General features: G+C 39.6%; 1 protein-coding gene across 2 annotated transcripts; it reads left to right on the top strand.

Moving 5' to 3' along the window:
• Positions 1 to 17,002: 17,002 nt before the first annotated feature.
• On the top strand, positions 17,003 to 44,036 carry TCTN3 (tectonic family member 3). Of its 2 annotated transcripts, none has more exons than XM_082673630.1 (14): positions 17,003 to 17,246; positions 17,418 to 17,541; positions 17,862 to 17,980; positions 22,015 to 22,142; positions 22,377 to 22,485; positions 22,565 to 22,680; positions 23,149 to 23,184; positions 23,753 to 23,827; positions 24,920 to 25,045; positions 25,945 to 26,052; positions 26,499 to 26,593; positions 26,874 to 27,027; positions 31,015 to 31,152; positions 43,655 to 44,036. In XM_082673630.1, the coding sequence occupies exons 1-14, from the start codon at positions 17,012 to 17,014 to the stop codon at positions 43,889 to 43,891; spliced, it is 1,800 nt and encodes a 599-aa protein (XP_082529756.1). In that variant the 5' UTR covers positions 17,003 to 17,011; the 3' UTR covers positions 43,892 to 44,036. The 2 variants fall into 2 exon arrangements, with proteins under 2 accessions (XP_082529756.1, XP_082529755.1); XM_082673629.1 differs by having other exon boundaries at positions 23,747 to 23,827.
• Positions 44,037 to 62,564: the final 18,528 nt, after the last annotated feature.

The raw sequence follows: 62,564 nt of genomic DNA, 5'->3' as shown, positions 1-62,564 counted from the left end.
CGATTGCGTTATAATCATTGCTGGCCTGATTTGTGTTGCTGTCAACCATTTAATTATCCCACAGTATGTCTCCAAAAATTCTAAAATTTGAAGTGTTCCTCTGAAGAGACTGCTAGCTGTTCACTCCTCTTATTCTCATTTTCTTCCGATCTAAAAGAATATCCATTGTTTAGCCACCCGGCATAAAGACTACATTGCCCAGCCTATTTTGCAGCTGTGTGTACAAGAGCAGTGAATCACTCTGGGGCTAGCAACAATGGGTATCCATGACTACACTTGACCTGAAGGGGCAGGGAGAGGAAGGAAGAGGTTCCTGGAACCCACAGAGTAAGCTGTAGCTACAGAAGACAGTCGTCTGACAAGAACTGTGGCTTCTGCATTGGGTTGGGGTCCTCCAGAAGTAATTCTCAAAGGTAGGATTTCAGCACAAGTAGTTTATTTAGAAGCAATTCCAAGAGGCACTGGAAGTGGGTGGGTAAGTGAGACAGGGGAGGGAAGGAGGCCAACACAGTGTGCACTGATCAGCAGATCACCACTGAGTGCAAATGGGGCTCAGTCTCGATAGGGACCTCTAGGAGATGGTAAAGAACAAGGCTCAGAGTTGTCCCAACCTGGGGGAGAGGACATGGGGGTGTTTACCCACCAATTCCCATACATCATTGTTTAAGGGCTGCTCCCTGGGGATATCAACTGTCCAGTACCTTTGCCCTGCCCTGCGCATGGGGTAGTCATGCTTCCATGGCCAGAAAAAGCCCTCAGGCAGAGAGTGGCGGGTGTTCACACAGGAAGCAGCCACCACCGTACATCAGGCATGGTGAGGGCTGAGGGTACCTGGGCAGGGGACCTATGGCATCTGCTATACCTTCAGTTAAGGACTGTAGCCACTGCCACTGTGGCCCAGCAGGGAAGGAGCAGAGGAATAAATACCTGACCTCACTCTCTGCCCTCCCATCTCCTGCTGAACCTAATCAGAAGCCCCTTGATTCAGTTCACTCTGAACAACCTCCCGTGGCACAGATCAGGGTGGAAGAGGATGAACAGTGGACTGTGGAGCAAGCAGAGAATATCCAGCACATCTGCCTCCCACTGTCTCCAAATGTCTATATTTAAAATCTAGGACAGGGACTTCCCTGGTGGTCCAGTGGCTAAGACTCTGTGCTCCCAATGCAGGGGGCCGGGGTTTGATCCCTGGTCAGGGAACTAGATCCCACATAACACAACTAAGACACGGTGCAACCAAATAAATAAATATATAAAATATTTTTTTAAAAAATAAAATAAAATCTAGGACAGCACTTTTTGACTATAGAAATTATTGTGATACATTTATATCTTCGCTAAAACTAAAGAAACCTGTGACTGGAAAGGACCTTGGAAAACATCTCTGTGAGTCCAAGCAGTAGAGAGAGCACTAAGAAAATGAGAGGAGACCTAAGTTCTAGTTCTGGATCTAATAATTACAAATGATGCCACTTTGGGCAAGTCATTTAGTACTTCGGGCTGTTTCCTCATCCTTATAATAGGGCAAGGTCCTACTGACATAACAAAGATATTATGAAAATCAAAACAATATAAAATACCCTGTAATTAAAAGGGTTATACAGTGAGGTGTTAGTATACCCTCAGTGTTCCAGACAGATGAGAAGTAATACCACTTTTAAACACATTTAGGAAGGAAATGCCACTATTTTGTTTAACTATGTTTTTTTCAATTAGGAAGATATTTACATATCTACCACCACAAAAATTTTTAATGAGACAAGGCAAAAATAATTAACATGTATTTACTTATAATTATTTTCTGACCACTAATCCCCCACCAAAAAAATCTACATTCAATTAATTACATCAGTTTCTAATGAATAGGCATAGTCATTTTTCTCTAGTTATTTCCTTTTGTTGTTGACAGTGTGCTTTACTCTTTTAACCACTTCTTCTTTCATCCTTATGTGTTCAACATTTCTGATGATCCAGTAATCATGCCCAAGATCACAATTCTACGTCTTTTCTCTTTTCACTTCCCTTTTAATGTAGAAAATAAGGCTAATGATGGAGGCACCATCAGATTATAGTAAGAAATACTAGGTAGAACATCTTCTAGGTGCAATCACCAATCCAAGGAATGAATAAAGTTACAATTATTGTTCCTAAATGGAGATGTCAGAGTTGCTGCCTTGTTACAAATCAGGAATCAAGATAACATTAACCCAGAGAAATTCATGAAACAAAACGCAGTGTTTCCTGTGGTGTTATCACACTCTTACTGCCTTAAGGTCCCAACCAGTGTAGTAACTCATTTGGCTGGCCTAAAGTTTTCACGAAGGAACTCTGGGGGAGGGGAGATTGTTTTTAAATGTACCACCACTAGGAAAATAAGCATTTGATAGTTCTTACCCATCTACAAGGTAGAGGAAGTGGAGACAAAGTCATTAAGGAAACAAAATAAGACATTTCATAAGAATGAACAATTTTTTTAAAAAGAGTGAACATAAAGATATCATTCTTTTTGCTGACTCTATTGTTTCAAGTCTTCCTGGTGGGTGGGAACAGGAAGACTTTAAAGCAGGGGGAAGGAAAAGGCTTTGCCCTTTTCCTTAAAGCAAGTTAACTCTATTTTACTTAGCTTTCTGGCTGTTACCTCTTTGCTTCACATCAAGAACACTGCAATACCCCATTATCACACCATCTTGAGGAAAGAGATACTGCCCTCCTGAACTTTGGCAAGAAGCATAACAGACATAGCACCTCAGGACTGACCACTCCAGAAAAGTTTTTGCATAGACCCTCCTCCCAGTAAGGTTAAAGGAAACTACTTAAAAAAAATTCTCTATGAAATGATAAGCCATTTTCCATGTAGGTAATTTTCATTGTCCATGTTTACGTTTCTCTGAATATAATTGTTAGAAACTCCATTTAAAATGCTAGAATGTCTGATATGTGCTTAAAAAAAGAGGGGGGAGGGTGGGAAGAGGGAGGGAGAGAGAGATATGGGGAGAATACTGGAGAAGAAAATTCAAGTAAGATGAAATATATTCAGTGGTTAGCTAGCCTTAATAAGCTATTATTTTTATATTCCTAAAGTTGCTAAAGATTATTCCAATTTGTAATACCTAAAACAACAAACTTATATTAGGATTTAAAAAAAGGTTTTGATGGAAGGGATATTCAAATAATTTAATTTACAAAGAATGTTAAGTGAATACTCTGATATTTACACAACTTTCTTTGCAAATGTGGAAACTCTATAGATTGGTTTGGGTTTCGGCATCAGACTGCTAGGAATAATCAAACAGATAGATATTATCTGGGTGTTATTTTTAGGGTGCTGTTAAGAGAGCCTCAATCAAAATTTAAATACCTCTACCACCTGCCTGCTGAGATTTTAGACCTCTGTTAACTGTGGACAAATTCACTCCACAATTAGCTGTAAATAGCCATGAGAAAAGTAACAACAGATACCATTTCTAGGTTTAAAAAAGAAGAAAATGCATGTACTTAAATGAATTATAAATATTGATATTGATATGAATTGTAAATATTGATCTGACCAATAAATGGGAAAGAGGGGATAGAGAGGTTATGCTCTCCCCAGAACACATTTTGAGTTCTTCTATGGCTGATTGACTAGTGAGAGAGTTCTTTCCCAATGAAATGGGTATTAATTAAAATAAATCTTTATGATTGTAAAGTATGAACTGCATACATATTATCTGCAGGAAATTCCTAGACAACTTCCAAACAGAAGGTAGAGATCTTGAGGTCATCTCTAGACTGAATTCTGACCCCAGTACTCAGATACGGAGAAGAAATTCTAGAGAATAAATACAAATAGAGGCCTTACATTTTGGAGGTTGTCTAGGCTCACTGATACAAGAGTTTTGCTTGATTAAATGAGTCCTTTTTCCCCTCAAATGAGAAAATTCAATGTACCAAAGCTACGACTCACCTCTAAAGGTCAGCAAACATTGTGAGTACCAAGTGTGATCACAACCCCTGATGTTAGAGCTCCATATTATGGGACAAATGGGCATCCTATCAACTTCTGAACCTAAGCTGGGGCATAATTTACTGTGGAAACACTGTTGAAGGAACTTCATGTTCTTGGAAGCTCCCTGGATTATAAACTCTGAACTAGAGCTAGCAGTGAGTGTGACTAGACAAAGTTTGAAAGTTCATGCTCCCAGAGAAGTGGTAATGCCTTCAAACCCAGGCAAGAGGTCCCTGCCCTAGTCCTGCACCTTAGACGAACCCATAAACCAGAAAACCATAAATGATGAATTTGGTAAAAATCACACTGGTACTTCTGTCACTCAGGACCCAGTGCTCAGTGATGACACTGGGCAATTCACAATCCAACACATCTGCTGCTGTGATTCACACCATTTAGGCACCAGAGAAACACTCTGCTACACTACCCTGTGTCCATAAAAGACAACTATGTTCAAATGAAGAATTGAGGACTGTGGCACTGCTGATATCAGAAATGGACAATGCTTCAGAGTATGAGGAGCATTTGAGTTGGAGAAATAATTAGGTAAGAAAAAAAATTAGCTCATCATATCTTTTCTCTCAAATATCATGACCACAATAGATTTTTGAATAGCAAACTATTTGTCATAGAGCAGAGTGTTCATTGTCTTGAACTTTCTACATCCAATATTCACAATTTAGCACAGTTTTTACGACAGTTGCACTTGGTATCTGAGAAAAATTTACAATATTAAACAATTTAATAATATCCTAAATCTGTATATATGTAAGTCTAGGTAAAACATATATTAAACACAACACCTATTCTTCACATTGATAGCTACAATTATGAACAGTTTAGGTTTATAGAAAAAAATTATAATACTTAATTAAATTTCAAAAAACAGTTAAAACTTTCAATTATATTTAACTAAATTTAACTTAAATTTTGATAGTCATTATTATTATGTTTTGCCTTTGAACTTAGCAGATAATATTGAATATATTCAAAGAAAAATAATTTCTTTTTTTGACTCTGTATGACAGTCTCTAGATCCATCCACGTCTCTACAAATGACCCAATTTCGTTCCATTTTATGGCTGAGCAATATTACATTGTATATATGTACCACATCTTCTTTATCCATTCGTCTGTCGATGGGCATTTAGGTTGCTTCCATGTCCTGGCTATTGTAAATAGTGCTGCAATGAACATTGGGGTGCATGTGTCTTTTTGAATTATGGTTTTCTCTAGGTATATGTCCAGTAGTGGGATTACTGGGTCATATGGTAATTCTATTTTTAGTTCTTTAAGGAACCTCCATACTGTTCTCCATAGTGGCTGTAGCAATTTACACCCTCCATCATTTTCTCCACACCCTCTCCAGCATTTGTTGTTTGTAGATTTTCTGATGATGCCCATTCTAAATGGTGTGAGGTGATACCTCATTGTAGTTTTGATTTGCATTTCTCTAATAATTAGTGATGTTGAGCAGCTTTTCATGTGCTTCTGGGCCATCGGTATGTCTTCTTTGGAGAAATGTCTATTTAGGTCTTCTGCCCATTTTTGAATTGGGTTGTTTGTTTTTTAATATTAAGCTGCATGAGCTGATTATATATTTTGGAGATTAATCCTTTGTCCAATGATTCCTTTGCAAATATTTTCTCCCATTCTGAGGGTTGTCTTTTCATCTTGTTTATGGTTTCCTTTGCTGTGCAAAAGCTTTCAAGTTTCATTAGGTCCCATTTGTTTATTTTTGTTTTTATTTCCATTTCTCTAGGAGGTGGGTCAAAAAAGAATCTTGATGTGATTTATGTCATATAGTGTTCTGCCTATGTTTTCATCTAAGAGTTTGATAGTGTCTGGCCTTACTTACATTTAGGTCTTTAATCCATTTTGAGTTTATTTTTGTGTATGGTGTTAGGGAGTGTTCTAATTTCATTCTTTTACTGGTAGCTGTCCAGTTTTCCCAGCACCACTTATTGAAGAGGCTGTCTTTTCTCCATTGTATATTCTTGCCTCCTTTATCAAAGATAAGGTGACCATATGTGCATGGATTTATCTCTGGGCTTTCTATCCTGTTCTATTGATCTATATTTCTGTTTTTGTGCCAGTACCATACTGTCTCGATTACTGTAGCTTTGTAGTATAGTCTGAAGTCAGGGAGCCTGAATCATCCAGCTCCGTTTTTCTCTCTCAAGATTGCTTTGGCTGTTCATGGTCTTTTGTGTTAACATACAAATTGTGAAATTTTTTGTTCTAGTTCTGTGAAAAATGCCATTGGTAGTTTGATAGGGACTGCATTGAATCTGTAGATTGCTTTGGCTAGTATAGTCATTTTTGCAATGTTGATTCTTCCAATCTAAGACACAGTATATCTCTCCATCTGTTTGTATCATCTTTAATTTCTTTCATCAGTGTCTTATAGCTTTCTGCATACAGGTCTTTTGTCTCCCTAGGTAGGTTTATTCCTAGGTATTTTATTCTTTTTGTTGCAATGGTAAAAAAGAGTGTTTCCTTAATTTCCCTTTCAGATTTTTCATCATTAGTGTAAAGGAATGCAGGAGATTTCTGTGCATTAGTTTTGTATCCTACAACTTTACCAAATTCATGGATTAGCTCTAGTAGTTTTCTGGTGGCATCTTTAGGATTCTCTATGTATAGTATCATGCCATCTGCAAACAATGACAGTTTTACTTCTTCTTTTCCAATTTGTATTCCTTTTATTTCTTTTTCTTCTCTGATTGTCATGGCTAGGACTTCCAAAACTATGTTGAATAATAGTGGTGAGAGTGGACATCCTTGTCTTGTTCCTGATCTTAGTGGAAATACTTTCAGTTTTTCACCATTGAGAATGATGTTTGCTGTGGGTTTGTTGTATATGGCCTTTATTATGTTGAAGTAGGTTCCCTCTATGCCCACTTTCTGGAGAGCTTTTATCATAAATGGGTGTTGAATTTTGTCAAAAGCTTTTTCTGCATCTATTGAGATGATCATATGGTTTTTATTCTTCAGTTTGTTAATATGATGTATCACATTGACTGATTTGCATATATTGAAGAATCCTTGCATCCCTGGGATAAATCCCACTTAATCATGGTGTATGATCCTTTTAATGTGTTGTTGGATTCTGTTTGCTAGTATTTTGTTGAGGATTTTTGCATCTATATTCATCAGTGATATTGGTCTGTAATTTTCTTTTTTTGTAGTATCTTTGTCTGGTTTTGGTATCAGGGTGATGGTGGCCTCATAGAATGAGTTTGGGAGTTTTCCTTCCTCCTGGAAGAGCTTGAGAAGGATGGGTGTTAGCTCTTCTCTAAATGTTTGATAGAATTCATCTGTGAAGCCATCTGGTCCTGGACTTTTGTTTGTTGGAAGATTTTTAAGCACAGTTTCAATTTCGTTACTTGTGACTGGTCTGTTCATATCTTCTACTTCTTCCTGGTTCAGTCTTGGAAGCTTATACCTTTCTATGAATTTGTCCATTTCTTCCAGGTTGTCCATTTTATTGGCATAGAGTTGCTTGTAGTATTCTCTTGGGATGCTTTGTATTTCTGCGGTGTCTGTTGTAACTTCTCCATTTTCATTTCTAATTTTATTGATTTGAGTCCTCTCTCTCTTTTTCTTGATGAGTCTGGCTAATGGTTTACCAATTTTGTTTATCTTCTCAAAGAACCAGATTTTAGTTTTATTGATCTTTGCTATTGCTTTCTTTGTTTCTATTTCATTTATTTCTGCTCTGATCTTTATGATTTCTTTCCTTCTGCTAACTTTTGGTTTTGTTTGTCCCTCTTTCTCTAGTTCCTTTAGGTGTAAGCTTAGATTGTTTATTTGAGATTTTTCTTGTTTCTTGAGGTAAGCTTGTATAGCTATAAACTTCCCGCTTAGAACTGCTTTTGCTGCATCCCATAGGTTTTGGATCATCGTGTTTTCATTGTCATTTGTCTCTAGGTATTTTTTGATTTTCTCTTTGATTTCTTCAGTGATCTCTTGGTTATTTAGTAACGTATTGTTTAGCCTCCATGTGTTTGTGTTTTTAATGTTTTTTTCCCTGTAACTGATTTCTAATCTCATAGCATTGTGGTTAGAAAAGATGCTTGATGATTTCAATTTTCTTAAATTTACTGAGGCTTGATTTGTGACCCAAGGTGTGATCTATCCTGGAGAATGTTCCGTGCCCACTTGAGAAGAAAGTGTAATCTGCTGTTTTTGGATGGAATGTCCTATAAATATCAATTAAATCTATCTGGTCTATTGTGTCATTTAAAGCTTGTGTTTCCTTATTAATTTTCATTTTGGATGATCTGTCCACTGCTGTAAGTGAGGTGCTAAAGTCCCCCACTATTACTGTGTTACTGTCGATTTCCTCTTTTATAGCTGTTAGCAGTTTCCTTATGTATTGAGGTGCTCCTATGTTGGGTGCATATATATTTATAATTGTTATATCTTTTCCTTGGATTGATCCCTCGATCATTACATAGTGTCCTTCCTTGTCTCTTGTAACATTCCTTATTTTAGAGTCTATTTTATCTGATATGAGTGTTGCTATTCCAGCTTCCTTTTGATTTCCATTTGCATGGAATATCTTTTTCCATCCCCTCACTTTCAGTCTGTATTTGTCCCTAGGCCTGAAGTGGGTCTCTTGTAGACAGCATATATATAGGTCTTGTTTTTTTTGTTTGTTTGTTTGTTAGTTTTGGGGGTTTTTTGGGCAGTACATGGGCCTCTCACTGCTGTGGCCTCTCCTGTTGTGAAGCACAGGCTCTGGATGTGCAGGCTCAGCGGCCATGGCTCATGGGCCCAGCTGCTCCGCAGCATGTGGGATCCTCCCAGACCGGGGCATGAACCCATGTCCCCTGAATCGGCAGGTGGACCCTCCACCACTGCACCACTAGGGAAGCCCTGGGTCTTGTTTTTGTATCCATTCAGCAAGTCTGTGTCTTTTGGTTGGAGCATTTAATCCATTCACATTTAAGGTAATCATCGATATGTATATTCCTATGACCATTTTCTTAATTGTTTTGGATTTGTTTTTGTAGGTCCTTTTCTAGAAGAAAAATAATTTCTTGAAGGCATTGTTTGTAAACTTTTTTACATTTACTTTAATTTAAACTTTCTGTATAAAAGGTATTCAAAGTTTGTATACATTTTGTGGCAGTTTAAAAAATTGGCTTCAATTCTTTTACACACCTCCCATAGAGAGGTCAGGGGGGGTGTCCATATAGTACTCTGAGTAGGCTTGAAACTTCTTCAGCCAATGAAGTAAAGTAGAAGTGACACTATATGGCTTTTAAGTCTACATCAAAAAGGCCATTCAGGTTCTGCCTTGTTCACTAGAACACTCACTTGTGAAGCCCTGAGCCACCATTTAAAAAGTCCAGCTATCCTGAGGCTGCCATACTGTGAGGAAGCCTAAACCACAAAGAGAGACCACATAATAGGCATTCCAGTTAATAGGTCCAACTAAACCCAGTCTTCAAGTATTCCCAGCCCAGGCACCAGACATGTGAGTAGGAAACCTACAGATGACTCTGGACCCCAGCCAGTGAAGTCTCCCCCAGCTCTTCAAGTCTTGCCAGCAGAGACCTCAGACATCATGAACCAAAGCTAAGCCATCTCTGCTGTACCCTGCCCAAATTCCTGACCCAGAGAATCCATAATGACAATAAAGTAGTTGTCACTTTATGCCACAAAATTTTGGTATGGCTTGTTATGCACAAATAGATAACTAGAATGCTTTGAATACAGTTACATTTTATTTTTTAACTTATATTACTGAAGATGATTATTAGTTAAACTAGTGATAGAAATTATAAAAGTGGAGGGAAGGAAAAAAATGTTTAAGGGACAAAAGCAGAAAGAAGGACTTCCAGTTTTGGCAGCATGAGGGATTCAGCAACGCCTCTCTGTAATAAAACACATAAATGCTTCAAGGAGGAATGAATAGATATATTTTTCCATATTCTTGCTGGTTAAGTACAATTGAAAACTCTAGACACTGTATATAAAAAAATAAGAAGATTCTATAAGATGGAGAGAAAAAGGCAGATTGGCTAGTGACCTAGAGACCCTAGAAAAGACACAGTGATGAGTTCCCTAGGATTTATTTTTGCCTTATACATCCCAGACTTGGAGGAAGCTGGCTCTCACTCCCACCCAGCAGTAACAAGCAGTGTTGCTCCCTTGGGTATCAATGGGGACTGAGTGGGGAACCAGGACTTTCATTGCCACCTGGCAGTAATGGGGCAGCATATCCCTTCCACAGTAGTATCTGAGGAAGCTGGCTAAAAGAGAAGTAAATTAAGATACAGAGCCCCATAACATAATAACCAAAATGTCCAAGTTTTGACCAAAAATCCATCATACCTATAACCTAAGATCACAAACTGAATGACAAAAGATAATCAATAGACACGAACACAGAGATTCTAGTTTAACTCTAGTTTAAATTCTACCTTAGTTTCTAGCAAAAATTCTGATTTAAATATGTAAATATATTTAAAGTAATCATGTGAATCAGTCTTTGGGAGTTCTAATTATTATGAAAGTATGGGTAAGCTGCTAAAATATGTTATGATTTCCTTTACAAAATTATTTCTCTTACATACGAAAGAAGTCCAGAGGTAGCAAGTCCTGTGCAGGCACAAAGTTTTTATGGGTGTCAGGGATCCGGGTTTCTTCCATTTTGCTGCTTAGCTTTACTTACATGTCTTCCCATGTTCCAAAATGACTGCTAAAACTCCAGCCATTTCACTCAAAACTTAAGCAGCAGGATAGAGAAGGGAGGAAAAGGGGGAACAGCCTTCATTTCTCAAGAGATTTCCCTGAAGTCCCATCAGTTCATTAATGTATATCTCTTTGGTCAGAACTATATGCAAAACTCCAACTTGCTGCAATGTAGTCATCTTTTGGCTACATTGTGCTCAGTAGAAAATTGGGACTCTGTTTATTTGAGAGAAAGGAGAATGGGTATGCGGTTAGCAATTATCAGTCTACTCAAGATTCAGACTGGAGAAAAGGTGGGACTATAGACAGTCTCCAAAGGATGAAATGAGGAAGAAAAGTAAAAAAAGAAAAGAATGGAAAAGAAAAGGAATAGATACCCCTCCTGCATTAAGAAGGATAACATCATAAGTGAGTTTCTATTTAGGAATGGTAGGCAGTGTCTAATTAGTATAATACTTACTATTAATACTAACAGCTAAAGAAATTTTTTTAAGTGGTTTCAAAGTGAAAACATATTTCTTCCTTCTATAATGTATTCTTTGTTTATTAATCTCTTAACAAGCAAGGAAATTAATTCCTCCAGAGTTACTAAACTTTTGCTTTCTGTTAAACATATAGGCACCATTTATTTGATTGACTTGGATAAATGCTTGTGAACCACTGTTTAAATTACACAGTTATTGGACTTCCCTGGTAGCACAGTGGTTAAGAATCCATCTGCCAATGCAGGGCACATGGGTTCAAGCCCTGGTCCGGGAAGATCCCACATGCCGCAGAGCAACTAAGCCCGTGTGCCACAACTACTGAGCCTGCACTCTAGAGCCCATGAGCCACAACTACTGAGCCCGTGTGCCACAACTACTGAAGCCCATGCACCTAGAGCCTGAGCTCCACAAGAGAAGCCACCACAATGAGAAGCCTGCGTACCACCATGAACAGTAGCCCCCACTCGCTGCAACTAGAGAAAGCCCGCGTGCAGCAACGAAGACCCAATGCAGCCAAAAAAATAAAAATTTTTAAAAAATAAATAAATTACATAGTTATTTTAATCGTGGTTATTATAAAAATTAATGATGGTTAAAAATGCATTCTGGGGAGACAGAGTGGGGGGTGGGGTGGGAATGGTTATGAAAGAACAACAGGAAGGAACTTTGTGGTGATGGAACTGCTTTGAATCTTTACTGTGGTGGTGGATGCATGAAACCACATGTGATAAAACTGCATAGAACTTAATATACACGCACGCACGTGTAAAAGTAAAACTGGGAAGATCTGAAGAAAATGGGTGGATTGTATGAATACCAATATTCTGGTTGTGTGTACCATAGTTTTGCAAGTTGTTATCTTTAGGGGGTACACAGTATCTCCTTGTATTATATCCTACAACTTCACGTGAATATACACTTATCATAAACTTTAAAATTTAATTTAAAAAATATCAGTTGATGAAAATGATTCAATGCATATTCATTGCTTATTTTCTTAAGGAAAAAAAATTGAGAAGCTTGCCTTTTAATTCTCTTAATGGCATATTTTTATTAAGAGAAGTTCTCGACTTTAATGATAAACTATTTATCAATCTTTTTATGATCAGTGATTTTTCTGTACAGTTTAAGAAATATTTGCCTTCCCCAGATCATAAGGATGTTCTCTCATGTTATCTTCTAGTAGCTTTGTTGTTTTACCTAAGTCTACAATCTATGTGAAATTGACGTTTGGGTATACACAGCTAGGAGTCAAGACACACTGGTCTTATGAATATCCAATTGACCCAGCATAATTTATTGATAAGCTCACACTTCCTCACTGCACTGCAGTATCACTTTTGTCATAAATCAAAAGACTATATATGTGTCGGTTTGTTTCTGGCCTCTATTCTTTTCTATTGGTCTATTTGTCTATCTTAGAGCCAAAGCCGTACCATTTTATCCTAATAATGAGCTTATCTCAATAATAAGAGGTGATATATGGTAGGTATAGGCCCTCCAACTTTGTTCTTCTTTGAGACTCTCTTGGCTATTCTTGGCCTTTTGCAATTACATATACAGTTTACCCTTGAACAACAAGGGAGTTGGGAGCGCCAACCCCTACCCAGTCGAAAATCCACAGATCATCTAGTAACTTAGTATTTACTATCAAAAAAAATCTACATGTAAGGGGACCCACACAGCTCAAAGCCATGTTATTCAATGGTCAACTGTAAATTTGAAATCAGCTTGTCAATTTTTACCACAAAATGTCAATTTTTACTGGGACTGCACTGAATCTATACATCAATTTGGAAGAAGTAATATGTTTTCATTAAAAGTCTTCCTAGCCTGAATTTGGTGCAGCCCTCCATTTATTTAGGTTTTCTTTAATTCCTCTCAGAAATAGTATATAGTTTGATATGAAGAGATCTTGCACTATTTTAGATTTATTCATATGTATTTAATTTTTTATATTATTATAAATTTTATCACCTAAAATTTTTTATTTTCTAATTTATTATTGCTATAATATAGGAATACAATTGAGTTGTATATACTGACCTTGTATTTATCCTTTCCATTGCTCTTAATTTATTCCTGCATTTCTGTGCTTCCATCTGGGTCATTTTTCCTTGAGCCTGAATAACTCTCTTTAACAATTCTTTGTGTGGGTCTGTAACAAAAAAGTTTTTTTTCTCAATTTTCATTTTCTAAACACATTTGTATCTTCATTTTGAAGTCTATTTTGCTGGGTATAGATTTCTAGGTTAACTTCTTTTAAAACATTATTCCACTTTTCATGGATTTCCTTATTTCTGTTAAAAAGTCAGGTGTGAGTCTTATTATTGCTCTTTTGAAAGTAATATGTCCTTTTAAAACTATATTTTTGGTAGATTTGTGGAGGAGGGAATGTTGGGTGTACAGCTTGATAAAGGGAGTTGATACCAGTCTTCAAGATGTGGGGCCTCTCTCTTCCCCCTAGTTGTCAAAAGCCATCCAGGGCCCTGTCCTATCTTTTTAACAAAAGTGCCTACATGACTGTCCCTGCCTTCTTTAGGAGCAAGTTCTTCGATCCACTGCTTTCACATGGAAGCGAGGTTGAGAGGCTGACCTATCTGACTCTTCCTACAGTGGTACCCCAATCAATAACTCAATTGTCCAAGGGCCCTACAGATATCAATAGCTTCTTTCTGTGTGCTTAGAACACCCCCAAGGGCCACTCCTACTTCTATATTAAGCCTCTGCTTATGCAACTTTTGTTTGTCCAACTATATTCCAGTCCCATTGGCCTTCTTTTTTCAAAGATTGTCATAATGTCTGGGCCATTGAGAGCACTCCTTCATGTTTTTCAATATCAACGTATGTACATGGATGCATATGAGAGGGTGTATTCATCTAACTTTCCTGTAATTTTTAGAGATTTTCTAAAGAGGGGAGGAGTCAGGAGAGGCTAGAACTTGTTCTTGGTCTGCCATCTTGATTCAACCTCTTGGTTAAATTTCTAAGCACATATTGAACTCTTTTAGTACCAAACACAGACAGCTGCTAGTATCATATGATCTTTTTTGGAAAGCTCTGCTTCTGAGGTGATATCATATTAAGCTATTTCAATTTAAGACTCAATCCCCATGTTGAAATTGGCATCTGCATGACACATGTGAATAAGTTTCATTGTCATTCCTCAAAATTATCTTCCAGATTTTAATATCTCAAAAGACCTGAGAGTTCCGCATTACAGAAATTCCCAAAAACATATCACAACAAAATATAAATAATATTTTTGCTCAACTATAACAAAAAAGAGTATTTAAAAAATATGTAAAGTGCTAAAATTCAAAAATAAGAAAAAGCAACTCAGTAATCTTGAAATGTTATTTCCCTACACTCAACTCTGAAGTTACTTCAATCAACAGGCTCTTTTGCCAACACTAATAAATTCATTAATAACTTATCATTGATTTACCACTGATTGAGAATTAAAGAGTAAAATGCAAACTTGGAAATCTAAAATGGTCTCCAATTGGTTGTACAATAGAAATTTTATATAAATAAATGCAATCCTGAAATCATATAAACACTAAATATTCATAGCAGCTAAATCTAAAGAGTTCAACAAAACAATCTTTTAAAAAATATTTAATGCATATCTAACATGCCCTAGGCACTGTTCTAGGCAGGGGATACAAACAGTGAACAAAACAGACAAAACCCTCTGCTTTGTGGAGCTTATATTCTGATAAATGCATATAATTTGAATAATACGAACGTGGCCTTTTCCTACAGAAATTACTAAAAAGGTAGACAAATATTTTATGCCCAAACACAAATATAGATAGCTCTTATAGTAGTCCAACACACAATCACATAAAAAGATTTTGAGAACGTTTATAACACAGAGATACATTTAGCCACTGACTTCAAAACAACAGAATATCAATATCTTGTCAGAGAATGTGAGCAAGGTCAGGTGCCCTAAAATTTATCTGACTAAGCGATTCACTTGGAAAAGAAGGTATTAGCTAGGTTTTGGTAAGGGTATTAGATGTTAGGTAACTCTTAACAGATCTTAATTTATATCCCCAACCAAGCAATTGAAATAATCCAGATATCAGGACTGTGCAGATTGACAAAAACAGTGAGTCTAGCAGGAACAAGATTTTGATATCCTAGAGTTGTACTATCCAATATGCTAAATACGAGTCAGGTGTGGTTAACTTTGAATTAATTAAAATTTTAAAAGTCAGCTCCTCAGTCACATTAGCCACACGTCAAGTGCGCAGTAGCCACATATAGCCTGTAGCTGCAATACTGAACAGTGTACATACAGAACATTTACCACACTGCAGAAAGTTCTACTGGACAGTGCTGTTCTAGGGAATCAGAAGAGGCACACGACTCCTGGGAAAAAACAAAACTTTCTAAAGAGGGCTACAAAAAGTGGCAATTTAAGGAATTCCTTGGCAGTCCAGTGGTTAGGACTTGGCATGCTCAGTGGCAGGGGTCTGGGTTTGATCCCTAATCGGGGAATCGGGGAACTAAGGCCCCTCAAGCCCCGCGGGGCAGCCAAAAAGAAAAAAAAAGAAGTGGCGATTTATAATAATAGCAAAAAATAAGTTTTCTTCTCCGTCCCTTGGCTATTTTTTAAATTTAAAGAAGTTCTCAGTGTGACCATCAGTGTGATTTCCTCCCTAAGATTATCCTTTAGAAAAGGATTCTCAGATCTCCCTGGTGGCGCAGTGGTTAAGAATCCGCCTGCCAGTGCAGGGGACATGGGTTCGAGCCCTGGTCCGGGAAGATCCCACATGCTGCGGAGCAACTAAGCCCGTGCACCACAACTACTGAGCCTGAGAGCCAAAGCTACTGAGGCCTGGGCGCCTAGAGCCCGTGCTCCACCACAAGAAAAAAGCCACCGCAATGAGAAGCCTGCCCACTGCAACGAAGAGTAGCCCCCGCTCGGTGTAACTAGAGAAAGCCCATGCGCAGCAACAAAGACACAACGCAGCCAAAAATAAAATAAACAACAAAAAAATTCGCCTGCCAATGTAGGGGACAAGGGTTCGAGCCCTGGTCCAGGAAGATCCCACATGCTGCGGGGTAACTAAGCTCGGGCGCCACAACTACTGGGCCTGCAATCTAGAGCCCACGAGCCACAACTACTGAGCCTGTGTGCCACAACTACTGAAGTCCGCGTGCCTAGAGCCCATGCCGCGCAACAAGAGAAGCCACCGCAATGAGAAGCCCACGCATGGCAAGGAAGAGTAGCCCCCGCTCCCCGGCTTGCTGCAACTAGAGAAAGCCCCCACGCAGCAATCTAGGGCCAATGCAGCCAAATAAATACATAATAAAATTTTAAATAAATAAAACGAGCTCTCTAAAAATGGGCTCATACTTAAAAAAAAGAAGAAAGGATTCTCACCGTTAGAATCCGGAGTGAAAAAGATACGCAATTCTAGTTGCAGCCTCTGAGGCTTCCCTCTATCAAGGAAGGGCTCTGCCCTCTGGGCCGCGAAGTCTGTGCACACTGGGCATTGGACTGAACTCCTACTGCCACTCAGCGGAGAGAAGAGACAAGGGCTCCTTTGCCAGTTTGGCGGTTGCCGAGCGACGGAGACAGTGCCGCGCTTGACCTAAGGAGGAGGGCGCAGACTGAAAGATGCTGAAGGATCTGTAACAACGCCGCCTTCTATTGGCTGAAGAGCGCTCGGCCATTGCCATGAGCCAATGAGCAGACGCATACGGATGACGTCAGACGCCATGCGACTCCTCCCACCCACTCTCTAGCGACCCGTCTAGAGACCACCGAAACCCACCTCAAACCCTTTGGTGGAGACGTCTGTATTACCGCATGTTTACCTCGCAGCTCGCGCTGCTGCAGGTGTTCTTCCTGATGGTCCCCGAGGGCGTCCGGCCTCAGCCATCTCCGTCCCCGTCTGGGGCAGTGTCCATCCAATCGGACCTGGGGCCAAGGACGCAGGGCGAGACCCTTCAATCCTCCTCGGAGGTGCCTGGCGTCTCTACAGTGACTCCTACTGTCGTGACTCCCTCGGCGCCTGGGAATAGGACCGTGGATCTCTTCCCAGGTGAGGGGAGAGGATGCGGGGTTGGAAACTGTTGACTTAGATCCAAATTCTGTGAACAAAGTGAATTCCCATAAAGTAAGGAGTGGGGCTGTTGGAAGAAGGGGAATTAACACTTGGAAGAGTTTGGGGATGCATACCCCATTTGCTCTGCTTTATGTTGTACTTTTATAGTCTTACCGATTTGTGTCTGTGACTTGACTCCCGGTGCCTGCGATATGAATTGCTGCTGCGACAGGGACTGCTATCTTCTCCATCCCAGGACAGTTTTCTCCTTCTGCCTTCCAGGCAGCGTGAGGTGAGCTGCGATGCTCAGGTTGAATCCTAAAGGGGATTGGGGCAATAGAATAAGTAACATTTGGAAGTAGGAAGAGTTAGCCTTCGTGCCTCCCATCCCCACTTCCACTCCTGGGAATGGAACTACCTTGGTTTTTCCCAGGAGAGCCGTTCCACTTCTGATGCTCTAGAGCAGGGCTGGCCAATAGAATAGAATCTTCGTATTGTCCTGTGGCTGCCCAAGGAGTCCTATCTTTGGCATCTGATTGATACCGGTGGGGCACCCTTCTTTGGACCTAATCCTCATTCTAAATGTATCTATTCTCCCTCCTGTTTCCTCAGGTCTTCAAGTTGGGTGTGTGTAGACAACTCTCTTATCTTCCGAAGTAATTCCCCGTTTCCTTCAAGAGTTTTCATGGATTCAAATGGAATTAAGCAGTTTTGTGTCCGTGTGAACAACTGTGAGTAGAAATATGTTGGCTATTCCTATTGCCTAACATTTACTGAGGGTTAGCTTAGTCTCTGACGTTTATTCCTTTTCTTTGTTTTTTAAACTTTTTTTTCCCCCTTTGGATCTCTATCCTGCTCCCTCTCCTTCCACCTGTCCCCCTGCCCCTTCTGTTTTCTCTTATTAGTGAACATTGGCAATCTCTTTTGCCCTCTTGGCTGTGGTCAGAAAGCCCATACAGAACTTTAATTTCAGTCAGCCCTCTTAGCTCAGAGGATTACAGATAGACTATGTCTCCCACTTGCTACAATCTCCATGAAGGGGCTCACTGAATCCCCAGTGCCTGACATAAGAGGCACCAAATAATACGTGAATGAATGTCTTTGACAAATGAGTCTACATCAACCTTGTTTTTATTTTAAGAGGCAACAATATAGGGGAAAGAACATTTGACTTGGGTCTCAGCCGTTCATTTACTTACCAGCTGCACAGTCTTGAACAAATTTCCAGGCTCATTTCTTCAACTGCAGAATGAGAAATAATATCACTAATTCTGAATATGAAAGTGCTCTATAACTGTAGAGTGCAATAAAAATGAAAGGTAGTTGTTATTAAGGTTTTTAAATAGACTTAGATGGCTTCTGGGGTGGCGCGGTGGTTAAGAATCCGCCTGCCAATGCAGGGGACACAGATTCGAGCCCTGGTCTGGGAAGATCCCACATGCTGTGGAGCAACTAAGCCTGTGCGCCACAACTACTGAACCTGCGTGCCACAACTGCTGAAGTCCGTACACCTAGGGCCCGTGCTCCACAGCAGGATAGGCCACCGCAGTGAGAGGCCTGTGCACCGCAGGGAAGAGTGGGCCCCGCTCGCCGCAACTAGAGAAAAGCCCAGCAGCGAAGCAGGCAGCGAATACCCAACACAGCCTAAATAAATAAATAGACTTAAAAATTTGTTGGTGATGAGTATAACATTTTTAGAGATGTACATCTAATATGTCTTTTTTTAATTTATTGTCTAAGAAGCAAGATAATGTTCTCACATAAAATAGACTTAAATGTCCCTTACACTCTGGAAGTCAGCTCATCCTGGTTTCATCTGTTAGAAAATAAACTGCAAAACTATATTTGTTTCCTAAAGCAACCAAGTTTGGGTTTGAGGGGACTTGAATTTGGAAGCAGTTATCAGTAGCCTTGTGGCCATTCAGGTTGTGAGAAGGTAAAGGGAGCAAGGCAAATGCTGCATTTTAAACTAAGGCTGCAGGGCTTCCCTGGTGGCGCAGTGGTTGAGAGTCTGCCTGCTAGTGCGGGAGACACGGGTTTGAGCCCTGGTCTGGGAGGATCCCACATGCCGCAGAGCAGCTAGGCCCGTGAGACACAACTACTGGGTCTGTGCGTCTGGAGACTGTGCTCTGCAACAAGAGAGGCCGCGATAGTGAGAGACCCGTGCACTGGGATGAAGAGTGGCCCCCGCTTGCCACAACTAGAGAAAGCCCTCTCACAGAAACGAAGACCCAACACAGCAAAAATAAATAAAAAATAAATTAATAAAATAAAGCTGCAGCTTTCCCATCCTTTCCAAATCTCCCGTTGCTTTCTAGTTCTAGCCTCATGAAAATGCTCCAGGGATATCGCAGTAGCATTCAACTGGTGCTGCCTGCTTTTAATCCCCTCCTGCTTCCCATGCCATACTGTTTCCAGACCAGTGTTTCTGAACTTTCTTTCCCCAGCAACACCTGAGAGTCACTCCTTTAGAACTTATATAATACTTTGAATTGTTAGCATTTTATATGAATGTTGTGTCTCCCCAGGTAAATTGTCGGCGCATAGAAAGGATGGACCATATCTTTGCCCACGGTGCTTAATATTTGCTGATAATAATCATCAGTAACAGACATTGTTAGAGGCTGTAAAACATGATGGAGTGGGAAAAATCCGAGGCCAGGAATCGGGAGATCTGTGATCTACTCCTGGCTCTGCCAGATGGCTCTGTGGCCTTTTGCAACTCATTTACCTCTTAGGATCGAAATTTCCTAATGGAATTGGACCAGATGATCTCTGGGCTTCCTTCCACATCTGAAATTGTATCAATCTAAGTCTAAATACCTTTAAGCCCTGTTGGGTATAATGTACCATATATGATGGTAGAAATTTTAGGTAGAAATTCTATTTATCCTTAGCCTGTGCTTCTTATCTGCATTATTCCTGCTTACCATCACTACCACCAATATCCCTGCACTACAGTGAGAGACAAAATGTTAACGTTCTCTTACTCTTTTAAGCCGTGAAAAAAATATTCAGATGGATATTTTCCATCTCAACGTACCTTTTTTTTTTTTTTTTTTTTTTTTGTACGTGGGCCTCTCACTGTCGTGACCTCTCCCGTTGCGGAGCACAGGCTCTGGACGCGCAGGCTCAGCAGCCATGGCTCACGGGCCCAGCTGCTCTGCGGCATGTGGGATCCTCCCGGACCGGGGCACAAACCCCTGTACCCTGCATGGGCAGACGGACTCTCAACCACTGCGCCACCAGGGAAGCCCGTCAACGTACCTTCTTTTTTAGCTTAACTTTTCTTTCATTTATAAAGATAGAAATAACTACATTTTTTAATGAGGTAAGTATTTCTTCCATGTGGTTTTCAGGGTGTGAGTTCTGAAGGAACTATTAAACAGCGCCTGGAAGCTTTAAAATTTGAACATTTCAGATCAGAGATGGAAGAAGGTGGTCTGCAGACCAGCAGCACTAGCATCACCTGTTCCAGAGCAAGGCTTTTCAATCCTAATATGCACCCAGATCACCTGGAGATCTTGTTAGCATGCACATTCTGATTCAGTAGTTCTGGAAGATGGCTTAAGATTCTGAATTTCTGACAACATCCCAGGTAGTGCTGGGGCTGCTAGTCTGTGCACCACACTTTGAGTAACAAAGATCTAGGAGACAGATAGAAAGTGAGTAGCCTGAAAGGCCCCAGAATTGAGAGTTATCTTCATTTCGTGGTCCGTCAGAAAGCTGAAAAGTCAAATGAGTAGGACTTTGTGATCACAGAGGATAAAGGACAAGCTTATGTTATGTGGCATCTTCATTAGCTTTTGGTGCTACATGTCTTGATTTCCTTTTGAATCTGTCCAAATGACCGTAATTATGAAGAAAGAAAGAAACTAGTATGGGCCAATTTTCTGCTACATCCCTTTTTCAAGTTAGCAGAAAACTTGGGTGGTAAAGCAGAGTGTTGTTCGTTACAGGCCACCCTCTGGGCAGGGGAGAATGTCAGAGGCTTTTACCTACATCTCTCTCCCGGTTCTGAAGTGCCGTAAGGAGATGGCTGCAGGAGCTTGGATAGATTTATACATTGCTATAATATAAATTACAGAATTGTTAGAGAAAATACCCTTTGAGTGTATTTGAAAAATCTTGAATGTAGAAATTATAAGGTGAAAGGAATAAAATACAACAAATCCATATACTTGAGAGATGGAAGCCGTATGAGGACTGGTTAGTTGAAGTTTAGAGGAGGTTGGAAGACTTGGAGAAGACAAGTCAAATATTGTCTCCAACTCTGCCATCTTCCTATGGAAACAGTACCATTTTGTTGTACTAGAGACTCCTCTGGTATGGGACAAATGTGTGCATTACTGAGACTCCTATTTTCATCACAAATTGCTAATCATACACATTCCTGGCATCAGAGGCATGGAACTGACTGGCATTCGTTGGTCATATTCTTATCTCAGATCTTAATACTAAAGCAATAATTGAATTAACAAATTACAAATAAATTATTAGGTGATAGAAATCAAAATTGTTATTATCTCTGAAGATGGCATATTGATTGGGAACCTGGGAAAATGTTCTGAGTGGTAGTAATAAAAGTATATAAATGTTTAAAAATTCTTTGAGTTTATGCTTAAGATGAGTGCATTTGCATACTTTACGGTGTATATTTTACGCCTCAATAAAAATATTTTTAAAGATTAGTTTCTTGGTATGCCAGATACTTAAAAATGATTTTATTTTATCTAAACCCCTTTTCTTTTTAAAATTATTTTAGCAAAATTAACCTATTTCCAGAAGCTCCAAAAGGTCAATGCAACCAGCTTCCAGGCCCTGGCTACAGAGTTTGGAGGTGAATCATTCACTTCAACATTCCAAACCCAGTCACCACCACCTTTTTACAGGGTGAGCCTACGGAAGCGGGAGGGATCATTTGGATTTGTTTTTCCCCACATACTGACAATTGACGAGGTATCTTTGAGATACCCACCTGCAACTAGGTAAGCCACTGTCAGCTCTTTTGGAGGGCAGTATTGTCCATGTTAACAACCTATTGAGTTTACTTGTTTCTGCTTATTCTTTTCTGGTGGAGTTCAGTCCAATCTCGCTGTGAATAAATTTCTGCTGTACTTTGTTTAGGCTGGGGACCCCATTCTGACTTACTTCCCCAAGTGGTCTGTAATAGGCTTGCTGAGGCAACCTGCAGGAGTCGGAGCTGGGGGACTCTGTGCTGAGAGCAATCCTGCAGGTGAGCCTGGAGTACAAGCGCCAGCCTTTTTGTTCAGTTTAAAATAGGCTTTCTCATGTACCACTCCCTTAATTCTAAGGTTTCCTGGAGAGTAAAAGTACAACCTGTGCTCGTTTCTTCAAGAATCTGGCAGATAGCTGTACCTTGGATCCCACCCTCAACGCTGCCTCTTATCATAACTTCACAGTCTTGAAGGTGGGTGTCCCTTCTCTCCCCCCACTGTCACCGCTGTGGACTTAAAAAGTTATCATGCTTCCCACAAGCACTGAACTGGAAGTCAGGATGCCCAAGAGCTATGTAGAAGGCAGAGGGCCTAAAAGCCCTGTCATCTGAAGAAAGATGAAAGAAGTAGGGATAGATAGGATAAGAGGTTCTCACCTTTCTGGCTAGTGGAATTTGCTAGGGGAGGTTGGATGGGTGACATCTCACTATTTCACCAAAACTTCTTGCTTTTGCTGTTTGTTAGAACTCTACTCAGAGTAGGTGGGCATCACAGTCCATCCAACCTCAGCTGAGCCCTGCTTCTGGCATTTTAGTGTAAGGAAGAGTCAGGTAGAAAAAAAATGTTGATTTTTTTTTCCCCCAAATGAGAAACCACAAGCTCCTGGAGATTTTATGTTAAGATATATGCACACTCATGTCCTTGCTGTTCTCTTGTACTAGGTTCCAAGAGGTTTGAGTGATCTGCAGAATACAAAGGTATGATGCTTTTTATCAGGAAAAACGAAAGAGAATATTTGGTCCCTTTACATCTGAGGCAGTCTCACTCTAGATTGTAATGGTGAAAGAGAATGTGTTTGTGATGCGTCAGACTGTTCAAGTATGAGTCTAAAAGAGTGTTTTTCTTTTTGTTCTATATAATTAATAAGCATCATATGAATAAGAATCATAAGGTATTAGGTAAGTTTGAGAAACTTTGGGTAAATAAAGTTAAACATTATATTTAGGATGGACTACTTGAAGTCTTTAGTATGCTAGAGGGTCTTCTTAATCTCTAAGAGGGAAGTGCCAGATATAGTATTTCTAAAACTTATTTGACCATGGAACCTTTATTTTATATCTAATAGAAGTAATGTTCCAAAAAATATGTTTTGAGAAGTGCTGAATTAGAATGACTTTTGAACTTAAGTTGTAGACTGGCAATGGAAGGAGAGGGGAAGGTGATGGTCAAAAAGGAAAAATACTCATTTCAGCATAATATGTAACTAGAAGAAAAAGTGCTGCTTTCAATTTTAATTGATTTGCCTCTTTCCCTTGCTAGTTCCAGGTGCCTGTAACACCTGTCTCACAGGCTGACTCTCCTCTGTTGGCTGGAAACACTTGTCAGAATGTTGTTTCCCAGGTAGGGACGCTGACCTCAGATTCTGGACTGATGTATGTTGATCAGCATTAGCAGAGGTGCTTCATCTTCCATTAAGTACCAGGCCAACCCCACGTGAATTTTTGTGCATTACCTGAAACTTAACACATCAAGGACTGAGCCCATCACCTTCCTCCCCACATGTTTCAGTCGTTTCCATTGCTGCCATCCTCCTGCATTTCACATCCAGAACATTAAAATTATTTCTAGTTCCTCTTTCTTTGCCTATGTGCAGTCTGTTATGGTTTTTACTGACCACAGTTTCTTTTATTGACAAAGTCAGTATCATCTGAACCTCTGAAATAGACTAGTCATCTTCTTTTCCTTTATTCTGTCTCTTCTAATCAACCAACAAAAGTAAGAATTATTGGAAAGCATCATTTTAAAAACTATGCTCAGAAATCTCAGGTTACCTTCACTTTTTCATGACTTCCGTCTCCAGCTGCCATCTTTATTCATCCTCGGACATTGTGAGAGCCAGGCAAACCAGGTTTCCATTCCATGCTCACCTCTGCCTGTGCTTCTACTCACCTCCTCTGCACAAGATCAAAACTTACTTTTCTTCCCTTTCAGTTCTTACCGTAAACTCACCTCTCCCATGAACTCTTTCAAAGAGCTCCATCCAGTCTCTTTTTTTATGTGTAGATATAATATGAAGTCAAATTTTATCTTTTCATGGTATTTGTATTTAGCATTTTTAAGATTACTTTTTTAGTCTCTCTCATCCAGTTACTTTTTAAAATTGAGATGTAATTGACATATAACATTGTATTAGTTTTAGGTGTACAACATAATGATTTGATGCACATATATACTGTGAAATGATCATCACAGTAAGTTTAGTTAACATTCATTACCTCACATAGTTAACAAATTATTTTCTTGTGATGAAAACTTTTAAGATCTGCTCTCTTAGCCACTTGCAAATATATAATGCAATATTGTTAACTACAGTCACCATTCTGTTCCCTCATTCAGTTACAATAAAACCCTTAAAGACAGGAAATCTTCTGTCCTAAACATAATTGGCCCACAAAATAATTTTTATTAATTGATTCTACTTTTGTATTTCAGGTCATCTATGAGATAGAAACCAATGGGACATTTGGAATCCAGAAAGTCTCCATCAGTTTTGGGCAAACCAACCTGACTGTTGAGCCAGGCACTTCATTCCAGCAACACTTCATCATTCGCTTCAGGGTTAGGGCCCTTCTCCTACAGGGGATCAAGAAGAAAGAAATATCGGGTTAGAAGTAGCACCCCTGCTTCTGTAACACATGCAAGATAGAATAAGAATATGAAGGACTAGTTCAATCTGTCAACTGAAGCCTCAACATTTAATATTCCATAATTTAACTTCAAGTGATAAGGATTCAACAGTGTTTATTCATTAGCATGTTCCCCCAGCAAAGCAGGACTTCACTCACAAATCCAAACTCCTTTTTTAAATAGTCATTTTGAATCATAAACTCAACTAATATCCCACAAAAATTCTTTAACTAGCTTTTTTCATGTTTCTGGGCATTCAGCGTTTTACTCATTTCCCACTTAATCTAAGTTTCCAGTCTTGATCACCACCTTTTGGCTTTCTTCTACTTTCTTTCTTTTTGAACCCAGCAGAGTCCAGTTTCTCCTCAACTCTGCCCACAAGTGATCAACCGAATCCCATGTCTCTCAGAGTTCATCTGTGGAACATCTATAGTTAATTAAAATACATTTCTAAATTACATTTAATTAAAATACATTTCTAAATTACATTTAAACTCCTGGTTTTAGCCACACTGAACATAGCCCTAAATTAATAGTAATTTTGAAAAACAGGATTGATAGATCGTTTATAGATCTTTAGTTGTAATCCTTGGTAGAAGTAGCATGTAGTGAACATCAGTGTTCAGATCCTCAGGATTTATTTTAGTGAATAAAAAACAGTAAAAGATGCTGAAGTATCAATTTCTACAAAATGCTGCACTGTGGAAGGAAGCCAGATTGTTCAGTGCAGCTAACCTACAGCATTGCCTAAAGGAAGGGTATGAAGCCACACTGGAAGGTGGGAGAGCATGCTTTTCTCCATATTGACTTTTCCTTCACTCTTTCTGCAGGCTTTTCAACAGAGCACAGCTGCTTCTCTTACTGGTTTTAGAAGTGGGAATCCTGGCTATATTGCTGAGAAGCCACTCCTGGCTCTAACCGGTGATAGAAGACACTCAGTATCCTTTTTTGGGTCTCTGGGTGGCCTATTGCAGCCTAATGAGAAAAGCTTTAACTACTGATCTTTTGGATTTTCCAATTCTGAGGTTCCCCCATTTTTTAGGTATTGAGGACTTCCTTTACTAAACCATTAATACATTAGGATCTCAAATGTTGATGCTACCAAAGGCTTTAGAACTTACATTAGCCTGGCCATAGGTGAGGATCCTGACTGAATTTTGTTTGTTTTAATGAAATATTTATATGCTGGTGTGTGGTCATCTGTTTTTGAAAAAACAATAATTGTTTCTCTATATTTTCATTGCCAGAGGAAAAAGAATTGTGACTTGAATAATATATTAATAAAGTACAAAAAGCGTTAAAGAAATAATAAGAAGCATAAATTTTCCAATCTGCCTACTTTTTTTTCTTTTATGATCTCCTTGACCATCGCCTTCCACCTCAGATGACCCTCTTACAGAGCAAGGGTGATGGAACTTGCTCTATTAAGAGACATGAAGTACAATTTGGAGTGAATGCTATATCTGGATGCAAACTCAGGTAGTTCTCTGCTTCCACATCATTTCCAACAAATTTGTCTCTGCCTGTAGGGAATATGTTGATGTGGCAACTTTTATATTTTGAAATCAGAGTTCAGAGAATGCTAGTTAGGAGTAATGTTTAAATAATATTAATATTACTAAGAGTTTTTTTTGACAGTCCTTTATATCTGCTAAGGATTATTTCCTTCCGTTTATTTTAAGATATCATTTCTAATGTTTGGATGAATTACATTATTATGTTAACATTGGACTCCAGCCTCCGTGGTGTTTCATTTCAGGCTGAAAAGCATGGACTGCAGCCACTTGCAGCGGGAGGTTCATCAGACTCTTCATGGAAGTCCCAGACCAGAGCACGTTGCCATCTTTGGTAATGCTGACCCAGCCCAGAAGGGAGAGTGGACCAGGATCCTCAGCAGGAACTGCAGTGTTTCAGTAAGGAGAGAAATACACATTCTGACCAAAACTCACTTTCCTCTTTTGTCTATTAAGATTAACACCAGCCCTGTTTCCATAGTTGATTTGGTTGTCATAGAAGAAAGATAATGTGGTTGTCATAAAAGAAAGAATATAAGAAATCATGCCCATTTGAAGTCATTATTTCAGGTTAGGTTTATACATAACTTTCCTCACTCAGAGAAAAATTTGAAGGTAGGAAGTCTAGAGATTGGCCTCTGGTTCAAAATCAACCTTACTCATAATAGGAGAAGAATAAACTAAATATATTTCATATATATTTCAAATGTTGTCTTACATTCTTGAATATTTGGTCAGCACAGATTCTTTCTTTGAGGTTGAAATTGTGTTCCTTGTGTTATAAAACTTTTACATTTATGTTTAGTAAAAATACATTAACAGGGTAAAAATTCAAACCATGTAGAATAGTGTTAATGAAAAGTAAAAACCTCAGTACCCACTGCCCCTGAAGAAATCTCATTTAGCTGTTTCTGTTTTTACTGTTTCTGGTGGCCACTACATCAGTGCTCAGCAGGTGTACCTCTTGATTCCAGTCTAAGTAAAATAGGGAAATCTGTGTGTGTCTAAGTAAAATAAAGAAATCTTCCTTCTTCCCCTTTTGCCTACCCCCTACCTCCTGGCTTTAATCAACTGTACGTTTCATTTTATTTCCTTTCACTTAAACTTTTTAATTGTTTATTTTTCTGTATAAATAATACATACACTTGGCTCAAAATTCCAAAAGTACAAAATAAAACTCTCTCTCAGACAACTCTTCCCTTCCACAGAGGCAAACGAAGTTACTAGTTTCTTTCCTTCTAGAGATATTGCATGCTCACACAAGAAAATACTCATGTTCTTTTTTTTAATCCAAATGCTATAATATCAAAACACAGCTCTGCACTTTGCTTTTTCACTTGACCTTCAGAGTTTATTCCATATCAGTATATAATAAGCTTCCTCATTCTTTGCATGGTATAGTTGCATACTATTCCATTATATGGATGAACCATAAATAATTTATTTAGCCAGTTTTATTGGCGAACATTCAGGTTGTTTTCAGCCTTTTGCTGTTACAGTGTGGCATTTTATTTTATTATTTTTTTAAATAAATTTATTTATTTATTTTTGGCTGCATTGGGTCTTCGTTGCAGTGCGCAGGCTTCTCATTGCAGTGGCTTCTCTTGTTGCGGAGCACAGGCTCTAGGTGCACAGGCTTCAGTAGTTGTGGCATGTGGGCTCAGTAGTTGTGGCTCGCGGGCTCTAAAACACAGGCTCAGTAGTTATGGTGCACAGGCTTAGTTGCTCCGTGGCATGTGGGATCTTCCCAGACCAGAGCTCAAACCCATGTTCCCTTCATTGGCAGGTGGATACTTAACCACTGCACCACCGGGGAAGTCCTTTTTTTTAATTTAATTTAATTTAATTTTTTTGGCTGTGTTCAGTCTTTGCTGCTGTGCACGGGCTTTCTCTAGTTGCGGCGAGCAGGGGCTCCTCTTCATCGTGGTGCATGGGCTTCTCATTGTGGTGGCTTCTCTTGTTGCAGAGCACAGGCTCTAGGCATGTGGGCTTCAGTAGTTGTGGTGTGTGGGCTCAGTAGTTGTGGTGCACGGGCTTAGTTGCCCCACAGCATGTGGGATCTTCCCAGACCAGGGCTCAAACCTGTGTCCCCTGCATTAGCAGGCAGATTCTTAACCACTGCAAGTGTGGCATTTTATAACCTGGTTCAGGCACCATTTCATACATGTGAAAATAAACCTATATGATAAATCCTAGAAGTAGAGTTGCTAGATCAAAAGGTATATGCAGGGCTTCCCTGGTGGCACAATGGTTGGGAGTCCGCCTGCTGATGCAGGGGACACGGGTTCGTGCCCCGGTCCGGGAAGATCCCACATGCCGTGGAGCGGCTGGGCCCGTGAGCCATGGCCGCTGAGCCTGCGCGTCCGGAGCCTGTGCTCCACAACGTGAGAGGCCACAGCAGTGAGAGGCCCGCGTACCGCAAAAAAAAAAAAAAAAAAAAAGGGTATATGCATTTAAATTTTTAATAAGTATTGCCAATTTATTTCCCATCAGGTTGTACCAATTTACAGTCCCACTATCCATCTATGAGGTGGCTTGTTACCCCATACTCTCCTCAACACTGGGTTATCAAACTTTTAATCTTTGCTCATCTGATAAGTGAAAAATAGCATTCCATTGTAGTTTTATTTTTCTCTTGCTGTGAGTAAGGTTGAGTATCTTGACGTATAGTTGAACAATTCGTGTTTTCTTCACTATGATCTATTTATATCTCTTGCCCATTTATTGATTACTTGTCTTATAACTTGTAGAAAATCTTTGTATTTGAGAAATTGGCTCTTTTCTCTTGTATGATTTGTAGATATTATTTTCCCAGTTTGTCATTTGTCTTTTGACTTTGTTTATGGCTTTCATGCCATGCAGAAATTGATTTTCATATTGTGAGATTTATCAATCTTCTTTTCTTTTTTTTTTCAACTTTCACGTTTTGGTTCAGACTTTGAAAGGCCTTTCCCCTTAGAGATTATTTTTAAAATGCCCCCTTTCCCTTTCTCAGCACTATTATGACTTGATTCCTTGTATACTTCTTTCCTTTAATGAGACTTGGGGGATAAGTAGCTACATGTACTTGATCCAGCCTTTGGGGAACTGCAGTCAAACTGAGTTCTCTTAAACTTCATACAGCCATACTGAGGGAGTGTGGTTTTGGGTAATACATGGCTGAGTACAGAAAAGGGATGGTTAGTGACAAGGATTGAGATTATAGTGGAACTACTCTTTATTATTCTTAAACCTACTATTTATATTTTTAAATCACATTTTTGAAGGATATTTGATAACATGGAAAATTTTTCCTAATGTAGATAGAATAAATGAAAGGAAAAGTATTTTAAAATATTTGGAACAAACACATGAAAAGATTTTCAACATCATTAGCCATTAAGGAAATGCAAAACCCCAAGGAGATACCACTTCATACTCACTGGGATGGCTATAATTTTAAAAATGGACAATAACAAGTGTTGGCAGGAATGTGGAGAAATTGGAACCCTCAGACATTGTTGGTGGGACTGCAAAATGGTGGAACCGATTTGGAAAAGAGTTTGACAGTTCCTTAATAAATTGAACATAATCATAGTCTGTCTTCCCCTAGTCCTAGTTTAGACATGTTATTGCCTGTGTCTGAGCCTTACTATAAAAAGTATGAAGTTAGAAAAGCACAGACATATTTGAGGATAGTTTGTATCTGCTAAGTTATAGTAACCTCCTGATTTGTGTCCTCACTTCCATCAGTGCTACCTGCATCTTGGAATTAATCCTCCTGGGGGTCACACTGCTTAGTTGGACTTCATAATCTAACCCTGAAATGTCCTTCCTTAATCTTTTCGCTGTTCCTGTGTTCAAGTCCTTTGCTTCAGTCAAGTGATCTGCTTAAGGCCAGTGCCTCACACATGTCTGGCACATAGGAGACACTCAGTAACTATTCTAATTAATCAGCAACTGTCCCTCAGTGGCATCATATGCTGTTCTAGTTGCATACCATTTTATATGCCATCTCTCTACGTAAATTTTCCTTTAAACACTATTTTTTCCAGTCACATATTACTCATCCCAGTTCCACAAAACCATCCTCAACCAGAAATGGCTGTTTCTTCTTCTGGCGTTCCACAGTACTGACTGCACCACTCACTGAGCACTTCTTATAACCATTGTACATGGGTTCATGTTTTATTAATCTCTACATTAGTATTTCCATTTTAGAATATTAATTTTTTAAGCTCATGGACAGTAATATGGCCTATTATGAACTTCTGTGTCCTTTCTCTAAGCCACATTGCCTTCTCTGTTATTGTGTAATGTTTAAGAAACAGTGGCTACTTAATGCATGGTAAATAACTATAGGCAACCATCAGCAATTGAAGCAAATGCTTCTTTTCCCTTCTGCAGGCTATGCATTGTACTTCCTGCTGTGTCATACCAGTTTCCTTGGAGATCCAGATACTGTGGGCATATGTAGGCCTCCAGTCCAACCCACAAGCTCATGTGTCAGGAGCCCGATTCCTATACCACTGTCAGCCCATACAGGTAAGTCTTGGCTCATAAAGGACCACCAAGCCTTACAAAGCCTCGATTGTCTTATGAGCCGTTTGATGACCAGATAATTTTTTAACTTCTGAGAGCCAATTTATGCTACTAGCCAATGTTTGGTTAGAATGAGCTGACACAATTAACTTTCAAGTCAATCCTCCCTGCCTGGTTACTGAAATTTAACATGTTTTTATGGTGAATACAATCTATATCCCTTTTTTTCTGTTTTTTTTTCTTTTTTTAATTTCATGACTATAGTAATAGGTTAGTTCTTTTAACTTAATCATACCAGTATTACTACACTGGTTGATTCAACCACAGAAAAGATTTTCCATAACTGTGTTCAGTGTGACAGTCACATGCTAATTAGAGTCTCTGGGCCTGTTGGTTGCTGTTAAAGTTACTACTGTAGCTAGTTTGTAGTCATCAATTCTTGGTTGATTGCACTCCATTAAAATTAATTTTTGGGGACACGGGTTCATGCCCCAATCCGGGAAGATCCCACATGCTGTGGAGCGGCTGGGGCCATGAGCCATGGCCACTGAGCCTGCGCGTCCGGAGCCTGTGCTCCACAATGGGAGAGGCCACAGCAGTGGGAGGCCCACGTACCACAAAAATAAATAAATAAATAAAAATAAATTTTTTTTTTTGCCTGCACCATGCGGCTTGTGGGATCTTAGTTCCCGGACCAGGGATCGAACCTGTACCCCCTGCAGTGGAAGTGCAGAATCCTAAACACTGGACCGCTGGGAAATTCCCTAAAATAAATAATTTTAATATGTAGTAAACATATACCCATTGTTTATGATGTGCCTTAAGACAGCTTTAGCATCTATCTTGGTTTTAGAACCTAACACTTAGCTTTAGAAGTTCAAAAACAGAAATCATTAGGTCCTGGTGAACTGATTCGTGTATGAACTTATTAACCTTTAATGGAAATTAAAACTAATTGAAATTATTACCTGTAAGTCATTGCATTTACCTCCCAGAAAAGAAACTAGAGACTACATTTAAGTCAGAAGTAAAACACCTTTAGCTCCTCCCTCACAACAGAGTTGACCACCTTAGCTCTCTATGCCTGTAAATGTGTTAAAACTTAGATTGCTGGAAACTGTGTTAATGAGAACATTCCATTCTCCCTGTGTTGGTTTACTGAATAAGATAGAACTCTCTGTAAGACTCATTTAATCTGTTACAGATACTGCACTGAATCTATTGTTTTATTTTTATGAACTGTATCTTTATTTATGAATACCTGTGTAGTTTGGGAGTATACCTACAGGACTGTTTTTATCTTCCTGAATCTCTGGCTCTGTTAGGCATTGAAGCTACCCAGTGCCTCTTTCTTGTCTAGATATTTTTAATCATTATATTTTTCTAGTATTTAGTAAAGGTTAGCTTTTCAGGTTAGTCTTCCCCCTCTACAAAGTGTTTTGTTTTTTAAATTTGTGTCAACATTTAAAAATCAAGAAATTTTACCTTCACATCCAGATCTCTGACTTCTCTTGAAAATCCGGTGGTAAAGATCCTACACTCCTGCATGGCATAAACTCTCCTGCCGCTGAATGGTGATTTCAACTAATAGAGTACCCCATTCACACAGCCTATACCTACCTACCCTTAGCCATCCCACTTCTCTCATTCAGGTTATTTGCTTAGGCTGGTAGGCATTTGTGTTTTTGCACCTTGAAATGAAGGTCGGCTGAATTTTGAACTGAACTGTCTGAATGACTGTTCATGGTATAAATGTAGCTTTAGAAACACTTGAGATTCCTCTCACTATAAAAAGTAAAGCAGCAAAATTTTTGGAATGTTCCCAGCAACAAACTACAAAATAGGGAAGAATTTAAGCAAAACACTGTGTAGACTTCCCTGTCTTCTTGTATGATAATAATAATAGCAAAACATTTATTGAACATTTACTATGTAACAGGCACTGGTAATATTTTTTATGTGTTTTTAGTATTGAATTCTCGCAACAAACCCATGAAGTAAATAGGACTTATTTACATGGTACTCTGCTGCTTATGTTTTTGTACTAATTGGTCCTTTAAAGGGATCATTAAGTTTGGGTCTTGATAAAATACATCATGTCTTCTGTCTGAATATAAACTTTCTTTTAATTTAAAAAAGAAAATATATCTCAAGGAAGAAACAACTAGTTATAAAGAATATTTTGAATCAATAAAACCAAAATAATAAGTGAGGTAAAAGAACAGTGTAGCATCACAGGATCAAGGCTCTGAACCTTTCTAGAATTATCATATTCATTTCTATATTTAAGTGGATCAGCAAGCTTTTTGGATTATCTAGGAGACCTGTTGCCTGAAGTTGAGGGTGGTAATTAAGATCCCAGGCATGAGTCAGACAGACGTAGGCCCAAATCAAGTTATTTTATTTCTCTAAATCTAATTACTCTCATCTATAAGATGGAGATTAATAATAATACTGCATTAGGTTGTGCAGATTAAATGAGATCATAAAATAAAACATTTAACGTTTCCTGGCACATAGTGAATACTCAGTAAATATCGCTCATCATATCATCATTATTATTTTATTATCATACCTTTTTTGGTTCTGAATTTCCATATAAATAGCATATCAAATAGGTTTAAAGCAAAACACAAAAGAGATAAGCAGGAATTAGAGCAGTGTTTTTCAACCTTTGTTGGCTATCATCCATGGTAAGAAATATATTTTACATCACAACCCAGCTTATAACACATACTTATATAAAACTGAAATAAGATTTTTATAAAACGTTATCTTTATGCAGTACACTCTGTGATAGTCTGTTCTATTGTAATATATTCTGTTTTATTTTTAATGGTAGACACTAGTGGGTCACAATTTGCAATTTGAAAAACTTTTAGAGAATATATCTCTGACTACATTTCAAAACTTAATATATTGTTTAATAAATGCCTTTTATTCATTATATTGTAAATGAAAGTTAGCAGTGTTTATGCCTCAATTAAATAGCATATGCTAGAAAAACTGCCAACCTAGCTATCAGTCTAGCTAGTGGTTCTTAATTTTATGGATCCTGTTGAGAATCTGTTGAAAGCTATTCACTTACTAGAAAAATGCACAGACACACAACATTCTTTATATAGTTTCAAGGGATTTATTGATTTCTTGAAGCCCGGCTAAGAATCTCTGCCACAATCTCTTAATTAAACAGGCAGTATACTAGGAAAGATAAAGAACACTAAACAAAATAAGAATAATTCAGAATTCGATTTTTTGAAATAATTGCTATGAAAGAAAGGACTAGGAAGTGGCTGGATTGGTAACAAACAGTTCTGTTTCTCGTTTCTGTTGATGTTTTGGAGAACACCAAATGACCTCTCTTCCGAGAAGGGGCAACAGTAACACCGCCAGTGGACTTGGTTGCTATGACAGTCAGTAAAGTTTCTGTTACTAAAGTCTTTCTTTTTCAAGGATCAGTCAACCACTATTTGCTTCTGTCTCGATGAATGATTAGACTACAGAAGTTCTCTGCCCCTTTCTGTGGTTCTTAGTAGCCTGTATAGAACTTTACCTAGTTCACTGGGTTGTTCTATTATCTTATTACCTCTTTTCATTTTTTTAAAGAACTTTTTAAAGTTATGCTCATTGTTCCATGTGTTAAAATGTATAACCAGCTAAGATCTCTCCCTGACACATGATGTTTAGGAACATTTACTCTAACATACTCATTCTCTTTGACTCATTTGAAAATCTTGATAACTTCACTGACATCTTTAAAATAAGTGAGGGTATTAAAATTTTTTCATTGGTTTTTCCCTCAAATATATGTTTTTCCCCAAGAAAATATGGAGAAATAATGTATATGTTATCTGGAAAGTGTTATATATAAATAATTCATTAGTTATTTTTCAGAAATTATTACTGATTTTACTGTATTTAAATCACGAGTTCTCCTAAAATCAGTTTTAATACCAGATATCAGCAAACTTCTTAAAAATCATGTACTTATAAGTTCTAACAATCATAATAGATACCACCATTTCTGATTGTCTTAGATTAAATGAGACTCATGAATATAACAAGCAGATGTAGTTCATGTTTTTGCATTGGATTCTCATTTGGACAAACAATTGTAAAATATATTTTGGGATAGTTGAGGAAACTTGAATATAGACTATATTTTAGATAGAAATACCATTAACATGAAAAAATAGAGATTCATTTTTTTAAAGTAGATTATAAAACAGCCTATACAGTATGATCCCATATAGTTAAAAATGCATATATCAATGTCTGTGTGTATAGATAAAGATGTAAATGTTAATAGTGGTATTCTTGGTGATGGAAATATGATGTTTTTATATCTTTTTTATTTATCATTATTCTTTAATTTTTTACAGTATAATTTACTGCTTTTGTAATAATTAAACTTTCTCAAAGTCACTAAGAAAACATCTAAAAATAACTAGATGTTATTTTCAGGAATTCCCTGGTGGTCCAGTGGTTAGGACTCTGTGCTTTCACTGCCAAGGGCACAGGTTTGATCCCTAGTCAGGGAACTAAGATCCTGCAAGCAGCACAGCATGGCCAAAAATTAAAAATAATAATAATAATTAGATGTTATTTTAAAGATGAATTTATTCAGTTTCATTTACAATAGCATGAAAAAACATAAAGTACTTAGGAACAAATTTAGCAAAAAGAATGCAAAACCTCTTCATTATAGAACATTACTGAGAGAAATTACAAGAGACCTAAATAAATGGAGTGATATACCATGTTCATGGAGAAGAAGACAGATCCATTATCTGTCCCCAGATGGATCTATAGAATCAATGCAAACCCCCAAAATTCCTAGTAGGCATTTTTGTGGAAATTGACAAGCAGATTTTAAAATTTACATGAAAATGCAAAGGACTTAGAATAGCCAAAACAATTTTGAAAAAGAAGAACAAAGATGGAGGACTTTACTGATTTCAGGATTTACTCTAAATCTTAGTGTGGTGCTGGTAACAAATAGACCAATGAGAAAAAAACAGGAAATCTAAAGATAGATCCACAAAAAATTCAATAGGAAAAGGACTTTTTTTAAAACATTTGGTGCTGGAACAACTGGATAAAACTGGAACTACTGAATAAACATATGGGGAGAAAATGAACTAACTCCATACACAAAAATACTTATGCCTTGATCATAAACCTATATGTGAAATACAGAGTCATAAAGCTTCTAAAAGAAACAGAATATCTGCAAATTTGAAGTAGGTAAAGATTTCTTGGGCAAGAAACAAAAATCATTAACCATAAAACTAAAAACTTGATAAATTCAACCTCATCAAAATTTAAAATCTCTGCTTATCAAAAGATACCGTTATGAAAATGAAAAGCCAGACTGCAGCTTGGGAGACCATATTTCTCAATGCATTATCTGACAGAAGATCATATTGAGAATATGTAAAGAACACCAACAAATAAATAATGCAAGGACCAAAAAAAAAAAACCCACTAGAAATGGGCAAAAGATTTGAACAGATACTACATAAATGACCAATAAACATGAAAAAGTGCTCAACATCTTTAGTCATTAGGGATATGCAAATTAAAAGCATAAGACACCACTCACTAGAATATCCAATAGAATATGCACTAGAATAGCTAAAATCAAAAAGACTGTGATAACATGAAATCTTGCAAGAATGTAGAACAACTGGAGCTCCCATACTTCGCTAATGGGAATGAAAAATGGTACAATCACTTAGTCTTACAAATTCATCTTCTCTATGACCCAGCAATTTTTCCTGGTTATTTACCCAAAAGAAATTAAAACATATGTCCAAAACAAGATTTGTACAAGAATGTTCATCACAGCCTTAGTCTTAATAGCACATAGTCCATAGTCTGAAATATGTAGCTACAAAAACATAAATCTAAGAGATGGTATCCACGGCTTTTTCTCTAATAGCGACAGTTTTTATTTGTATTGATTTGACATCGAGGATTAGCACATAATGGTTTAAAAGTTATCATTATAAATATGTAATATAGTAACATATAGGGTGTACTTCTTATTACCAAAGCCAAACAGAATCTAATCCAAACTTTTCATGTTATTAAACAGTAAATCTTACTTGGGGACAAAGTATTTTGGTGCATGTAAACTGAACTGAAACAAATAAATCCCCTAAGCTTCACAAAGTGTTAAAACAGAATTGCTGGTGGCAAACATCATAAAATATTATAGCTTAAGGTAGAAATAAATTGTCAACCATACATAACAGAACTAGATCCATAGTAAAAGAAATTGTGCTGACTTGGCTTTGTGCCTTTTGTTTTGATAAAAGAAATGAGATGACCGGACTTTTTTTTTTTTGACTGGGTTGGGTCTTCGTTGCTGAGCGTGGGCTTTCTCTCATTGCGGCGAGCAGGGTGCTACTCTTCATTGTGGTGTGTAGGCCTCTCATTGCGGTGGCTTCTTTTGTTGCAGAGCATGGGCTCTGGGCGTGCGGGCTTCAGTAGTTGTGGCCCGGCTTAGTTGCCCAGCGGTATGTGGGATCTTCCCAGACCTGGGATTGAACCCGTGTCCTCTGCATTGGCAGGCGGATTCTTGACCACTGTGCCACCAGGGAAGTCCCAATAACCGGACTTTGAGGGGTTTTTGGGTTTTTTTGTTTGCTTGTTTGTTTTTTTGTTTTGTTTTGTTTTTTTTAGTATTCTTGCTACACATGCTAAACAGTGAATTCTCTAATTTTGCTTATATATAACTTTTAAAATGCAAATAAAAAAGTTTAGACTTAAGAATTCATGTGTAACACACTGAACTTAACTTTAAAATCTTTTTCATGTGGCACTAAAACACAGGTTCTAAAATGGATCAATAACATTCAGTATTATCCAGTGACCTGGCAAGTGCATTCAAGTTCCTTTTAATTATTGGATTATCTACTAGACTGCACTTGTTCCAAACCTCCACATAAATATGGAGGCATATTTTTAATATATGAAGAATAAGCATTTCATTTGAAATATTAACAAATAAGTATATGAATGAATGAACCACAACCTTTAGAGATCCTAATTACAGTGTGGTGGGAAGGATAAGGAGTCAAAGTAACCTGTAATTGCTGACTCTCAAATTAGCTATGGCAAACTTACTAACTGTGATTTATTTACCTCTTCTTACTTTATATTAGTTCCCTATCTCCAAAATACCTCTACTCATTTGTGCAACAAAGGATCTTTGTTGAGTGCCTCCCCTGTGCCAAGGATCATGCTTGGTGCTAGGTACAGTGTGGTAAACAAGATAGACGTCATCCACCCTTACAGAAGGTGTGGAGCAATACCGAGGTGAGGTTTGGAACACTGTTACAGAAACTATCCAGGATATGCTGATAGCCTGGGCCCAGATGTGAGGGTTGCAGGAAGGAGACAGAATTCAGGAGATTTATCACGGATAGAACTTGACTGCTTGGATGCAGAGGTTGAGGGAGAGAATGAGTCAAGGATGATGGATAGTTTTGTTTGGACATTTCATTCAGTTCTTTTATATCTTATATGGTAATAGCCTGTTGACTACCAAATGTAATCCTACTTTTTGCAGTAACCCTTGTATTTTTCATCACCCCCCCCCACCGCCACCACCACCACCCTTTTTTTAATTTGGTAGGTATTCTGAAGTTTTTCTTCCTTTTTTGTTTTGTTTGTTTTGGAAGGCCACCCTCAAGCTACTGGAACCCACTTTGCCTGTCAAGTGCCTGGAAATATACATCTCCCAGATGGCTCTTAACTAATGACTTAAGGGCATAGGAATATGAGAGCCCAACTCCCATGCCTTGGGTTGGGAGCACACAAATTGTTGGAACTGTAAATCCTACATTATAGCTCAGAATTCCCCTGCAGATTAGGCTAATGCTACATAATGGTATAATATATCAAATTAATTAATAATTGTATATTTTATCAAAATAATATGTAAACATATTTTTAAAGTCAAAAAAGGCTAGAAAAGAGGATCTCTTAACAAAAAATAAAGTCCCATATGCCCCCTGCTCTCCAGAAATTAACCTGTTTAACTCTTTTCCTCTTTCTTGCTGGTCTTTGTCTCAATTTCTAAGCAGTATCATACTCAGTTATCTCTTGAATTTAGAGTTTATATAATCTATTGACATCCTATCTTGGTAGATGAGTTTAGCTTTGTTACTCTTCTCCTACCCCTCCCACCACTCTCCCAGTATAGTTACATCAAAATGTTTTATTAAGTCAATATTCAGTGTTTCGTTTTTGTGATCATACATTTATGTTGAGCCAAGTAATTAAATTTTTGTAAAATGTTTTATTCTTCCTAAAATTAATAATTACCTCACATTTCATTTCTTTAATTTTCTTTGAGCTAATGGCTAAAACTTCTCACATACTCTAACAGCTCTGTAAAATTTCTCTCGATACAGTTTTCCAGCTGCATTGCCAGCTGAACTTGCCAATAGTGCTTACTTGTTCTACCTTTCCTACGTATTTTCTTCATGGAGAGCTCCATAATCTGATGTAAAATGGACTAGTTGCTGCCCAGCAGCTGTTTTGGAACTTTCCTTTACTGTCATCTTGGAGATTCCCCCTTGCTTCCTACTTGTGTTAGAGTTGCTGTTAACTAGACATTACCTTTTCATTTTTCTTGGCTTATTCTCTTGTTTTGGTGGAGCTCAAATTCTAATAACATCTTTGAAAAAAGGAGCATGTAAAATACATTTTTTTCTTTAGTTCCCACATCTAAAGATAACTTTATTTAACCACCATCGTTATCATTATCATGATGCATAGTTGATCATTTGGCTAGGTATAGAATTCTAGATTGAAAATAATTTTCACTCTCAATTTTGAAAGCATTCCTCTAGTTTCCAATATTGCTGTTGAGAAGCCATTTTAAGATATTATTTTTACCCCTAATAGTCTGAAGTTTCCACAGAATGAGGCCTTGGGTAGTATTTTTTCTTTATTCATCATACCAAACAATTCATGGGATTTTTTTACTCTTTTAAAGCTCAGTTCTGATAAATTTCAATTATTATTATATGTTTAATAATTTCCTCCCCACTATTTTCTGTTCTTTCTTTTTGGAATTCCTGTTAATCTGTTACAGGATCACTATATTGATTCTCTAATTTTTTCTTTTCTCTTATATTGTCTCTCTTTTATCTTTTTGTTCTTTCTAGAAGAGTTCCTCAACTTTGTCTTTGAGTCTTTTTACTGAATTTCTTTTGGCTATCACATTTTTAATATCTGAGAGCTCACTCCTATTCTGTATCTTTTCATAATATCCTTTTCTTATCTATTTTTAAGATATTAACAATTTTTTGTCTTCATCTTTAATCTGTTTCCTCTGAATTTGTTTATTCCATTCATTTGGTACAGTTTTTCTCTTTAACATGAGAAACTTCTCCCACTTACCTGGCAATCTCTAGCTGTCTATCCAAAATAAGAGTAAGGTGCTAAACTGATGGACAGCTCTGTGATCATGAGTGAGACTTATTGACTTGTAGGCTTCACTGTAGGGTGGTTAGGTGCTGTAGCTTTGAGGGTTGTAGGACTGCCAATGTCATTATCTTTTTATCTTCTTATTGGGACTGTTCATTTTGTCCAGAAAAAAAACCCTTCCTGGCTCCTGACTGAAGGGTATGTGTATAAGACCATCTCTCACCATTTTGAAGCCAGACTAGGGGAAGGGATTTCATTATACATAATAATTGCCCTATTTTTAGTTCCATACCTCACTCTGTCCTTTTCTTTTTAATTTATTTATTTAATTTATTTTTTTATTTTTGGCTGTGTTGGGTCTTCGTTGCTGTGTGCAGGCTTTTTTTTTTTTTTCCTCTAGTTGCAGAGAGCGGGGGCTACTCTTCTTTGAGGTGTGAGGGCTTCTCATTGCAGTGGCTTCTCTTGTTGCAGAGCACAGGCTCTAGGCTTGCGGGCTTCAGTAGTTGTGGCTCGCCAGCTCTAGAGCGCAGGCTCAGTAGTTGTGGCACACAGGCTTAGTTGCTCCACAGCATGTGGGATCTTCCTGGACCAGGGCTCGAACCTGTGTCCCCTGCATTGGCAGGCGGATTCTTAACCACTGTGCCACTAGGGAAGCCCTCACTCTGTCCTTTTCTATGTCCAGTGGCCCTAAATCCAAAATTTCTCTGGTTTAAATTTTCTAGTCTCTTGCTGAGATAGGGAAAGGGTGGTTGTCTGATTGCCTTGAGGAGGGTATCATTCAGTAACCATTTTCTGTCCCTGCCTCATCCCTGCTTCCCTGTTGTCTTCTGTTACTGAGTCTTTCAGGGTTCTACAGAGATCTTCTTCTAGTCTCTGAAGGCTTTTAGGTTTGGCCTTCTTTCCCTCTGTGAAACCTTGCCTCCATCTGTTTTCTGTATTCACATATTATGATATCTCTCCATTTCAGTGAAGATGGAATTTTGTATCTGTTTCTTATTGTATTGGAGTGGTTTTAAGATATACAGAGAGAAGACGTGTCTTTACATTGCCATCCTAAAATCAAGTCCAGTAGTAGCTCTTGATGAGCCTAATCCCAAGTGAGTCTGAAGAAACCAGTTCAAAGAACTTTTACCATGTGGGATTTCCCAGCCATCGAAATACCACTATAGACTTAAACATATATATATACACATATATATATGTGTGTGTATATGTATGTATATATGTGTGTGTGTATATATATATATATTTGGGTAGACATGGGCCTAAAGTTTGCCTTCTTGGGCTCATAGCTATCTAAGAGGTCAGTTCTCAGTATAGGCTGACCCCAAGGCTCCAGAAGTTCCCTGATTTGGGAGTTTGCAGGGGCTAATGACACTTTTCCCTACCTCAGCTTGAAACCAATTAAAAGAGTCAGGTGGAGATCAAAATATCAGCTTTATCACTAATAAACACTAGATAGGTAGATTTGGCTTGGGTGTGTAGCAGTGAGCTTCCTAATGTAAAACTACACTCTTCCATTATGAGGCCACTACCCTAGTTATAACCACAACACCTGGGACTGCTTGTAGGCAGTTTAAAATCTCCCCTCCCCCTAAAGGCTCTGAAATGAGTCAGAACAGCCCATTAATTAAATCAACTCTTAGGCAACACTGAACCCAAGGCTGAAAATTCATTCCCTATTCTATTTCCCATTCCAAAGTGTTTCTAGCCATCCCAGCTCATATAGCTCATCAGGCATTCTGCAGTGAGGTTAAATAACAATGTTAACATATTTCAATAATGTCAACTGCAAAGATTTGCTCCAAAAATTGAATATATATCCTTTCCCCATTATAAAGTTCCTAGGGAAAAATTAAAATCCTAAACAGGAAATCCTTTTGTAAGTTAAAGTCCAAAGAAAGTTTATTGCTTAATCTTAAGTAATAAACTCCTCCCCATTTTCTTTGTCTGGTTAGTCTCAGCCAGTTTTCAATGCCTGGCTGGAGTCAGGATACCCTCAGCATCTTCAGCCTAAGCTGGCTGTACTTGGAATGTATGTGGGTCTTTCAATGCCACAGAAGTTACATTAGTTCTATGCCAAGTCCCATATGAGCGTCACTGTTTAAAAAAAAAAATCCAAAGAGTCAGTATGACATGCAAGATTATCACAGCACTGGCCCCACATCCATTTATTTTAAAAATGCCTGTGGAAGGGTATACCGAGCAAAATTATGTTCCCAGAGCCTGATATTTACTGTTGCCAAAGACCACAGCAGAGATAAGTGGCATCAGAGTGAAGGAAGGTAAATGAAAATCTTCATTTCTGGTTCAACAAGATAGTTATTTACTGTCAAATTATAATCAAAAGTTTGCCTAGTGAACAGAGTCAGAACAAAGGGAATTCAGTTTAGACAAACTTAATTCCAGTCATCAGGCTGCAACCATATCTACCCAAAGCTGTGTCTATTAGATCAGATACTTGAGTCAGCTTGACAAGGAGCATCTTTTTCATTTGACTTGAATTGGTGTTTGGTTGGGAGGATCCTTTCTAACCCTGAGATTCTGTGAATTTGATGGTTTTTCAATCTACATTACTGAGTTCTTTGCTTTTTCCATGAAGTTTCACATTTCTTTCTACAACTGAAGAAGGAATAGAAATACTGCTAGTACGTGTGTACTGTTTCAGAGCCTGGAACCTTCTGGGACCTGATAAGGTAGAGCTGCTAAACACCTAACAGCAGCAGTTTCTACCTGATAAGGTAGAGCTGCTAAACACATAACAGAAGCAGTGGCTTCTTTGATATCAGACAGGTCCCCAACTGCGGGAAGCTAGAGTCAGTCTTTTGGTAGGTGTAATTGTTCACAGTTCTGGTGTCCTCGAGTATTGCTAAGAAATTAATTTCCTTGTGTCTCACTCAGAAGGAGAACTACATAGGATCAACATGAGAAAAAGGTCTGTCTTGCTTAGAGCAGTGTGTTTTGAGTCTTTATTCAGGGAAGTAATAATAACAGTCAAATTGGAGGGCTATTTGAATGGGTACCAAGCACTAACCTGTCACAGACATTCTTCCTGCAGGATTCCCAACAAGAAACAGAAGTACCTTTGACAACTGTTGTGACTTTTGTGGACATTACCCAGAAGCCAGAGCCTCCAAGAGGCCAACCCAGAATGGACTGGAAATTGCCATTCGACTTCTTCTTTCCCTTCAAAATGGTATTCAGCAGAGGAGTAGACTCTCAAAAAGGCTCAGTCTCTCCCATTCTTATCCTGTGTCTCTTACTACTTGGAGTTCTCAACCTAGAGACTAAGTGAAAAAAAGGAGAAGAAGCAGATTTCAATTTTTCCCATGGGAAGTTCAGAGGCACCCTGCTTATCTTGGCTAAACAGATCCTCACCTACTCATGACCAGAGGAGAGCATTTAGGAAAACAGAGGACCTAAATGAAGGAGTGGAATTGCTGGGCAATACGGTAACTTTATGTTTAATCTACTGAGGAACTGCCAAACTACTTTCCAAACTGGCTGCACCACCAGCAGTATGTGAGGGTTCCAGTTTCTCCACATCCTTCCCAATATTTGTTATTTTTATATTAGGCATCCTAATGGGTGTGAAATGATATCTCATTGTGATCTACCATGCCTTTTTAAACTGTAGTGTATGAGATCTTACACTAGAAATGAGCACATCTGCTCTTCCAAGGCAGGAATACCGCAAGTATTCTTTTCCTCTCTACCCCTCTGCTAATTTGATTAGCTTGTAAGCTTAGTTTCCAATTACAAAGCTGCTTAACATATCTTAGATAAGATTTTATGATGTTCTTATCTCCAGTCACTCCCCTTGTAACAGACCTTTGAAAAACATTTTTTTTGTTTTTTGCGGTACACAGGCCTCTCACTGTTGTGGCCTCTCCCGTTGCGGGGCACAGGCTCCGGGCGCAGGCTCAGCGGCCATGACTCATGGGCCCAGCCGCTCCGCGGCATGTGGGATCTTCCCGGACCGGGGCACGAAGCCATGTCCCCTGCATCGGCAGGTGGACTCTCAACCACTGCACCACAAGGGAAGCCCTGAAAAACATTTTTTAAAATCATCTAGAGAATAATGCAGTGTTCTTCCCTCCCTTTATTTATACAGGAGGTCTCTTACTGCACGAGGTCTCTATTGTAATAATGTATTCAATTTAAGGAGCAAGTTTTACTGTAAAGGGGTATGTGCAATTTGGATAGAATGAAATTGAAATCCCAGCTGGCCCGTTACAGGTGTGGAGAAACAGGTACTCTCGGATACTTTTAGTGAGAACATAAACTGGTAGAAACTTGGAGAGAAGGGCAAATAGCTATTTAATATGTATCAAAAGCCTTAAAAATGTTCACAAACTTTAACCCAACAATTCCACTTATTAGACATTATGGGGGGGGATGTCCAACAATAGGGAATTAGTTAAGTAAACTATGATGTATCCATAGATTGCAATGTTGTACAACCACCGAAAATTGAGTAGACCTGGCTTTATTGCCATAAGAAAACATTCATGATCTATTTTTAGTGAATAAAATAGGCTACAAAATAGTACATATACTTTATGGTGCTATTTTTGTAAAACAAAAAATATTTATACATATGTACTTAAACATCTGGAAAGCTAACATGTCTAAAATGGGAATTTTTTCTTAATAATAAGCATTTCTGATTTTTATAATCAGAGAAAATAAAACTGTATTTTAAAGAAAATATTTGTTCTCCAGGAAAAACCTCCCTGTTTATTGTATATAGGAATGTTCCTTATTTATGAGTAACTTCCCATTTCTGTTGATATATTTGCTTGTTTGGCATTCTGGGCCTGTCTTTTAAAGCAGGGGTTCCTAAAGGCCAGTCACATCATAAACTGGGGTTCTTTAAAAATGCTGATTCCTCGGCCCTGCATCTAGAGATTCTAATTCACTTGGGGCTCAAAGAATCTGTATCTTTTAAAAGCCTTCCTGGTGCTTCTGATGTTCAGCCTGGTTTGTGAAACTACAAAGTTATATTGCATAGTCTGGCTGAAACTGGTTAAGTGTTTGTCCTAACATTGCCAACTCACGTAACATGTCTACCGGCCTAGCCTACTCCCTTTTCTCGGAGAATCCCCTCCACACAGAGCTCTACTGTGTTGGAGTTACCTGCATGACCCCTCCTCTCCCTGCCACAGCTGACTAGACCAAAAATGGAGTCCTGGACCAAGTTAGGCCAGTAAGATTTTCTCTCTAGGAATATGAAACTAGGATGAAGTCTAAAAGTCAGTGGGGAGGAGGCACTAAAGATATTTTAGGGCTGAGGAAGCCATTTTCCACCAGATGTTCACTAATGAAGAGTGTATCTTAAACGGAGAAAAAAGAAGCAGATTGCAGACAGAAGTGTAAATAGGAAACCCAGAAATGGAGGAGAATATTGGTTCCCAACTTCCAGTTCCTTGTACCCACCTGTTATGACATCCAATTTTACCTTCTGCTCTTCTTTACATTTTACTCTTTCTAGTAAATTGTTTTGTTTGAATAAGTTTCTGTTACTAACAATTAAAGAACCTGAGACTAAGATAACTTTATTTTTTAAAAGATTTATTTATTTTATTTTTGTCTGCATCAGGTCTTAGTTGTGGCACGCGGGATCTTTCATTGCAGCGCGCGGGCTCTTCGTTGCAGCATGCAGGCTTCTCTCTAGTTGTGGCGTGCAGGCTCCAGAGCGTGTGTGCTCTGTAGTTGTGGCGCGTGGGTTCCAGAGCTCATGGGCTCTGTAGTTTGTGGCACGCAGGCTCTCTAGTTGAGGCGCACGAGCTCAGTAGTTGTGGCATGCGGGCTGTTACCCCGCAGCCCGTGGGATCTTAGTTCCCTGACCAGGGATGCAACCTGTGTCCCCTGCATTGTAAGGCGGATTCTTTACCACTGGACCACCAGGGAAGTCCCCTAAGATAACTTTAACCTAGTACTCTATGGCAGGTAAAGATGCAGTCTTCAATCCTGCATTCTTATAGTCAAGTTCTAAATAGTCCACTTCCTTTGTGACTTTCTGGTCATGTCCAGCCCTATTTCCACTTGCTGAGACAAAAGTTAAATCCCTCCAATCCAAATAGAATCACTTTTTTTTTTTAAGTTACATGAAGGAAAGATACCATGGCTGTATTATTTCCTTGATTTCTTTTTTCTTTCTTTCTTCATTTTTTTTTGGTTATATTCACTAGTTTGTTTTATTTTCTATTTCCTTCATTTCTATGGAAAGGCAAACTAGATTATAATTCTGGTATTTGATTTTTCCCAACCCACAGTCACATATCCCACTCCTTTCTCTTTATTGGTGAAGTAGAATATTAATAGTAAGACAGTAATGAAAATAAATAGAAAATATTTGGACAATGTTAAAGGATTTTCATATTTGATCTTTTTGTTTTGTTTTGTTTTGTTTGCGGCACGCAGGCCTCTCACTGCTGTGGCCTCTCCCGCCGCGGAGCACAGGCTCCGGATGCGCAAGCTCAGCGGCCATGGCTCACAGGCCCAGCCCCTCCGCTGCACGTGGGATCCTCCCGGACCGGGGCACGAACCCACGTCCCCCGCATCGGCAGGCGGACTCTCAACCACTGCGCCACCAGGGAAGCCCCATATTTGATCTTAACAATGCTATAGGCTAATTTATGTAGAATATAGTATATAGAATATAGGCAAGTATAGAAGATAGACAAGGGCATTATTATTAACACATTGCTTATTTGAGAAAACTAAGCCCAAGGAAGTTATTTGAGATAACTAAGCCCAAGGAAATTAAGTCCATTCATTTATCAAATATTTATTGGCTATTATGTGCCAGGAATATACTTCCCTGCTCTTGGGAGCTTATATTCTAGCAGGGAAGGCAGACAAACAATTAACATAAGGTGATGTGTGGGTTAAGGACACATGAAGAACAGAACAGCACTTCCTGAGTGGAGAAAGCCTCTGTCCCTAATGATTTTAGCTATACCCACAGTTACCTATTTTGTTCTAAGTTCATGGTGAGAATCTTAAAAGCGCAAGTACCCAATGAAACTACTGGAGGGCAGTTTTATTTCTTTTGTATCCCCTACCCTACTTTAAATCCAAAGTGCTCAAAACTTAACACATGTTCGGTGTTCTCATCCGTCACCCAAAAGAATTGCTCCCCTCATCTATTTCCTAACACTGTGTTGCAGCACCACCAGATTTGCAACTACCCCTCGTTGTCTCTCACCCTCCCCCTTTCAAGAGTTAGCGAGGTCACCTCTCCCTCCTTTATGCTCCCTGCCCCCTACTGGAGCCTTTTCCCCAGTCATCATTTCTTTACTTGGGCCTTTGCGATAGGCTAACCAAGCTCCCAGCTTATACCCCTCTTTACTGATTTCAGACACACAAATCTGATCATGTCACTCCAGTACTTTAAAAGTCATGGTTCTCTAACTTTGAGGATGATAAAACTTGAAACCTTTAGCATGGCACAGAAATTTTGCAAGATGCGCCTACCCCACCCAACACCCCATCTATCATGTCCCACATGCAGCCTCTCCTCATAGGGTGTCTCCTGCCTCTGCATATTCCATTCCCTCTTCCTCCTGTGATCCTGCTCCCCTCTTATACGTGAACTACTTCTTGTCCTTCAAAGCACGATTTGAGGGCTTCCCTGGTGGCGCGGTGGTCGAGAGTCCGCCTGCCAATGCAAGGGACACGGGTTCGTGACCCGGTCTGGAAAGATCCCGCATGCCGCGGAGCGGCTGGGCCCGTGAGCCATGGCTGCTGAGCCTGCGCTCCGCAACGGGAGAGGCAACAACAGTGAGAGGCCCGCGTACCACACACACAAAAAAAAAGCACAATTCGAATATCTGCTCTTTTCAAAGCCTTGCCTGTTGTGCCCCTGGGCACCCCCTCCTCTAATATTAATCACACAGTGCTGTAATCTTTTGCTCACCTGTCTGCCTTCTCATAAGGCTATGGACTGATCTAGAGAGATGATGATGTCTTCCTCCAAACCTAGGGAATGCCTGCTACATGAAGTAGCCAACGTTTTAAGAGCGAGGGAATGAATAAATAGGCTCAGCAATGTTCTCAGGGACAACTACGCAAGGGGCAAGATGCCTTCCTCGTCACCGACCTCCACCCAAGTGCTCTGCCCTCCCCAACCCCCCACGTGCCCAGCGTGCCCAGCACTACCTCTGTGCCTATGCAGGAATGTGCCCTTTGAGGAAAACACAGCAAGTATAACAGAGGGAGAGAGTCTGAAATCTAATTTAAAGGGTGGATCCGCATTCACCTTTGGAATGGTGTCAGTTGCCAGGGATTAAATACAACTATTTTAAACTACAGTAGTCTCACCAATGCCCTTGCTGAACGAGAGTTGGGCTGGGACACTTGGGGAAATCTCCAAGCGACTAGGGGGCAAATCATTTTATCACAGTGCCAACATATTTCCATTGAGGCAGCAGAAGTTTGCCTGGATTGTGGGATCCTCAAATTGTGTACATTGATCCAACCGATTGATATTTCTGAGGTGTGCCTGGGATATGATGATCAACAGTGACAAACACACCGTATGGGATCGACCAAGCAGCTGAGGGATCCAGGCATCTTTTCTGCCTCCCTGTAAGGCCCGATGGGCGACCCTCTTCAGCCCAGTTCCCGTCTGCTCCTGGGACGTGGACATTCACCCAGAGCGCTCCAGCCCCGCCCCGTCGCCCCCCCCCCGCCCCCCAGTCGTCCGCCTGGCCTCAGCGGGCTGGGCTCGCCACGTGGAGCGCGGGCCCGATTCTCAGAAGGCGCCTACGCCATTGCCGCGGCGCAACTCCGGGCCGGCCCCTTGCGTCGCGTCAACAGCGGAGGCCGCGCGGCCTGGGTTTATTCCAACGCTGTGGACATAACGTCATCCTTGCGGGACGTGGACGGAAGAAAAGGGAGTGTAAGCCGGCTCCAGAATCCGTCCGCGTGTAGTACGGGCCGGGCGCCGGGGCTGGGCGGCTGCGTTCAGGAAGGTACGGGCGGGCGGCGAGGATGGCGGGGACAGTGGCGGGAATGGGGTGGCGCCGGTGCCTCCGCGGGGGCTGAGGCGTCGCCCGGGCTTGGGCGAGGGAAGGTGTGTGCGCAGGGTCGCGGGCGACCGAGGGGGCTGCCGGGGCGCGCGGCCGCAGCAGGGTGGCGGGTCGGGCCCGCGAGTGAGTGTGGGAGCGCGGAGGGATGGTGGCGGGCTGGGCCGCCCAGAGCGCGTTGCACCGCCACATGCCCGGGCGCGGAGGCCCAGGCGCAGCGGGGACTGCGGGCACCCGAACTCCGTGGCAGCCCTCGGATACACCCAAATGCAGGAACTGATCCATGTGGAGGCTTGACGACCCAGCGGACCCCTTCTCCGCCCAGGAGTCCGGAGCCAGCTTCCAGTGCACCTGCATGGGTGGTGGGGTTTCACCCTGTTTGTGACTGTCCACACGGCGACTCTCAGGGGCGTGTGTGTGCAGTCCCTCGCAGCCCGCCCGGGCTTTCGTTATCCCCTCTTGAAAACCATTCCCCCCCACCCCGCAGCCGGAGAGCTCGCTCACCACCGCCTTTCGCAGCGTGGCATACGGTCTGTGAAGAGTTCCTTCTGGCACATCAGCGCGGGCCCAGATCCATCCCCTCCCCCATCACCTTTCTCTGCTCTAGAGGCGGTGAGCTTTATCTAGAGGCGGTGAACCATATACCAAGCCTGTGTTTCTGGGCGACGTTTGTTGAGACTAAAGTTCAGTTCTCTCTTCAAGTAAGAAAGATAAGGGCTTTCTATTTAGAACCTGTAAAAAGGTACTTGAGAAATGTCTTGAATCAAAACATGGAAACTTTTCATTTGATGACATGGAGTCTAGACAGACACACATAACCTTTGCTCCCTGGAATTAGCCGTGTACTTTTTGAGGGCATAATAAATTCTGGCAGGATGAACTATCCTTTGCAGTGAGGTAGGGGTCAGTCAGAGGCCATGAGAGAGGCAGGGAGGCCTGATTTCTAGATCAGTCTTCAACCTGATAACTTACCTTAAACATTCAGAGCTTTCAGTTATTCATAGATAAGAGAGAGGTAAACAGTCCATAAATATAATTTATGATTACATCTGTCTATCAGAGGATATGGAATTCTTTGTGCCTGTGACAGGTCCTGAAAGAAAGAAAGAAATGCATTGTAAGATATCATTAGTGTCTGAAAGACAGACAGAGGAGAGCAGATGTTTATTGAGCATCTCTTGTACCCAGCCATTCCATGCATTCTTTCACAATAATTCTATGAAGTCCTTACTGTTATTGTCCCTAGTTTACAGATGAGGAAACTGAGACTTAGAAAGATTGGAAGACCCACAGCTAGCAAGGCACACAGCTAGCAAGTGCGAAGCTTGAACCTAAATCTCTCCAACTCCAAAATCCTTGTGTCCCATGTTTACCATGCTGTCAGTGGGAAGTTTATAATCTAGTTGGGAAAATCAGCAGTAGCACATGAACCAGTCAGAAATTAATGCTAGAGTTGCTGGGGAAAGTTTGTGAAGGAGATAGAATTTTAGTGTCACTATTTGATTATTTTACCCTTTTGGCTCTTCTAGGGTTATTTTGGAGAATTCATATGTAAATAATTGTTTAGCAATAATTACTGAAGGAATTTGTAAAAGCAGCAAATATAGATCATGGGCTCATATCATGCTTCAGTGTTATGCAAATAATTTTCTCTTGGGACCTTCCATACTGTCACAAACACTGAAGTCAACAGAGAGCACTTAACACTTTCTATTGCCTATTAGAGGCCATATCTTTTACAACAGATGTATCCTGCCAGTCTCTTCTCTCTTCTTTCTGTACCTTTGTGCAGTATAAATTGAAGAGCATTAACCATTCCTTGTTTCTCTTCACTTTGAGGCAAAATGCTAGTCTTTTGAGGCATGTTTAAGCACGTTGAGGCATGTTTAAGAGGGTTGAATATATCTACCAATACATAGAGAAGTTAAAAGGAGACCTGCAAGCAAAGAACACACAGTGTTTTTCTTATCTTGTGAAAACAACCATGTCCCTGTAGTGTAACAGCTGCAATAATGAATGGCATATTCTCTGTGTTTTTATATATATATATGTGTGTGTATATATTTGTATATATATGTATATATGAAGATAGATAGATGAAGAAGCCCCCTACCTATTTGTGAAATAAACTAATCTTTGTCTAAAACTTGACCTACCGTGGGAGGTAGGTCATGCCACAGCCACTATGTTCTCAGCTCTGAGATTTCTAGGTATGTACTCATCCTCCAAGAGATGTGCCCACGGTCATTTCAGATGTCAGCCATTTGCAGGCATTGTCACTCCTTCCCAGGGATTCAAGAGTGTGCTTTGGATTCCTGTGGACGGCAAGAAGAAAGACAAAACAGCAGCCTCCGACCTTTCCTCCCTTTTCTTGTGTCAGCAAGGATCAAGCTGACGTTTCAAATATGTGGTTTTCAGAGTTCTGTCGGGAGGTGCGAGCAGGAAGGTGGAGATGGCTGCTTACGGAATGTTGAATCTGTTTTTTGATCTGTTGGAGACTCCTTAATGGTATAGGAATTGTGGTGAAGATTTAATATCAATACGTAAACATTATACCTTAAAGATTTTTTTGTCACTCAAAATATTCATAATCCTTAGTTTCAATTTGTTTACATAAAAACTAAAATGGTTGGGACTTCCCGGGGGCACAGTGGTTAAGAATCTGCCTGCCAGTGCAGGGGACACTGGTTCGAGCCCTGGTCCAGGAAGATCCCACATGCCGTGGAGCAACTAAGCCCATGCGCCACAGCTACTGAGCCCGCACGCTGCAACTACTGAAGCCCACGCTCCGCAACAAGAGAAGCCACCACAATGAGAAGCCCGTGCACTGCAACAAAGAGTAGCCCCCGCTCCCCGCAACTAGAGAAAGCCCGCGCGCAGCAACGAAGACCCAACGCAGCCAAAAAATAATTAATTAATTAATTTTAAAGAAAAAACCAAGATGGTTGTAAGAAAGGAAGAATAGAGTCAGAGCCTGGGAAGGAGCCATTTGTTTTTTCTCTCTTTTCTATGTGTAGAAGAGGTGGGAGTTCCTCTAATACAGGGGAGTTTGGAGCAGGAGAGTCAAGTTTTTACTCTCAGTGTGGGGAGGTGGACGAAAATAAAGTGAATTGTCTAGTATTTTGATTCTTCATTTTTTAAAATGCATTCTGCAGATACCTTGGTCAGTGACCACCTCGCAGCATGTTGAGTCGAGTCTGCCGCTCTGGGTCCCCGTCCTTCACCCACCGTCTCCTGCCCTGGGTCCAATCCACAACACTCTCCAGATCTTGTAGGTACCGTAGGAAACATAAATATGTGGGAGGTTTGGTCCAAGTGTGTTTCAACAAGGTTTTAAAAAGTAAAAAAAATGTAATTTGGCAGAATTGGACAAAGGCGGTAAGCAAGGAGGCAGCCTACTGGTGAAACGTCGTGTTTGTATTTATCAATAAAGTGAAATTTTTGGAGGGGATAGATAGGTTTATGGCATAGATTATGGTGATGGTTTCACGAGTGTATACTTACCTGCAAACTCATCAACTTGTGTACATTAATTTTGTACAGCTTTTGGTATGTCAAATAAATAACTCAAAATTTAAAAAAAATTTTAAAGATAAAGTGTTACCTTTATTTAATCCCCCAGGATTTTTTGCACGCTATTTTTCTTCATTCCTTCTTTGTAATTCAGTGTTTAATTTTGAGATAATTATAGATTCACTTGCAGTTGCAAGAATTAATACAGAGAGATCCCTTATACCCTTTCCCCAGTTATCGCAGTATCTCAACCAGGGTATTGACCAGGGTGGATAGAGTCAAGATAAGATTTCCATCACTATAGGATCCTTCAAGTTTCTCTTTTCTAGTTGTCCTCTCCTTTCTGTCCCTAACCCCTGGCAGCCTCTAATCTGTGCTCCATTTTTATAATTTTTAAATGTTATATAAATGAAATCATACAGTATGTGACCTTTGGGGGTGACTTGTTTTACTCAGCGTAAATCTCTGGAGATTCATCTAAGTTCTTGTGTCTGTCCGTTTGTTCATTTTTATTACTAAATAGGATTTAATGGTATGGGGGTACCACGGTTAGTGTAACCATTCACCATTGAAGAACAACTGGTTGTTTAACATTTTTTGTCTGTTATGAATAAGGCTGCTGTGAACATTCGTGTATAGGACTTTGTGTGCACATAGTTTTGGTTATCTGGGATAAATGTCCAAAAGTTCAGTTTCTGGGTTGTATGTTAGCTGCATGTGGTAGTTAGTTTTATAAGAAATGGCAAACTGTTTTTGCAGAGCGGCTGTACCATTTTACATTCACACCAGCAATGTATGAGTGATCCACTTTCTCTTCATCCTCACCAGCATTTGATGTTGCCACTCTTTGATTTTATCCATTTTGATAGATATATAATGATATCTCACTGTGGTTTTAAATTCCTTTTCTCTATTGACCAGTGAGGTTGGACATCTTTTCATGTGCTTATTTGCTGACTGTATATCCTCGTCAGTGAAATGTCATTTGCTCATTTTTAATTGGATTGTTTGGTTTTCTACTTTTGAACTTTGAGAGTTTTTTAATGTCTTCTACAGAGTAGTCCTTGGTCGGATTTGTGATTAGAAAGTATTTTCTCCCAATTTGTAGCTTGACATTTCAGTCTCTTAACAGGGTCTTTCACAGAGGAAAGTTTTTTTTACTTTGATGAGGTCCAGTTTATCAGTTTTTCATTTTATGGATTGTACATGTGAGGTCAAGTCTAAGAACTCTTTGTATAGCCTTAGATCCTGAAGATTTCCTGTTTCTTTTTCTAAAAATTTTGAACTTTTGCATTGAAGTCCATGACCCATTTTGGTTTTGTTTTGTTTTTTTAGCATTTTTAGTGGAGTATAATTGCTTTACATTGTTTTGTTAGTTGCTGCTGTATAACAGTGAATCAGCTATACATAATACATATATCCCCATATCCCCTCCCTCTTGAGCCTCCCTCCCACCCTCCCTATCCCACCCCTCTAGGTGGTCACAAAGCCCCGAGCTGATCTCGCTGTGCTGTGTGGCTGCTTCCCGCTAGCTATCTGTTTTACATTTGGTAGTGTATATATGTCAATACCACTCTTTCACTTCATCCCAGCTTACCCTTCCCCTCCCCATGTCCCTAAGTCCATTCTCTACTCTGTGTCTTTATTCCTGTCCTGCCCCTAGGTTCTTCAGAACCTTTTTTTTTTTAGATTCCATATATATGTCTTAGCATATGGTATTTGTTTTTCTCTTTCTGACTTACTTTACTCTGTATGACAGACTCTAGGTCCATCCACCTCACTACAAGTAACTCAATTTTGTTTCTTTTTATGGCTCAGTAATATTCCATTGTATACATGTGCCACATCTTCTGTATCCACTCATCTGTCGATGGACACTTAGGTTGTTTCCATGTCCTGGCTATTGTAAATAGTGCTGCAGTGAACATTGTGGTACATGACTCTTTTTGAATTATGGTTTTCTCTGAGTATATGCCCAGTAGTGGGATTGCTGGGTCATATGGTAGTTCTATTTTTAGTTTTTTAAGGAACCTCCATACTGTTCTCCATAGTGGCTGTAGCAATTTACATTCCCACCAACAGTGCAAGAGGGTTCCCTTTTCTCCACACCCTCTCCAGCATTTATTGTTTGTAGATTTTTTGATGATGGCCATTCTGACCGGTGTGAAGTGATACCTCATTGTAGTTTTGATTTGCATTTCTCTAATGATTAGTGATTTTGGCATCCTTTCATGTGTTTGTTGGTACTCTGTATATCTTCTTTGGAGAAATGTCCATTTAGGTCTTCTGCCCATTTTTGGATTGGGTTGTTTGTTTTTCTGATATTGAGCTGCATGAGTTGCTTGTATATTTTGGAGATTAATCATTTGTCATTTGCTTCGTTTGCAAATATTTTCTCCCATTATGAGGATTGTCTTTTCGTCTTGTTTATGGTTTCCTTTGCTGTGCAAAAGTTTTGAAGTTTCATTAGGTCCCATTTGTTTATTTTTGTTTTTATTTCCATTTCTCTAGGAGGTGGATCAAAAAGGATCTTGCTGTGATTTATGTCATAGAGTGTTCTGCCTATGTTTTCATCTAAGAGTTTGATAGTGTCTGGCCTTACATTTAGGTCTTTAATCCATTTTCAGTTTATTTTTGTGTATGGTGTTAGGGAGTGTTCTAATTTCATTCTTTTACATGTAGCTGTCCAGTTTTCCCAGCACCATTTATTGAAGAGGCTGTCTTTTCTCCATTGTATATTCTCGCCTCCTTTGTCAAAGATAAGGTGACCATATGTGCATGGATTTATCTCTGGACTTTCTTTCCTGTTCCATTGATCTGTATGTCTGTTTTTGGGCCAGTATCATACTGTCTCAATTACTGTAGCTTTGTAGTATAGTCTGAAGTCAGGGAGCCTGATTCCTCCAGCTCCGTTTTTCTTTCTCAAGGCTGCTTTGGCTGTTCGTGGTCTTTCGTGTTAACATACAAATTGTATAATTTTTTGTTCTAGTTCTGTGAAAAATGCCATTGGTAATTTGACAGGGACTGTATTGAATCTGTAGTTTGCTTTGGCTAGTATAGTCATTTTCGCAATGTTGATTCTTCCAGTCTAAGAGCATAGTATATCTCTCCATCTGTTTGTATCATCTTTAATTTCTTTCATCAGTGTCTTATAGTTTTCTGCATACAGGTCTTTTGTCTCCTTAGGTAGGTTTGTTCCTAGGTATTTTATTCTTTTTGTTGCAATGGTAAATGGGAGTGTTTCCTTAATTTCTCTTTCAGATTTTTCATCATTAGTGTATAGGAATGCAGGAGATTTCTGTGCATTAATTTTGTATCCTGCTACTTTACCAAATTCATAGATTAGCTCTAGTAGTTTTCTGCTGGCATCATTAGGATTCTCTATGTGTAGTATCATGTCATCTGCACACAGTGACAGTTTCACTTCTTCTTTTCCGATTTGGACTCATTGTATTTCTTTTTCCATCTCTGATTGCTGTGGCTAAAACTTCCAAAACTATGTTGAATAATAGTGGTGAGAGTGGGCAACCTTGTCTTATTCCTGAACTTAGTGGAAATCGTTCCAGTTTTTCACCATTAAGGACAATGTTGGTGTGGGTTTGTCATATATGGCCTTTATTATGTTGAGGAAAATTCCCTCTATGCCTACTTTCTGCAGGGTTTTTATCACAAATGGGTGTTGAATTTTGTTGAAAGCTTTCTCTGCATCGATTGAGATGATCATATGGCTTTTCTCCTTCAATTTGCTAATATGGTGTATCACATTGATTGATTTGCGTATGTTGAAGAATCCTTGTATTCCTGGGATAAACCCCACTTGATCATGGTGTATGAACCTTTCCATGTGCTGTTGGATTCTGTTTGCTAGTATTTTGTTGAGGATTTTTGCATCTATGTTCATCAGTGATACTGGCCTATAGTTTTCTTTCTTTGTGACATCTCTGTCTGGTTTTGGTATCAGGGTGATGGTGGCCTCATAGAATGAGTTTGGGAGTGTTCCTCCCTCTGCTATGTTTTGGAAGTTTGAGAATGACAGGTGTTAGATCTTCTTTAAATGTGTGATAGAATTCACCTGTGAAGACATCTGGTCCTGGGCTTTTGTTTGTTGGAAGACTTTTAATCACCAATTTCAGTGCTTGTGATTGGTCTGTTCTTATTTTCTATTTCTTCCTGGTTCAGTCTCGGAAGGTTGTGCATTTCTAAGAATTTGTCCGTTTCTTCCAGGTTGTCCATCTTATTGGCATAGAGTTACTTGTAGTAATCTCTCACGATCCTTTGTATTTCTGCAGTGTCAGTTGTTACTTCTCCTTTTTCATTTCTAATTCTATTGATTTGAATCTTCTCCCTGTTTTTCTCGATGAGTCTGGCTAATGATTTATCAATTTTGTTTATCTTCTCAAAGAACCAGCTTTTAGTTTTATTGATCTTTGCTATCATTTCTTTCATTTCTTTTTCATTTATTTCTGATCTGATCTTTATGATTTCTTTCCTTCTGCTAACTTTGGGGTTTTTTTGTTCTTTCTCTAATTGCTTTAGATGTAAGGTTAGGTGGTTTATTTGAGATGTTTCTTGTTTCTTAAGGTAGGATTGTATTGCTATAAACTTCTCTCTTAGAACTGCTTTTGCTGCATCCCATAGGTTTTCGGTCGTCATGTTTTCATTGTGATTTTTTTCTAGGTATTTTTGGATTTCCTCTTTGACTTCTTCAGTGATCTCTTGGTTATTAAGTAGTGTATTGTTTAGCCTGCACGTGCTTGTATTTTTTACAGATTTTTTCCTGTAATTTATATCTAGTCTCATAGCGTTGTGGTCGGAAAAGATACTTGATACAATTTCAGTTTTCTTAAATTTACCAAGGCTTGATTTGTGACCCAAAATATGATCTATCCTGGAGAATGTTCCATGAGCACTTGAGAAGAATGTGTATTCTGTTGTTTTTGGATGGAATGTCCTATAAATATCAATTAAGTCCATCTTGTTTAATGTATCATTTAAAGCTTGTGTTTCCTTATTTATTTTTATTTTGGATGATCTGTCCATTGGTGAAAGTGGGGTGTTAAAGTCCCCTACTGTGATTGTGTTACTGTCAATTTCCCCTTTTATGGCTGTTAGCATTTGCCTTATGTATTGAGGTGCTCCTATGTTGGGTGCATAACTATTTACAATTGTTATATCTTCCTCTTGGATTGATCCCTTGATCATTAATGTAGTGTCCTTCTTTGTCTCTTCTAATAGTCTTTATTTTAAAGTCTATTTTGTCTGATATGAGAATTGCAACTCCGGCTTTCTTTTGATTTCCATTTGCATGGAATATCTCTTTCCATCCTCTCACTTTCAGTCTGTATGTGTCCCTCGGTCTGAAGTGGGTCTCTTGTAGACAGCTTATATACGGGTCTTGTTTTTGTATTCATTCAGCCAGTCTGTGTCTTTTGGTTGGAGCATTTAAACCATTTACATTTAATGTAATTATTGATATATATGTTCCTATTCCCATTTTCTTAATTGTGTTGGGTTTGTTATTGTAGGTCTTTTCCTTCTCTTGTGTTTCCTGCCTAGAGAAGTTCCTTTAGCGTTTGTTGTAAAGCTGGTTTGGTGGTGCTGAATTCTCTTAGCTTTTGCTTGTCTATAAAGGTTTTAAATTCTCTGTCGAATCTGAATGAGATCCTTGCTGGGTAGAGTAATCTTGGTTGTAGGTTTTTCCCTTTCATCACTTCAAATATGTACTGCCACTCCCTCTGGCTTGCAGAGTTTCTGCTGAAAGCTCAGCTGTTAATCTTATGGGGATTCCTTTGTATGTTATTTGTTGCTTTTCCCTTGCTGCTTTTTTTTTTTTTTTTTTTTGCGGTACATGGGCCTCCCACTGCCGTGGCCTCTCTCATTGCAGAGCACAGGCTCTGGACGTGCAGGCCCAGCGGCCATGGCTCAGGCCCAGCCACTCCGCAGCATGTGGGATCCTCCTGGACTGGGGCACAAACTCGTGTCCCCTGCACCGGCAGGCGGACTCTCAACCACTGCGCCACCAGGGAAGCCCTCCCTTGCTGCTTTTAATACTTTCTTTGTATTTAATTTTTGATAGTTTGATTAATATATGTCTTGGTGTGTTTCTCCTTGGATTTATCCTGTATGGGACTCTCTGCACTTCCTGGACTTGATTGATTATTTCCTTTCTCATATTAGGGAAGTTTCCAACTATAATCTCTTCAAATATTTTCTCAGTTCCTTCATTTTTCTCCTCTTCTTCTGGGACCCCTGTAATTCAAATGTTGGTACGTTTAATGTTGTCCCAGAGGTCTCTGAGACTGTCCTCAATTCTTTTCGTTCTTTTTTCTTTATTCTGCTCTGCAGTAGTTATTTCCACTATTTTGTCTTCCAGGTCACTTATCCATTCTCTTCTGCCTCAGTTATTCTGGTATTGATTCCTTTTAGAGAATTTTTAATTTCATTTACTGTGTTGTTCATCATTGTTTGTTTGCTCTTTAGTTCTTCTAGGTCCTTGTTAAACATTTCTTGTATTTTCCCCATTCTATTTCCAAGATTTTGGATCATCTTTACTGTCATTACTCTGAATTCTTTTTCAGGTAGACTGCCTACTTCCTCTTCATTTGTTTGGTCTGGTGGGTTTTTATCTTGCTCCTTCATGTGCTGCATATTTCTCTGTCTTCTCATTTTGCTTATCTTACTGTGTTTGGGGTCTCCTTTTCGCAGGCTGCAAGTTCATAGTTCCCGTTGTTTTTGGTGTCTCCCCCCAGTGGGTGAGGTTGGTTCAGTGGCTTGTTAAGCTTCCTGGTGGAGGGGACTGGTGCCTGTGTTCTGGTGGATGAGGCTGGATCTTGTCTTTCTGGTGGTCAGGACCGCATCTGGTGGTGTGTTTTGGTGTGTCTGTGAACTTAGTATGATTTTAGGCAGCCTCTCTGCTAATGGGTGGGGTTGTGTTCCTGTCTTGCTAGTTGTTTGGCATGGGGTGTCCAGCACTGTAGCTTGCTGGTCATTGAGTGGAGCTGGGTCTTAGCATTGAGACAGAGATCTCTGGGAGAGCTCTCACCGATTGATATTACGTGGGGCCTGGAGGTCTCTGGTGGTCCAGTGTCTTGAGCTCGGCTCTCCCACCTCAGAGGCTCAGGACTGACACCCGGCCAGAGCACCAAGACCCTTGATGAAGAATGCTGCTACACATGATGGTTTGACTGGAAGTGCCAGTCCCCCAATTTTTTTAACCCCTCACAGTGATGGCACAGTTCACACCATAGAAAGTGATGTGCTCTAAATGTCAAGGCTCACAGGTTTTCTTATCAGAATTTCCATGAATCAACACAACATTGCAGAGAAGCAAGTATTCTCTGCTGCTACTGTACTCCAGGGCTGGGCAGACAAAAGAAAGAGCATCCTGAGGAAGGCTACCATGATGGGGTCCAAGTTCACAGTAGCCAGCGCCCCCCACTCCAAAACTCAAGGTGTCCAGACAGCTGCTCTGAGCTGGGGTCTGCCTGCTCCCTCCCTCTCTGGGTAGCCAGCACTCCCTCCATGATCCATTTTGAGTTAATATTTGTATAAGTTGTGATGGTTAGGTCGAGGTTCATTTTTTTGCATCTAGAGGTCTAGTTCCAGCACCATTTGTTGAAAGACTGTTTATGATGTTTTGAGTTGCCTATCTCTTGATAACACCTAAATGTTATCAACAGTCTGTCTCAAAACCTTACTGCAAGAGGACATGCTTATCAGCTAATCAAGCTTATCATCATTGGAAAAATCTGTTTCCTATTCATGTAAAGAAGAGTGTAAAGTTTAAAAGTTCAGGGTCTGGAACTAGGCTCCCTGTGTTTGAAAACTATCTCTGCTACTTACTTAGTGACCGACCACAGCTATGGATTTCGGTCACATTTCCATGAGTTGGCATTTTGGACCATGCTCAGCTACACAGTGGTTCTGTGTCCTTGTCAGCTCTCCATTGGCTCAGGGTTGATTGTTGAGGGCCAGGGGAGAATCTGCTGGGATGATAGATCATCTCTGTTCCACATGGCTTCTCATCTTCCAGCAAGCTATCTGTGGCTTCTTCACATGATGCTTCCCAAGAACAGCAAGCATGGCAGTGATAAGGTCTATTGAGGCCTAAGCTCAGAATTTACACAGAGTTAGGCTTCTGCTACATTGTATTGGTCAAAGCAAGTCATAGGGCCAGCCCCTATTCAAGGAGTGGGAAAATAGACTCCACCTGTTAATGGGAGAAGCTTCAAGTATTGTGGCCATTTTTCCAATCTGGTAATGGTGGTAAGTTACTCAACTTGTCTGAGCCTCAGTTTCCTTATTTATAAAATGAAGCTAATAATAATAATAACTAATTTATAATAATACCTAACTCATGAGTCTTAACTCATGAGAATTCAGGAAGATGATGATAACAATGATGATGATGATAGGCATAGCTAACCCTTTTTTTTTTTTAAATAAATTTATTTATTTATTGGCTGTGTTGAGTCTTCCTTGCTGTGCATGGGCTTTCTCTAGTTGCAGCAGGCGGGGACTACTCTTCATTGCAGTGCACAGCCTTCTCATTGCGGTGGCTTCTCTTGTTGCATAGCATGGGCTCTAGGCACATGGGCTTCAGTAGTTGTGGCACACAGGCTCAGTAGTTGTGGCGCATGGGCTTAGTTGCTCCGTGGCATGTGGGATCTTCCCAGACCAGGGCTTGAACTCGTGTCCTTGCATTGGCAGGCGGATTCTTAACCACTGCGCCACCAGGGAAGCCCATAGCTAACACTTTTTTATAATACCAGCCAGTATTTATTGAGGGTTTACTTTGTGCCAATCCTTGTTCATGCATTAACTCATTTCATTCCCTACAACAACCTTATGAGATCAATGAGATAACAGCAAGTAAGTGAAGGAGTTGAGATTCCAGCCCAGGGAGTCTGACTCCAGAGCCTACACTTGTCCTTTCATATATCCTCTGCCTCTGTATAAGGTACATGAATAGTTAACACAGTTCCTGGTATATAGTAAATGTTCGCTTCAGTATTTTTATTGTTGATGTTATTGTTTATTCTCATTAGACTCATTCACAGAAGGAGGCACTTTCTGATCTTATCCCTAGATTTTTCTTTGTATCCAGATTTTTCTGGAACCCCATGTTCACTGACCATGATAAGCAGAAGAGCAGAAAAAAAATTAAAAAGGCAAAGTGAAAAAGCATAGAAATACAAACAGAGGGAAGTGGAAGACCAGGAAGAGAGATAGAAACCATGTCAGCGTTCCTTCCTGTTCAGGCCTGGAACACAGCCTCATTTATTACTGAGAATTAGGACTCTGGTGCTGAAAAGCTAAAGGGCTTCTCCTCCCTTGGAGTGTGACCCATGGCACCTTTGAGGAATATGGACAACCCCCTCCCCCTAACACATTTGCATACACATATACCTCGATATCCCC

Source organism: Grampus griseus, assembly GCF_964374135.1.
Source record: "Grampus griseus genome assembly, chromosome: 16".
NCBI classification, from domain to species: Eukaryota; Metazoa; Chordata; class Mammalia; order Artiodactyla; family Delphinidae; genus Grampus; species Grampus griseus.
Note: the sequence above shows the minus strand (reverse complement) of the source record. Positions and strands in the feature narration are given on the sequence as shown.

Bases quoted from the DNA above. Each gene is read 5' to 3' on its own strand.
- TCTN3 (XM_082673629.1), top strand. From the start codon at position 17,012: ATGTTTACCTCGCAGCTCGCGCTGCTGCAGGTGTTCTTCCTGATGGTC. The intron at 23,828-24,919 runs GTAGGGACGCTG...TTTGTATTTCAG, and splicing joins GTCAGAATGTTGTTTCCCAG to GTCATCTATGAGATAGAAAC. The intron at 31,153-43,654 runs GTAAGTCTTGGC...TTCTTCCTGCAG, and splicing joins ACCACTGTCAGCCCATACAG to GATTCCCAACAAGAAACAGA.